A 72,089-nucleotide genomic window follows, 5' to 3' on the forward strand; every position below is an offset into this window, starting at 1 on the left:
GAGCATAATACTGTGGGCAGGGGCCACTATGGGGCATAATAGAGAGCGCAGGAATGCGGGGTTGGGGGGGGGGTTGGGCAGGGTCTTTGGTGGGCGTCGGTCAGGGGGGCCCCATGTCAAAAGTTCAGCCCCTCCATAGTTACGCCACTGCGTGTGTGCCTGTCATGCCTCCACACAAATTACATAGTCACTTATCCAGTAGAAAGAAGTGGGAACAGATGGTTGTTAGGGTTAGACTTATCCATAGTTAAAGGGGCATTCATAGGATACCTGACAGATGCAGGTCCCACCTCTGGGGAATGGGGTCCTGTCTGTTCTCAAAAGTGAATGCAGAATAAAAAAAATTATACTGCATGATATATGCATTTTAACATGAGCGCCAGTGATAAACCTTCTACCTTTAATAAAGATTCCAATGTGACATTCTCACAATGGATACTTCTCTTCCAGTTTTTACTCGCTTCTCTTCCTCCATACTTTTCAAATTTGGTGGCTGAGAATGACTTCCCATCAGAATGAATGCACAGATCATTTCTTGGGTCTACAAAAGCAAGACATTGCATGAATAAAATCTTGGTGTGTGTATGAACAATTCATTTTTCCAGAATTTCCACCACACAGAAATAGATAATCTGGGTATATATGACATATCCGGCCTTAGCTGATGATTGGAAATGAGGCAGCACTCTAAGTGGTCACTAAAATGGCAACCTTAAAGCGAGCAGTGCTGCAGTGAGGACTATACATACTAAGAATCCTAACATTGGCGGCCACCATAAACACATACATATTAGGTATCCCTGAGTCTGAAAAGGTCACAGAATTCAGGTAATATGTTATTTTGGCTGCACACCGAATGCCGTAAAAATAAAGCCACGTGAATGCAGATTTTCTCTCAGATTTTTTTTTTTCAGCTTTCCAGTAAATTATATGGAATATTGAATGGTACTATTAAGTACAATTTCTCCCACAAAAATTAAGCCCTTAAATGGCTCTGTAACTGGAAGTACGGAATATTAAATGGTACGAAGTACAAATTGTTCCACAAAAATTAAAGGGAGAAAAAACTCCCTAACATGTAGAAATAGCCTTAAAAAAGGCTATTCGTCTCCTACCTTTAGATGTCTTCTCAGAGCCGCCGTTTGGTAGAAAACCAGGTTCTCTTCAGTATGCAAATGAGTTTTCTCGCAGCACTGGGGGCGGTCCACAGCGCTCAAACAGCACTGGGGGCATCCCCAATGCTGCGAGAGAAATCTCCAGCGACGCCTCCATCTTCTTCTAGGACGCCCTCTCCCTGTATCTTCTTCCGTCCTGGCTTTCAATCTTCTAGGGTTCGGACCTCGGGCAGAGCCGACTGCGTATGCCCGGGCCACAAGAAAATGGCCGCTTACACCAGCTTACTGTGTAAGCGGCCATTTTCTTGTGGCCCGGGCATGCGGAGTCGGCTCTGCCTGAGGCCTGGAAGATTGAAAGCTAGGACGGAAGAAGACAGAGGTGGAGGGCGTTCCAGAAGAAGATGGCGCTGGAGATTTCTCTCACAGCATTGGGGATGCCCCCAGTGCTGTTTGAACGCTGTGGACCGCCCCCAGTGCTGTGAGAGAACATATTTGCACACCGAAGAAAACCCGGATTTCTACTGAACGGAGGCACGGAGAAGACATCTAAAGGTAGGAGACGAATAGCCTTTCTTAAGGCTATTCCTACGTGTTATCCAATGATAGGATCCCTTTAAGCACTCAAATAGCTGTGTGAATGGAAAAATAAAAAAGATTATGGCTTTTGAAATATAAAAAAAAAAAATCCAAAAATTCCTGCAAGTTAAATGGAACCTATCACAAGGAACATACAATCCAGCATGCAGACAGCATGCTATAGAGTGGGAGAAGCAGATCCATATAGATCCATAACTTTTACTGCCTCCGTTCTTTTTTGTATTGTACATTTGGTTGTAGCTGTATCTGGTACTTCAGCTTACAATTGTAAATGTGCTAAAAAAATTTGGGTGGCCATCTAAAAGACTTACCTCCATTCCAGTGTGCCTTCATAAAGATCCCTGTCTTCTTGCCACACCACACTTTAAAATTTTCATTGCCAACTTGTTCAGGGAACTCCGGCCTGACAGTCATAGGTCTAGTTACCGGGCCTAAGAAGTAGATTTGTCATCAGTTCTGAATAGGGTTGAAACGATCTTGAAATTTCAGGATCGTTTTTAAAATCTGATTTGCGATCATTTTCCATCTAAACCCAATCCCAATTCCAATCCTAATGCAAGTCAATGGGATTCTTTTTAATTATCGAAGATCAGATTTTAAAAACGATCCTATTCACTACACAGCATGGAGTCCAAAACTTATTTCAATTTTTGGACCCCACTCTGTGTAGTGATTAAAAAAAAACCCCGGCTAATTAGTCCCCCTGGTGTCCGCTTACCTGCACAGATCCGCTGCTGCTCCCTGTTCTTCTCGGTCCGGTCCTCTCTCATTGACATGCCTTCAGAGCGCTGTGTGCGCCTCCACCTCCCTAGGCTAGTGTTAGAGATGATGGGAGTAGGCGGGGCTTGTTGTGGCTTAGGAGAGTGTGGGCGGGGAGACGTGAGACAAGCCTAAGCGACAAGCCTGGCTTCCTCCCAGCATCTCTAACACTAGTCTAGGGAGGTGGGGGAGCGCAGGGCGCTCTGAAGGCATGTGAAGGAGAAAGAAGAAGAGCGAGAAGAACGGGGAGCGGCAGTAGCAGCATTTTGTGCAGGTAAGTTGAGCGATTGGGATCGGAATTCTGTTCCCGATCTTTTATAGGCGGGATCGGAACCCGATCGCGATCGTGAAAATTACTCGATCGCCGATCGTGAAAATTTACTCGAATCCCGATCGCTCAACCCTAGTTCTGAACTCTAGCATCATGAAAACATGAAAAATACTATACAAAGTTGGTATTGCCGAGATCGTACTGACTCGTAGACTATAGGTAATGTGTTTGCCAAAGGGCAATGCCATCATAAACCAAACCTTTAAAGAAAATTAGCAAAAATGCATTTTTTTTCCCGTTTTCCCCTCATTTCCCCTCATCATGGCTAGACCATAGCCAAAATGCCCGATGGCCGAAAATGAAGAGGAATTCCACCGTGTGAAGACATCAGACACAAACCTTGTCCTGGCTCAGTTGTCTTCCTTATATCCAAGCTCCGATTTCTATGGGAATAGATGATTTTTTTTTGAGATTTTCTTCTTCCATATTTTTGCCGATTTAAGATTTCTGGAACTTCTGGAATTTTCAGATTAGAACAAAAGTGATTTTAGCCTCTTACTAGTGGGAAAAAAAATGAAAATGGCCAAATCGACATTTTTTATTCAATGATTTTTTTCAATGCTTTGACTTGTAAAAAGAATTTAATTTTTAAAAAAGTCCATACCTAGAAATATGAAAAAGATACCAGTGTTGGAAATTTTTATATTTTACAGTTTTTATTTAAGACCTTAAATTATATATATATATATATATATACTACATAAATTTGATATCACTGTGATTGTCCTGATTCACAGACTATAGGTAATTTTTTTTTTTTAATGTAGATTATGAGCCTCATATAGGACTCACAATGAACATTTTTCCTATCAGTATGTCTTTGGAGTATGGGAGGAAAGCCACGCAAACATGGGAAGAACATACAAATTCCTTGCAGATGTTGTCCTTGGCAGGATTCAAACCCAAGACTCCAGCACTGCAATTTTCCCCAATTCCACCTCGTTTTACATTTTTTTTGCTACCAGTACATTACACGGAAAATTAAATTTGTCCTGTAAGAATTAAGCCACACAATGACTCTTTAAACCATCACACAGCCCGTATTCCATACACAATGAGCAGAGACAGGTCTCAATAGACAAGCAAGGGGAAAAGTGAAAAAAATGCAGGATTTCACACAAAGGATCCAAAATTTGTTAGTAAAGTATATTACAAAATTTATGAATGACACAAATTCTACCAGAAAATCAAAAGTTGTCTGAAACTTGAGTTATGGTTAAAGGGATAAAAAGAATTGTTTTGGCATGTGTGGCATGTGGCAAGTATTCCTTTTTTTTCTGAAAGAGTACAACATTCTGGAAAGTTAGACATCAGACACAAACCTGGTTCTGGATCAGTTGTCTCCTGCATATTTAAGTTCAAATTTCTAATGGAATATTTGGTGTGTTTTTGAGCTTTTCTTCTTCCAGAATTTCGCTGTGTTACCTTTTCTGGAGGTTTCAGATTGGAACAAAGATTAAATATTTTAATTTTAGCAGAGTATCAACCATGGGATCCACATTTACTTCATTAGTCGCAATGCATTATTTGGAGAGTGCACCTTTCCCTACAAGGTGGATGTTGGCTATAAAAATACAACTTAGGGCGGGTTCACACCTGCGCCCGGTCTCCGTTTTGCAGGTTTCTGTTTCCTGCCCGAGAAACTGGACAGGAGACGGGAACCAGCAGTCAGTTTTCAAACCCATTCATTTGAATGAGTTTGAAAAGAAAGTGTCCGCCTGTGAGCGTCTTCTGCTCTCCACGGCGAAACTGTTTTTTTTAACCGGACACAAAGTCGGACATGCAGGACTTTGTGTCTGGTTAAAAGAAAAACGGTTTGGCCGCGGAGACCAGAAGACGCTCACGGGGGCTCACTGGTGGACACTGAATGCCAGGTTTCCGTGTTCTGCCGACAGAAAACGGAAACCTGCATAACGAAGATCAGGCGCTGGTGTGAACCTGCCCTAAATGTGAACAGTGCTAACACCAATTACAGATGTTAACTAGAGATGAGCGAACAGTAAAATGTTCAAGGTTCGATATTCGTTAGGAGTAGCCCCTCAATATTCGACTACTCAAATTGAATATCGAACCCTATTATAGTCTATGGGGGGTAAAATGCTCGTTTCAGGGGTAGGCAACATTCGATCAAATTATACTTACCAAGTCCACGAGTGAGGGTCGGGCTGGATCCTCCGAGAAGTCTTCTCCGTGTAGCGTCCCCGCAACGTCTTCCGGCTCTGAATTCACTCTGCCAGGCATCGGGCCTGGGCAGAGCCGACTGCGAATGTCCGCACTACAAGCGGACATGCGCAGTTGGCTCTGCCCAGGCCCGATGCCTGGCTGAGTGAATGAAGAGCCGGAAGACGCCGCGGGGAAGCTGCACGGAGAAGACTTCTAAAGGTAGGAGAAGAACCAGCGTTGATTGGCCGACTGTATAGCATTTGGCCAATCAATGCTGGTTCTGCATCGAACTTTTACATTCGAATAGCGAGTGGTACTCGATTGAGTACGAGTATTTCGAATACCGTAATATTTGATCGAATACTACTCTCTCATCTCTAATGTTAACCTTTTCAGTCCTGCAGTCAAATGTGACTTAGGCCTCTAATCAGGGCCGGCACTATCATATTGTAATTATTGCCAACCTCTGAAATGTCTTTGGAGGGCATTAATTGGTTGCCATGACAGCTTTTTCGCTAGCTAGTAGCGGAAAAAAGAAACGAGATGATCCTTCTTGCCGTGGATTCTGTGGCTGAATCAGCCGTGGTGTCTGCAGCACAAGGCTCCCTCCCGATTGGGCCCATTCATTTGGGCCTATTTAGGAGTGGAATGCCACGGCAGGATGCTGGTTCACTGCATAGGCATCCCGTCATAGCTCGCCATGTGGAATGTTCACACGGGAAATGCAAATTCCGCCGTGTGAACACGCCCTAAGGGGGTTTGTAAATACAAGTCAAAACAAGAGTAAAAGTAAAAACTATTTAAGGGTGCATACACACTACGTAACGCCAGCGTGTATCACAGCCGTACACGCCGGCGCTACAGCAGGGCTGCCGAACACTTCCCATTCATTTCTATGGGAGCCCGCAAAAAAGCAGTCCATTCATTTCTATGGGGAGCGCTCGTATGCCGGCTCCCATAGAAATGAATGGGAAGTGTTCGGCAGCCCTGCTGTAGCGCCGGCGTGTACGGCTGTGATACACGCTGGCGTTACGTAGTGTGAATGCACCCTAAAATGATAAAAATCACTTCCCTTCCCTAGATCACATAAAAATAAACAAAAACACACAAACGCTTCAGGTATTCCTGCATACGAAAATTCTCAAACTATTAACCCCTTTAAGACCAAGCCAATTTCAGTTTTTTCCTCCCCACCTTCTAAGAGCCATAATTTCACATGATGGTTTATTGTATATAGGACAAATTTTACTTTGTAATGGTACCATTCAATTTCCTGTATAATGTACTGGAAAGTTGGAAAAAAACTTCAGAATGTGGTGGAATTGGGGAAAAAAAAAAAAAGCATTTGCCCCAATTTCATACAGGTTTCAATTTATATGGCATTCACCGTGTGGTAAAATTGACATGTTACGCTAGGTTCACACCTGTGTTCTGGTCTCCGTTCTCAGGTTTCCGTCTTCTGCATGCAAGAAGACGGAAAGCACAGACCGGGTCCGGCCGTGAGCGGCGGTGAACGTTTTATGCTCTCCGCCGCGAAACTGGTTTTTTAAATCCGGACACAGAGTACTGCATGTCCGACTCTGTGTCCGGATTAAAAAATCCGGTTTCGCGGCGGAGAGCATAAAACGCTCACCGCCGCTCACGGCCGGACAGCTTTCTCACCTATTCAAATGAATGGGTGAGATAGACTGCTGCAGGTTTCCGTCTCCTGCTCTGTTTTATGCAGGAAACGGAAACCTTCAGAACGGAGACCGGGCGCAGATGTGAACGAGCCCTTACTTGTATTCTGTGGGTCAGTACGATCATGGCGATAGCAAATTTATATAGTATTTGTAATGTTTTAATTCTTGTTAAAAAATTAAAAACTTTGCAAAATATAAAAAAAAAATTTAGGCAAAGTGTTGAAAAAAAAAATCAACACTAATGATGAGCGAGTAGTATTTGATCGAATACCTCGCTCCCATAGGAATGCGTGTAAGCGGCCGAAGACCAAGGGGTTAAGCGCAGTGAATATTTAATGCGCTTAACTCCTTGGTGTTTGGCCGCTTACACGCATTCCTATGGAAGCGAGGTATTCAATCGAATCCTACTCGCTCAACACTAATCAACACCATTGTTCATCATATTAAATATTTTAATTATTATGGCATTTTGAGCACGGCTATTCCTATAGTGTTTTACTTTTGCTTATTTTTATATGTGATCTAGGGAATGGGGGGAGAGTTGAACTTTTGTGTGTTTAATACTTTAAAAAATATATTGCGATTTGGCCATCTTGATTTTTTCCCCAATATAGTGTTCATACTGGTGTTAATACTATGTTAATACTGGTGGGTCCTTTGATCAGAATCCTCATCTCTGTGCCAGATTGGCTATGCAAAGTGTCTCACACTGGAGTGGCTATCCTGCATTACACAGACAACTTATTGATTTAAATAGGCACTTGGTAATGCTTCATTTTGCCTCTGGAGGTGCTGTAGAGAAATTGAACACTTACTGCCTAACAAATTATAAGTAGGGGGATGCTTTGTCTTCAGCTAATTGTCAAAGCAAGGATCATACAATGCAGACAAGCCCTTACAGTCCATGTGCAAGAGTTAGGCTAAGGCCACATCCAGTTTTTTTGTTGCAGATTTTGATGAGGTTTTTTTGAACCAAAGCCAGGGGTGGATTGAACAGAAGGCAGAAATATAAGTCGTGCCTATATATTTCCTATTCCTATTGTAGCCACTCTTGGCTTTGGCTCAAAAAACCGCAGCAAAATCTGCAGCAAAAACAACTGCGTATCCACAACGTGGAGCCTCAGCCTAAAATATTTTAGAAATACTTAGCAACCTTATTCGACACATTATGAATGACAATACATAACATACGTTTCTCTCTTTCATTATTAGCTTCGAAATCAGGATCTGGCAGCTCAGCGTAACTAATAGGCTTCATTCTGCAACTTCTGATCAGAGGTGGTAAGATGTCACGTGATCCTGTGAAGTGTGTTAGGGTTGGTCAGTAAGTCAATTTCTAGTTAAAGCGTGACAAAACTTTTGGACAACATGTGATTTTTGGCAGTATTTGAGTTATTAAGAAATTTTATAATATACTTTGTTAATAAATTGTGTCTCCTTTCTATGGAATCCTGTTCCCTGCTTCTCAATGTGTTTGGTGTAGGGGTTGTATGAAATGAAGAGAAAATTAGGGTGAGGGAGGCGGTTGCACATGCATGTCCCAATCCCGATTGTGTTTTCAGCCAGTGATCTCTCTGGTAATTACACAGGCAGATCTGTATCCTTACATATGAAAGATGAGAATCTTGTCTTTCATAAATCACCAAAGCAAGTTTCTACGTTTTTTATAATACCTGAGATATAACTGGTGACCCTCGCCCACCCTTATCTTCTCTTCATTACACACAAGTCAGTACACCCTACATAGTAAGAAACGGAACAACTCGATACAGAAACAAGGGAAAGAACAAACAAATGCAGGATTTCACAGAAAGGAGACAACATTTGTCAGTATATTACATCGTAAAATTTATTAATGTCACAAATGTTGCCCGAAAATCTAACGTTACTTGAAAGCTTAGCTCTGCTTTAGAAACAGCCTTGCGCAAATAAGTAGACTATGACCATGTTGATTTATCATGCTTTATGTACATTTTAAAGGTATAACTATATGTAGAATCTGTAATGGGCACCCCCCCTAAAAAATTAGTATTAAAATATAACTTTTATTGAGACTATTAAAATCTGCAACCCAGCAACTACTAATTACACTCCATAATACTGTGGTCAGGAGTCTTAGATTAAAAACAAAAAGTGAAGGGAATGGAAGTTGTGGGAGTGCACCTGATCCCAAATTATCCTGGGAAGTGCTGTTTGTATGTCTGGTATGTCTGTCCACAACAAAGATACAAGTGTGTTAACTCAACACAACAATTATACACCTAACCCTCCTAAGCAGATGCAAAAAACAGGGTTTAAATAGGACACAGAGTGCTGTTAAAGTGTATATACCCATGAATGGAAGGGCAGGACCACCACACACGTTATTTAGTGGCAGTAACTTTGTATCAAACTGCAAACAGAGCCGCACCTCTAATGAGGCGACGTAAGGCAGTGGCCTCAGGCGGCACTATCAGGAGGGGCGGCATGGAGGGGCGCTGGTATGCGTCCTTTTTGTCATGCTCTAGACCATTATTATATTCAGCCCCTCCTGATAGTAATGCCCCAGGCTGCCCTGTTAACTACATTGGCATCTGCAAGACATCGATCTATTCAAAACTAATTCTGTGTGACTGTACACGCTGAGAAGACAAACAGACAACACATCTGCTTCTCTGTGTGGGAGGCGCAATGCGATGATGTCACGTGCCTCCTACGCTGATACGTAGACGTCCTGCGCGCTGTCCGGGAGGGTAATGAAGAGGAGATGCCGGCTGCATCAAGGGCTCCCAGGTAGGAGAGTATAACTTCTTTTTTTTTTTTAAGCCGAGTTGTGGGTATTTAAGGGGCCGTTAGGAGGGGGCACTTTATTAACCGGAGTTATTTATAACATAAGGGGGATATTTTAAATACCCTGTATGTACCCTGTACATACAGGCAGTGTTGCAGGCTGAGACCTGATAGAATCACCCACATAAATGGGAACAGCACACTCTGCCTAGAGTTCTAAATATCTGTTTCTCAAAAAATAGTGAAGGGAATGGAAGTTGTGGGAGTGCGCCTGATCCCAAATTATCCTGGTAAGTGCTGTTTGTATGTCTCTCCACAGCACTGATACAAGTGTGCCAACTCCACACAACAATTATACAACTAAGGCCCACGTTGCAGAAACGCAACTTTTTTTGTTGCAGATTTTGATGAGTTTTTTGAGCTAAAGCCAGGAGTGGATTTAGCAGAAGGTATAAGTCCTGCCTATATATTTCCCATTCTTATTGCAACCATCCTTGGCTTTGGCTCAAAAAACCGCAGGAAAATCCGTAACAAAAAAAAGCTGTCTTTCAACATGAGGCCTCAGCCTAAATGATATTTTAGAAATACTTAGCAACCTTATTGGGCACATTATGAATGACAATACATAACATACGTTTCTCTCTTTCATTATTAGCTTCGAAATCAGGATCTGGCAGCTCAGCGTAACTAATAGGCTTCATTCTGCATCTTCTGATCAGCGGTGGTAAGATGTCACGTGAACCTGTGAAATGTGGTAAGGTTGGTCAGTAAGTCAATTTCTAGTTAAAGCGTGACGAAACGTTTGGACAACATGTGATTTTTGGCAGTATTTGAGTTATTAAGAAATTTTATAATATACTTTGTTAATAAATTGTGGCTCCTTTCTGTGAAATCCTGTTCCCTGCTTCTCAATGTGTTTGGTGTAGGGGCTGTATGAAATGAAGAGAAAATTAGGGTGAGGGAGGCGGCTGCACATACATGTCCCAATCCCGATTGTGTTTTCAGCCAGTGATCTCTCGGGTAATTACACAGGTAGATCTGTATCCTTACATACGAAAGATGAGAATCTTGTCTTTTATAAATCACCAAAGCAAGTTTCTACGTTTCTTATAATGCCTGAGATATAACTGGTGACCCTCGCCCACCCTTATTTTCTCTTCATTACACACAAGTCAGTACACCCTACATAGTAAGTAGAAGGGAACAACTCAATACAGAGACAAGGGATAGAACAAACAAATGCAGAATTTCACAGAAAGGAGACAACATTTGTTAGTATATTACATCATATTCTTTTTGTTTTTGTTTTCAGACTCCCTTGGGACCTTGAATCCTAGAGGGACTGATTACTCATACATATATACTGCAGTACTAATGTATTGCAGTAAATAGTAAAATCCATTCACTTCTATTACATGCTGCCTATAGCTGCATATAATAGAACTATGGCAATAACAAGCCTGAGAGCCTTCAATAGGAACATCATCGGAGGGCAAAGATAGGACAAAGATGGCGGCACCTGTGACCAGTTTGTCCTGCAAAAAATAAACCCCTTTAAGGGATATGAGAAATCACTTTGTCTTGTTTGGCATCTAGCAAGTATTTTTTTGTTTTTCTGAAAGTACAATCTTACCCAAAGTTACACATTAGACACAAACCTTGTCCTGACTCAGTTGTCCCCCTTAGGGTGCATTCACATGGAGTAATGCGGCGCTGATTCTGGCACGATAACTCGCGTAAGAATCAGCGCTGCAAAACAGAATCCCATTGACTTCAATGGGTTCCTTTTAAAGCGCGTAACACATTGAAATAAATGTTAAGCTTTTTAACCTATTGATTTCAATGTGTTATGTGCATTAAACGGAACCCATTGAAGTCAATGGGATTCTGTTTTGCAGCGGTGATTCTTACACAAATTATCATGCCAGAATCAGCGCCATGTTACATTGTCTGAATGCCCCCTCACATGCAAGCTCTTATTTCTATGGGTATAGTTGGTGGGGTTTTGATCTTTTTTTTCTTCCAACTTTTTAACATTTCTAAGTTTCCTGGAGGTTTAAATTTAGAACAAAAGTAAAATATTTTAATACTAGTGGAGAATCAACCATGGGATCTACATTGTGTGTTTAAGACTTACAAGCACTGAATTATTAGTATTATTATTATTATTAGAGCACACGGATCCCATTATAGTCTATGGCAGGGGTCGGCAACCCCTGGCACGCGTGCCAAGACTGGCACGCGAGGCATATTTTGCTGGCACGGCAGCCAGCCTGCAACTTTCATACAAATTGAGAGAGAGACAGCGTCCCTTCAGTGCTCTGCTATAGAGCTGCGGTGTAGGACACGCCCCCTTCTCTCCCTGCCACCAATCAGAGGTGAGCCTCTCACTGCACGGGATAAGGGCTCCCTGGACCTGCTGCTACATGAGGAGCTCCTGCCGTCTGCAGCCCTGAATAGGAGAGGAAGCACCCGGGGAGCAAAGTGAAAGTAAAAACACCAGGTACGTGTGTGTTACTAACTATTCTTATTACTGTCAGACATTTGGGGTTATTACTTTAGTTTTAGTAACCCCATGTGCCTCACATTAATAGCAGTTAACCCCATCATGTCCCTCACATTAACCCTGTGTGGCTCACATAAGGGTTACTGATGTGTGAGACATATGGGGGTACTAATAAAGGACCTATATAATGAAGATGTTCACTTATTACCTCCATATGTCTCACATATCCGTGTCAATTATGTAAAGCACATAGGGGGTTAATGTGAGGGACATGATGGGGTTAACTGCTATTAATATGAGGCACATTGAGTTAACCTGCAATGCACATGACCAGACTCTATCTACAACTGTGGATAAAAGTACAGACCTATATATTTCAATTGACCCATATATACAGCCATTCTTTTTGTGGCTGTGTATCTGGGCCAAATTGAAGAGCTGAAAACTATTGAGCAGGTCCTATATCTGTCCTATACATCCTTTATATCTGTCCTATACATACCCTATATCTGTCTGCATTTGCAGCCCTGTCAATTCATTTTTAATGTATAGGTCAGTGAAAACCACATGCGTGCCATTTGTATGCAGGAGGCGCAAGGCTGAGGCCCCACATTGCAGAAACGCAGCATTTTTGTTGCAGATTTTGATGCGGTTTATTTCAACCAAAGCTAAAAATGGCTACAGAAGGAATGGGAAATATATAGGAAGCTTCTTATACGTTTCCCTTCTGCTTAATCTACTCCTGGCTCAAGCTCAGAAAAACTCAGCAAAATATGTAACAAAAAAAGCTGTGTTCCGACAACGCGGGGGCCTTAGGCTACAGCCCCACGTTGCAGAAACAGCTTTTTTTCGTTGCAGATTTTGCAGTTTTTTTTTGAGTTGAAGCCAGGAGTAGATTGAGCAGGAGGGAGACATATAAGAAGCTTCCTATATACAGTCCTATGAAAAAGTTTGGGCACCCCTATTAATCTTAATCATTTTTAGTTCTAAATATTTTGGTGTTTGCAACAGCCATTTCAGTTTGATATATCTAATAACTGATGGACACAGTAATATTTCTGGATTGAAATGAGGTTTATTGTACTAACAGAAAATGTGCAATATGCATTAAACCAAAATTTGACCGGTGCAAAAATATGGGCACCTCAACAGAAAAGTGACATTAATATTTAGTACATCCTCCTTTTGCAAAGATAACAGCCTCGAGTCGCTTCCTGTAGCTTTTAATCAGTTCCTGGATCCTGGATGAAGGTATTTTGGACCATTTCTTTCTACAAAACAATTCAAGTTCAGTTAAGTTTGATGGTCGCCGAACATGGACAGCCCGCTCTCAAATGATCTGAAAACAAAGATTGTTCAACATAGTTGTTCAGGGGAAGGATACAAAACGTTGTCTCAGAGATTTAACCTGTCAGTTTCCACTGTGAGGAACATAGTAAGGAAATGGAAGACCACAGGGACAGTTCTTGTTAAGCCCAGAAGTGGCAGGCCAAGAAAAATATCAGAAAGGCAGAGAAGAAGAATGGTGAGAACAGTCAAGGACAATCCACAGACCACCTCCAAAGAGCTGCAGCATCATCTTGCTGCAGATGGTGTCACTGTGCATCGGTCAACTATACAGCGCACTTTGCACAAATAGAAGCTGTATGGGAGAGTGATGAGAAAGAAGCCGTTTCTGCACGTACGCCACAAATAGAGTTGCCTGAGGTATGAAAAAGCACATTTGGACAAGGCAGCTTCATTTTGGAAACAAAAATTGAGTTGTTTGGTTATAAAAAAAAGGCGTTATGCATGGCGTCCAAAAAGAAACAGCATTCCAAGAAAAACACATGCTACCCACTGTAAAATTTGGTGGAGGTTCCATCATGCTTTGGGGCTGTGTGGCCAAAGCCGGCATCGGGAATCTTGTTAAAGTTGAGAGTCGCATGGATTCCACTCAGTATCAGCAGATTCTTGAGAATAATGTTCAAGAATCAGTGACGAAGTTGAAGTTACGCCGGGGATGGATATTTCAGCAAGACAATGATCCAAAACACCGCTCCAAATCCTCAGGCATTCATGCAGAGGAACAATTACAATGTTCTGGAATGGCCATCCCAGTCCCCAGACCTGAATATCATTGAACATCTGTGGGATAATTTGAAGCGGGCTGTCCATGCTCGGCGACCATCTAACTTAACTGAACTTGAATTGTTTGTCCAAAATACCTTCATCCAGGATCCAGGAACTGATTAAAAGCTACAGGAAGCGACTAGAGGCTGTTATCTTTGCAAAAGGAGGATGTACTAAATATTAATGTCACTTTTCTGTTGAGGTGCCCATACTTTTGCACCGGTCAAATTTTGGTTTAATGCATATTGCACATTTTCTGTTAGTACAATAAACCTCATTTCAATCCTGAAATATTACTGTGTCCATCAGTTATTAGATATATCAAACTGAAATGGCTGTTGCAAATACCAAAATATTTAGAACTAAAAATGATTAAGATTAATAGGGGTGCCCAAACTTTTTCATAGGACTGTATTTCCCATTCGTTTTCTAGCCATTCTTGGCTTTGACGTAAAAAAACCCCGCAGCTAAATCTGCAATAAAAAAAGCTGCATTTTTGTAATGTGGGGCCTCAGCCTTAGTGTGATTCTATTGGGTGGTGACACTGTAACTAGATGCAATTAAAGCCAAATCCAGTTCCTGGGCACCAGTGCGGCCACTTTGTTGAAAGTGTGACACCCATTAATTCCTGGCTGGGGTTTTGCTGTTACTGCACCGCCAGGAACTAAAGGTGACAAATTAATCTGCGTTTCACTTAGGGAGCGTTCACACTACCGTTGGTGTCCGTCAGGCAATGTCCGCTGCTAATGTCTGTTCAAAATCTTGTGTGGACATTAGCAGCGGACACTAGCTGTGTCCGTGACATTTTGCATTGATTTAAATGGCGATTGGTTGCGTTCTTTTACTGTTCGTGGGTGTCCTTAACTGTCCGTTCCCAAAGATGTCTGACTTTTCAAGCGGACAGAAAAACCTACATATCGGGTTTTGCTGTCCGCTTGAAAAGTCGGACATCTTTGAGAACGGACAGTTAAGGACACCCACAGACAGTAAAAGAACGCACCCGATGTCCATTTAAATCAATGCAAAATGTCACGGACACAGCTAGTGTCCGATGCTAATGTCCGTGCAAGATTTTGAACAGACATTAGCAGCGGACACTAGCTGTCGGACACAGACGGTAGTGTGAACGCTCCCTTACAGAAAACTGAAGTTACTAACGGCCAAGGACTGGATGGAGCATACAGGTACATTGTGTGTCAGCTCTTTACAGGTATGACCTTACACTGCTCCCAGTCACATACATTACCACTAATTGTGGGTTACGCATGTACTTACATTGCTTCTAAAGGAAAAGAACATGTGTATCCAGGCAAATAGTGGTAAGCGCATGTGGCGTGGAGCGTATGACACAGCGTATGAGAGCACCCCTATGTTGTGGTTTGTGCTATATGACTTTAGTGTAGGTGTCGTCAGCTTTACAATTATTGCCCGGCACTCCGAGGACCTCATCTTTGATTTTTTAATTTAAATCGGCACGCCGAACAAAAAAGGTTGCCTACCCCTGGTCTATGGGATCTGTGTGCTTTCACTACACACTGCTTGCCAGTACGTTTGGTATTCCGATCTGGGGGTCAGCGAGGCGAGAAGAGGAGCGAGAACAGCGGGGACCAGACCAGCGATCTGTGCAGGTAAGTGTTAGCTACTAGAGATGTTAGCTAGACTCCCATTAGAATGAATGGATGCAGCCGGCAGGCAGGGGGTTAAGCGGCCAGACGCCGCCACAGGCTGTGTGCCGGCTGCATCCATTCATTCCTATGGGACCTAGCTAACATTGTTAGCTTTTCCCACAATGCTTGGCCAGTAGCAAAGCATTGTGGGAAATAACCTCCGACCTCGATCCCGCCTAAAAAGATCGGGATCAGAATTCCGATCCCGATCGCTCAAACCTACTTATTGGGAATATTAAGAATGACAATACATAACATACGTTTCTCTCTTTCATTATTAGCTTCGAAATCAGGATCTGGCAGCTCAGCGTAACTAATAGGCTTCATTCTGCATCTTCTGATCAGCGGTGGTAAAATGTCACGTGAACCTGTGAAATGTGGTAGGCTTGGTCAGTAAGTCAATTTCTAGTTAAAGCGTGACAAAACGTTTGGACAATTTATGTGATTTTCGGCAGTATTTGAGTTAAGAAATTTTATAATATACTTTGTTAATAAATTGTGGCTCCTTTCTGTGAAATCCTGTTCCCTGCGTCTCAATGTATATTGTGTAGGGGCTGTATGAAATGAAGAGAAAATTAGGGGCCACACGGTGGCTCAGTGGTTAGCACTGCAGCCTTGCAGCGCTGGAGTCCTGGTGTTCAAATCCCGCCAAGGGCAAAAAACCATCTGCAAGGAGTTTGTATGTTCTCCCCGTGTTTGCATGGATTTCCATCCCATATTCCAAAAAAGACATACTGATAGGGAAAAATGTACATTGTGAGCTCTATGTGGGGCTCACAATCTACATTAAAAAAAAAAAAAAAAATGAAGAGAAAATTAGGGTGAGGGAGGCGGCTGCACATACATGTCCCAATCCCGATTGTGTTTTCAACCAGTGCAGTGGCGTAACTAGGAATGGCGGGGCCCCGTGGTGAACTTTTGACATGGGGACCCCCTCCCATGACCGACGCCGAAGACCCCAACCGACTACAACCCCCCCTCCCCCCCGCATTCCTGGGCTCTGTATTATGCCCCATAGTGGCCCCTGCACATACTATTATGCCCCATAGTGGCCCCTGCACATACTATTATGCCCCATAGTGGCCCCTGCCCACAGTATTATGTCCCATAGTGGCCCCTGCACACAGTATTATGCCCCATAGTGGCCCCTGCACACAGAATTATGCCCCATAGTGGGGGGCATGAAGGGACATGGTCCCGAAACGCGTAGCCCTGTTTGGTGAGCAAACCCCCCCCCCCCCCGGCTGCCGCCATTTTAATACTACTTTATTTTGCAACATACCAATTCTGTATTACATTTCCCTTTATTTAGCAGCATTACAAGGCTTAATCAGATTCTATTTGCAGGTATAATCTGCTATGTGTGACAGCGCCTATAGAGAGCCAACACCATCTATAAGAGCCTCCTAATAAATCCTCAGGGCTTATTCACATTGCGTTTTTGGCCTCCCTTGCTGGGATACGTTGGTAACCAGTCAGAATCAGCTGTCAACTTATCCCTGCACGAAGAACTGGCCATTAAAAAAAAGGGGGGGGCCTGCAGTTCTCCGTGCAGGGATAAGTGGGGAGCTGATTGTGACTGGTTACCAATGTATCCCGGCAAGGGAGGCCAAAAACGCAACATGAATACTCCTTTAAAGTGAAAGTCCCACCCCCAAACAGGCTGCTATGCTAGTAGCATAGCCGCCTACGTCATTATTAATACAAAGCACACATACCTTTGGAGGTCTTGTGTGCTTTGTAGTTCTCCAGCTAAAAACTTATATATTATATATTATTGCCCCAGTTCCCTCTCCGCAGTGCCCCACCCACCGTTATGTTGACTCCACCCATTCTCATTAATTTTTCATGTGCCCGCACACAGTATAATCCTCCTACAGTCACCCGTACATTATATGTCCCCCCTCTATCTCTCCCCCAGCTTCATATACACCCTTCATCTGCACCCAGTTTCATGTCTCCCACCCAATCTCTGCCCCCAGATTCATGTCCGCCCATCCATTTCTGCTCCCACTTTCATGTCCCCCCCCCTCCATCTCTGCCCCCAGTTTCATGTCCCCTCCATCTCTACCCCAAGATTCATGCCCTCCATCTCTGCCCCCATATTCATGTCCCCTCCATCTCTGCCCCCATATTCATGTCCCTCCATCTCTGCCCCCATTGTCATGCCGTCCTCTCCATCTCTGCCCCCATTATTCATGTCCCCTCCATCTCTGCCCCATATTCATGTCCCTCCATCTCTGCCCCCATTGTCATGTCGTCCTCTCCATCTCTGCCCCCATATTCATGTCCCTCCATCTCTGCCCCGATTGTCATGTCGTCCTCTCCATCTCTGCCCCCATATTCATGTCCCCTCCATCTCTGCCCCATTGTCATGTCGTCCTCTCCATCTCTGCCCCCATATTCATGTCCTCTCCATCTCTGCCCCCAGTGTCATGCCGTCCTCTCTCTGCCCCCAGTTTCACGTTCCACATTACACTGACTGACTTACCTTCTCCTTCGTTCCCTCGCAGCTCTCTGCGCGCCTCTCTCTCACTGGCGCACAGTTATAGACGCGATGTGACGTCATCACATCGCGTCTACAAGCCAGTAGCGGAGGTGGCGAAGCGAGGAGCTGACACAGGTCAGCTCCTCGCTTCAGCCGCATATGTGACAGCGAGAGAGGCACGCAGTGGCGAAGCAAGGAGCTGACCTGTGTCAGCTCCTCGCTTCGCCGCCGGCTACTGGTTTGTAGACGCGATGGCTGAAGCGAGGAGCTGATCTGTGTCAGCTCCTCGCTTCACCGCTGCCACCGGCTACTGGCTTTTAGACGCGATGTGATCACATCGCGTCTACAAGCCAGTAGCAGCGGCGAAGCGAGGAGCTGACACATGTCAGCTCCTCGCTTCAGCTGCATATGTGTCAGGGAGAGAGGCGCGCAGCGGCGAAGCGAGAAGCTGACCTGTGTCAGCTCCTTGCTTCAGCCGCATATGTCTTCAACTCAGATCTGCGTCCTCTGGATGCAGATCTGAGTTGAAATAGGACATACACAATGACTGCTACGGGCGCCAGGGGGCCGGTACACCGGGCCCCCCCCATTTTTCAATTTGCCCGGGCCCCCGACGCCAGTACCAGTAGTACTGCCCTATCGGCGGCCCTGACTGTCTGTGTAAGCAAGAGAAGAAGTGCAGATTGCCCCAGTCACAATCTATAAACCTATCACTATTGAATTTTAGTTGTAATCTGCCCATGTAATTGCTTGATTTTCTAATTTCTCCTAGTCCACAAGTGTACAAGCTTTTATACTCCATATGACGTCAACACTGTAAAGTCCACGTACTACTGTTTGACTGAGAGGCTCTCAGGTGGGGATATAAAGTCGCTGCACATGTGTCTTCTGGTCAAACATATGGTGGTGGCAATTTTATTGTAGTGTGGCCATTTTTGTTCATCCAAAGCAAATTCACTTTTTTTTTTTTTTTTTACAAAACCAATTTGGGATATTTAGGTTGAATCCAGTATGCAACGAAAAAGTTTGCCCATCTCTATTGATGACCAATCATAAGGATGTCTGAATACTGTGGTATTTTTTATACTTTAACCAGTTCTGAACTGCCTATAGACTATATCTGTCTGGACGTATCTATATCTCCTTGCAATGTTCAGCTGGCCCTAAGGTATCTTGTATTAGGTTTAGTTTATTTTGCTCAATCCTGGATACATATGCTCTTCAAGTCTACAGTAAACAATGCTATAAGTACCTGTGGCCGGTTCATTGGATTCCTCGTCCTGGTTCCTGATAGGATTCCTGTTCCTGGTTTCTTTATGTGACACTACAAGCACAATAATGAAAAATATGGGCAAACAGAATGAAAATCTAATGGTCTTTTCATGAATTACTCTAGAAAGTAAAGAAAAGATGGGACTTAATGTAAATAAGTCAGTGGCATAAATAGGAATGGCGGGGACCGTGGCGAACTTTTGACATGGGGCCCCCTCCAAGAGGGGTACATGGGCGTGCAGGCTGTTTGTGAATAAGAGGGTGGCGTGGGGTGCAGGGTGTGTATAAGCAAGAGGGGAAATGGGGGTGCAGGCTGTGTGCGAGCAAGAGGGTGATCTGGAGGGGGGAACCCCCATTCCACCACACTCTTGCTCACCCACAGCCTGCACCCCCATTCCCCCCTTATTTCTCACACACAGCGACCTGCGCCCCCAGGTCACCCTCTTTGCTCACACACAGCCGGCACGCCCATGTACCCCTCTTGCTCACACACAGCCTACACCACCCATTCCCTCCTCTTGCTCACATAGGGCAGAATGCGGGGTGCAGAATGTGAGTAGGAGGGGTACATAGGTGTGCAGGCTGTATGTGAGAAAGGAAGGAATGGGGGTGCAGACTTTCTCACACACAGCCTGCACACCCATGTACCCCTCTTCCTCACAGCCTATAACATTCCCCCTATTGTACACTGACCTGTACAATCCGGGAAGCTCCGACAACAAAAGACACTGAGTGTATGTTAGTAGATTAAAGGACCTTTGATGACGTCATGTCTCAGGTCCTTCAATCTACTAGTATAGATGCCGGCACAGGACCTGGGGACAGCAGGTAGGAGATAGGAGTTTCTCCTGTGCTGTCACTATGCAAGTGCCGGGAGGCAGCAGGGGCCCGGACAGCAGGCGGCCCTGCTTGGGTGCAGTAGTAAAGGCAGCAATTGCTAACTTTACTACTGTTAAAAGATGGACTGTGGAGGAGGCAGCTCCTCTCCATCTTCAGGCAGCCCCCAGAACTGCAGTAAATAGGACCTGTTACATGCTGGAGTTACACCAGCAGGTAACAGCCAATTAAAAAAAAAAAAATCTGCAGCGGTAGCGGCCGTCACTGGGCCCCCTAGTATCCCGGACCCCGTGGCAGCTGCTACCACTGCTACCCTGGTAGTTACGCCCCTGAAATATATACAAAACTGAAGATATGACAGCTTTGGAGTTGGTGACCTAGAGATGAACAAACCAGTTTCAATTCTGATTCAAAAAAATTTTGGATTCAGCCTGAAATTTTAGGGGTTCCACCCACACAAGTTAACTAGTAACTATTTAAACTAACTTGGTCTAAAGCAAATCATCCAGGCGAACCTTGCAAATATTGTCGAAGCGAATCTGACAAAGTGGACCAACCATTAGTGACATGGCAGGACACAGACCTAGCGGAATTTCTTTTACCTAGGCTTTGCTTATTGACGGATATTTACATAATAAAGTTTGTAAAAAAAAAATTAAAGAACAGAGGATCAAATTTAGAAAACCAAAGCAACCTTATAGTCATCAAGACCTAAGGTAGTATGTGTAGTTTCATTTGCTCAATGGTGACAGATCCTCTTCGTGTCTACAGTAAGTCTGGGTTCACACTTGCACTCTATGACCATTCAGAGATTCCATCTCTTGTTCTATATGAAAAATGCGGAGAGAAGGATCAGCGAGCAGGAAACCTGGTGGGCCTCATTATAGTCTTTGGGGTCCAACGACTTCCTAGGGTCGCTGCTTTCTACGTGGAATAGGTTTCCATTCTTTGGGTTCCCAAGTGAACCCGAAGAACAGAAACCCCAGCGCAAGTGTGAACCTAGCGTAAGTAAACCATGCTATAACTACCTGCGGCTGGTTCATTGGATTCCTCGTCCTGGTTCCTGATAGGATTCCTGTTCCTGTTTTCTTTATGTGATACTGCAAGCACAATAATAAAAAATATGGGCAAACAGAATGAAAAGCTAATGGTCTTTGCATGAGTGATTCTTGAAAGTAGTGAAAAGATGGGTCTTCATGTAACTATGTACGAAACTGAAGATATGACAACTTTAGAGTTGGCGACCTAGAGATGAGCAAACCAGTTTCAAATAGGATTCAAAAAATGTTGGGTTCATCCTGATTCCTGACGTTTTAGGGGTTCCCCACACACGAATTAACTAACTAACTTGGTCCGAAGTGAATCATCCAGGCGAACCTTGCAAATATTGGTGAAGCGAATCGGACGACGTTCACCCACCATTAGTGACAAGGCAGGACACAGACCTAGCGGAATTTCTGTTATCTAGGATCAATCATGATCAAGAAATGCATGGTACTTATAAGGATGAAATACATCATTGCTACAAAAGCCGTGTCTAGAAGACTTAAGATCCACATGAGGGCTTGGTTTCTGAGGGATAAGTTGTATTTTTATTGGCACTATTTAATGCTCGGCACTATGTATTGCAAAAGATTAAAAAGAAATCATACCCCTGGTTCACATTAGCGTTCATATACCATCCGGAAGGAGTCCGCGTGGAGACCCCGAACGGAATACAAGCGCAATTGCAAGCGCACGGACCCCATAGACTATGATGGGGTCTGTGTGCTTGCCGCGCACTGCCCGCACGAATCATGCGGACATGATTCGTGTGGGCACTGCGTGGCAAGCACACGGACCCCATTATAGTCTATGGGGTCCGTGCGCTTTGACAGCAAACCGCTTGCAATTGCGTTTGTATTCCGTCTGGGGGGTCTCCATGCCGACTCTCCACGGATGGAATACAAAAGCAAATGTGAGCCAACCCTTAGTGGGGTGAGATTTATACCGCAAGATTTATACTTAGTGTTAAGTTCTGCTGTCATTTTTGCATCTCATTAGATACATAGTTTGTTGCACAGTTAGGCTCCATGTACGTGACCCATATTTTTCATGACTAGCACCCCTGACCCATTACATTGTAATGGCCCCATACATACACATGTATTATCACGGGCCATATATGGAGCCATGAGCCAGGGACAAAACTCTGTTTTGCCGCCCAGTTCACTGAAGGATATTAATAGTCCATGGAGGCACAGGCAGCTCACAGATATCATCCATGTGGCATCTGTACACATAACCATGCACCTTATACTTACAGCTTAGAATATTGGTTATAGGGTGATGTATAGTTTAATACCTGGAGAAAGCGGGGAGACGTCCAATGTCAATGCCGATGTCAATGTGTAATAACACATGCATGACTTCTTTTTTTTTAATAACTTATGCATAAAAGTAGAGCTGTCACCAGATCTGGAAGCCAATGGCATACATCATCTGATAGATGTGATCACCCTGAGTGTTTTGGTATTATGTTTCTCAAAATCTGTTCAGCCATTCCAAAGATATAAGCCCTGTTATTGTTGATGCAGATAAAGTGGGTGGCAGCACTGTGGTTTCTGGATCACTGGGTACTGTATGTCATAGAGTGTTACCACCCACTTGACTAATAGACCCTAATTGTATCAGTACTGATAGGGCTGAATAGAATTGGACAAATAAAACACTAAAATGCTCAGGGTGAGCGCACCGATCAGCCTGGAGACAGGTCCTCTTTAATATGTTACCATATCCAATAAACATACAAAATAGTATTTCATTTTATTAATTTCATAACTACTCTTATTTCACTTAAAGGGGTTGTCCAACAAAGTAAAGTTCTTCAGGACCTTTGTCCAACCAGGCTGAATGTGGATGAGACTAGTGGTGATCGGAGCTCCTATTCATTTCAATGGGAGTGTCAGAAATAGTCAGAGTACAACACTCGGCCATTTCCGGTGTTCCTATTGAAGTGAATGGGGGTGTGACCTTTATCAGACCCACCCGCATTCAGCCTGGCTGCGCTTACGTTGCGCCCCTAATATTGCATATTTCTCTTTTTCTATGTCTCTCGAGGTAAACGCGAAGAGGGAACAGAACAAGTGAATATATGACATGGCCGATACATGAGAATACATACAAGGGGATTTCTGGACCCAAACTGATTTTTCATACTGATGACGTATCCACAAGATTGGTCATTAGTATGTGATCTGTACAGGGTCAGTGTTGGACCCTGACAGATCAGCTGTTCTAGTAGACTCTGGGTGCCAGAATCTGCTAGTGGACCAGGAGCGATGCAGCACCACTTCTATTCAGGTATAGGAGGGGTGATAGTCATATCCATTACATAGCAGTGGTTGTGGGGAATTGCAGAACCGCTCCTATTATGTGAATAATAGCAACCCTGCATGTATTCCCGTCTACTAGAAGCTTCTGGCAGCTTGTGGATAGGTCATCAGTATGCTAACGTTTGGGGCTGCAAAAAGCCCTTTAGGCTAAGGCCCATGTAGCGAAGGCCCCAATTGCATCATGATTTTTTTATATAAAGTTTTTTCTGCCCCTATTGTACCTATATGGAAAATACTGGCGTTTCCGCAGGTATTATTGACAAGTTGCAATTTTCAAAAACATGTTTGATTTTTTTTTTTAAACGCAACTTTTTTACTGCAATTTTTTTTTTTTTTTTTTTACACAATGTGCAGATGGGATTAACCAGAATCCCTTATACTTCACAGGTATTGTGACATGCAGCAATTTTACAACTGCGACCAAAAATTTGCATTTTCACCACATGGGGTTTCACCCAGCTCGGGCCTCAAGTTGCAGAAACATAGCTTTTTTAGTTGCAGATTTTGCAGCGTTTTTTTGAGCCAAAGCCAAGAATGGCTATAAAACCGATAGGAAATATATAGGAAGTTCTTATATTTCTACCTTCTGCTCAATCCACTCCTGGCTTTGGCTCAACAAACCGCAGCAAAAATTGCAACAAAAAAAGCTGTGTTTTCATAACATGGGGCCTCAGCCAAAAAGTGGCACACACCCTTTAATCTTCCAGATTCTTTGTCTGGTTTTACGCTATTGTCTCATATTCAGCAGAAAAATGGCAGCTAGAAGATAGTCCCTACAATATAAAATACAGTATTTTTTCATTAAAATCTATAATGTGACCTACGCTGCCAAAGTGTACGGAGATCTGGGTACAGCTTAAGATAGCATTTTTTAAACAAATAGGTAAAAAATTTTTCAATGTTATTGTTAGTCTGGATGTGACAAAGAGCTTTATCTAGCACCTCCATGGCCGGCCTGTTGTCTGCTTGCAGCTCCTATAACAAAACAGATTATTCCTCAGTAAGAATTACAGGACACCATTTTGTTAAACCATGTAAAACAATTTGCAAACCATGCACCTAATTTTAAAGGGAATGTCACCAGAAACCATCATATCTATTAGAGTAAGTTCACAAGGGGTTTTTTGGACCAGAACCTGAGGTGGCATCTAGTCATGGGCTCCGATCAAATTAGGCCCAATGAATGGGAGGAGTGTCTTCAGGCCGAATCGTGAGGCGAAATGGCCTGAAGAATGAGCAACTCGCTTCTTTTTCCAGGAGACGAAACAAGCCGTCTCCCGGAAAAAACACCGGACCCCATTGATTTCAATACGGCCTCAAAATCCTGACCAAAAAACCCCGTGTGAACTTACCCTTAAGCTCTGTAGACAAATAGGTTAGGGCAGTGATGGCGAACCTTTTAGAGACCGAGTGCCCAAACTGCAACCCAAAACCCACAAAATTTTCGCGGAGTGCCAACACGACAATATAGACTTAATACTATGCGGATCCACAATTGCGGACAGTTACTAACCAAAAATTACAGTCATGTGGGGCTTTACAGAGCTTTCAATAATACAAACAACGCGGTACTGAAATGTAAAGGTCTCGGCATTTGGTACTTTGAACAATTAATTTTCACTATTTACATCGCACAGGATCTGTTTTATAGTTACCGTGTAATATTCTTACATCCTGTACTAATATCACGTCTGCTATAAAACAGATACTGTGTGATGTAAATAGTGAGGGGACCCCAGACAGTATTATATGCTCTGCAGTGGGCCCACCACACAATATTATATTCTCCACAGTACCACAGTAGCCCCCCAGTGTTATATGCTCCGCAGTAGGTGTCCCCCCCCCCCCCACAGGATTATATGCTCCACAGTGGCATCCACACACAGTATTGTGTGCTTATAAATAGCCCCCCCCCCCAGTATTATATGCTCTTTAGTACACCCCCCAGTATTATAAGCCACCCCAGTATTATAAGCCCCCCCAGTATTATACACTCCCCCCAGTATTATAAGCCCCCTCAGTATTATACACTCCCCCCAGTATTATACACTCCCCCCAGTATTATACACCCCACCCAGTATTATAAGCCCCCCCAGTATTATACACTCCCCCCAGTATTATAAGCCCCCTCAGTATTATACACTCCCCCCAGTATTATACACTCCCCCAGTATTATACACCCCACCCAGTATTATAAGCCCCCCCAGTATTATACACTCCCCCCCAGTATCATACACCCCACCAAGTATTATAAGCGCTCCCCCCAACATCATATACACAGTGAGCCACTCTCATACTCACCCCTGAAGAGCCGCCGGCATCCACCTTCTTGTCACTGGCGGCGCTGATGACGTCATCGCGCCCGCATCGGGGCAGAGGTCAAACTCTGCAGCCAGTGTAGGTCGCGGTCGCGCGATCCGCGGCCTACCCTGACAGCTTTCAGCTGTATGTGCATTTGCACATACAACTGAAGGCAGTGATCGCTCATCAACGGGGAATCCTGTACCGGATTCCCTGTTGGTGAGCGATCCGGGCGACCGCACGCGTGCCAGCATGGAGGGCTCTGCGTGCCCTCTCTGGCACGCGTGCCATAGGTTCGCCATCACTGGGTTAGGGTGACCTGAATCAAACTGTGATTTCCCCTTGTGAATTGCTGCCTCCATTGCCAAGATATTGTAATTTCTGTCAAAATGAGAACTGACACTGACAACCCCCTCATTGTTCCAAAAAGCTCAATTGCATATTGAAAAAAAATCTGAAACCTTGGAAACCGAGGCAGCAATTCACAAGGGGAAATCAGTTTGATTTGGGTGTCCCTAACCTATCTATCTACAGGGCTGGGGTGATATGCTGGGTTCTGGTGACACTAACCTATCTATCTGCAGGGCTGGGGTGATAAGCTGATTCTGGTGGCACTATCTATCAGCAGGTTGATATAAATCTGCGCCAATGTGTCAGTTTTGCCCACAGAATTTCGTGATATTTACTTAACCCAAAGGAAAAATTATCAACTTACCAAGAACTGTATGTGAGAGAGTAATCTAAAGTCACGTAACCCATGTAGGAATGGAAAACGTTCATTTATAGATTGACATATATATCTTTTATGTTTTTTCAAAAATTCCGATAGATCAGTAATGGTCTTGAATTTTGGATCTGGTCCATCAAATGGTTCTGCAAGAAAAAAATTGCATTATTGTAATTTATTACTGATCCCGGCCACTCCTGTCCTGACCCCTCTTGGGTCCCATCACCACTCCCTACTTCTGGGTCCTTCTCGACACAAAAATGAGTGCTAATGATTCCTGAGAAGACGCCACCACAGATCGGTGAAGTAATTTCTGGCATTTCAAGAAAGATCGTAAAGTAGGGACTGGAAGGGGATCCAATTGACCTCCTACATTATTCTAGGTTTACAGTATATAGGTTTATATTCCCCATACTTCAGGCCCTATCCGCACGGTCCCTGCTGTCACAATTTCCACTCTTGACACGATATCCCTTTCATGGATAATTCCTTTTAGTTTTCCTTCTTAGAGCTGAACCTATTAGGCCTCCCCCCAAAAATGCTGGCCTGTATAACAGTCAAGACTAGATTAAGGGGATATTGTCACTCCTTAGGGAGAGACCACCATATAGGTGTGTGGAGACTTATTAAGCCTTTAGCACTCCACTTCGCAAAGGACCATGGGAAGAATATGCAAATCTGTCTTCCATGATGTAGATTCAACTATAGCCTCCCCTGGACTTGTACTCATCACCGCCCACCTCTCCTTGGATCCCTTCAGGGTCACTTTACCTACACAGACCCATTGGACTCTCGACAGCTAACCACGCCCAGACTGACAACATATTTAGCTTCAGCAAAACCCTGCACATCATCACATTCATTCCCAGCCAGCTCCAGCACGTGCTGGTATGAACAGCACATGGATATCATCAACCACAGACCCTGTACATGTTACAGGCTAACAGCAGCTCCAATAGGTACTAGACATAGACCATCCACACTCTTCCCTATAGACACCATAACTCGGATTTTATCTTCTACTAACTGCTCCTCTTAGCACATACTTGTTAGCATCTAGTGGTGCAGCCTGGGGCCCTGGAGATTGAGGGGGCCTCGCTTACGTTTTTTTATTTTTTTTTTATATATTTTTGTATCTATTTATTTAAATCGCCCATAACCTATTGTACTGTTTTAACAGGTAATAGACTCATTTTTAAAAAATATTTTTTGCCCTGAAAACTCCTTTTATTAAAATTGTCTGTCAGTGCTATTAATGGGTTAATAAGTGCACCCAAATACCTTTTGAGTTTCTGGCTTTCTCTGGGAGCACCTGGCATCTTCTGCATTTGTTTACTTGGTGTAACTTCCTGCTGCCTTATCTAAAGCATTATGGTAGTTGTAGGCTGTCACACTATCTCCCTCTCTAACACCCGCTGTCTCACTGACTATTTTGCCCACTACTAGCCCTTCCCAACTAACTCAGCCTACCCCCCTACCCCATTATACTTCCCTGTCTTCTTCCTGTCCAAACTTTCTTCTGTGGGGAATGGCTTCTCCTCTTTGATTCTGCCAGCGCCTGTGCAGCAGTCCTGGCAGTGTGCTGTAGACTTCACTCCATTTCTACTGCGCAGACATGGGTGGCTCCTTTGAACTCCCACGCTTTCGCGATAGAGATAGAATGGCGGCTACAGTGCAAAGCTGGGACTCTGGCTCTTTAGGGGATGCGCAGGCAGATATTACAAAAGGAGGGGGAGCCGTTCCCTGCAGGAGGTAGTCTGGAAGGAAGAGAGGTAAACATGATGGGGTGGAGGGGGGTAGTATTAGTGACGTTCTGTTTCCAGAAACGGGAAATGGATCGTCACTGGATAATCAGTAAATATCGAGGTAACTATACATTTTTGCTGAATTATGTCATTTAGAAAGTTGGCGGGGGGAGGGTGTTTAGATCAGCGAGCAATTTATATTTATCCTGGATAACCCCTTTAATACTCACCTGATGCTGTTAACGTCTAGACAAACTGTGTAGCAACCTCTGGAGTCACTCCATGATGACAACGCCACTTAGGAAGGGGGGCTTAATGGTTATTAATCCTGTGTGTTCGGCACTAAGGGGGTAGTATATTGTGTCGGAACAATAAGAGGGGATTATACTGTGTGTGAGGGCAGAAAGGAGTAGTATACAGTGTAGGAGAGAATTAATGGGGGATTATTAGGGGGCCTTAGACATAACTTTGCTTGAGGCCGAAGAAATTCTAAATTTGCCTGGGGCATCACATGGACATGGGCTCTTCCGCTTCCTATTCCTCTATTCATAATTCTCCCGGTATCTCAAAGCAAAACAGACTGTCAGTCACAGCAGCCTTGTCTTGGAGTATCACAGATATACACAGTCCAGTTACATTAATGTGACCACATGTCAAAATCCAGAATTACCGCCTTTGGCAGAGCGGACCGCTGCGAGACATGCAGGAAGAGAGGGGATGTTGTGATGATGTCACTGAGATGTTGAGCCATGCCGACTCCAGTGCCGTGGCCAACTGCTCTAGGTTACGCGGTTGAGCATCCATGGTGCGAACAACCCGCTCGAGGTGGTCCCACAGATTCTCGATTGAGTTCAAGTCCAGGGAATTTGCTGGCTAAGGGAGTACGGTAAACTCATTCTGGTGCTCCTCGAACCACACACGTACACTGCGAGCTTTATGACATTGTCTTGCTGGTAGATGCCATCATCCTGAGGAAAAACAATTCGCATGTAGGGGAGAACATGGTCCGCAAGGATAGATGCATACTTGTGTGGATCCATCGTGCCTTCCACAATGATGAGTGCACCCAGATGGCTGATGACACGTGCCTTCTGCGATTGGTTATTTAACGTTGACGTCAAAAGTAGGCAGTGGTCACATTAATATGACTGGACTGTGTACAGTATATACCAAGACTTAAGTGACATTGAGGACTGCACTTATATGGAGCTTTTATGGGTGGAGAGAATGGAGGATTATGTATAATAAATAACAATACTGGGAATTATTAGGAAAGTGGGACCGTTAGACAACAAAGATGGTGGGGCATATCCTCACCAAAGGCTTTATCCTGTCCTGTCACAGAATACGCAAATATGTATGTATTATTGTATATAGGTGCCATCAAGAGTGCAACAAGTCAAGCAGATTACGACCTTTATCCCTCCACCTCATTGTAAGATATGTGTACTATATAGATATCAGAATACCTTTTAGTATGTTGTGTAGACCAGGATACAGCTTCTGGTAACACTCCTGGAATATATACTCAAAGACTACATGTAATTTGATGTCCTTCTTCTCGATTAATGACAAAGATTCATATATGACCCGGGAGACGGGGCGCTCATCTGCAAGCAGTTTCTGTAAAAATATCAAATTTAGGAGACATGAACTGTTCATGTGTATAGCGCAGCTGTTCTGGTAGATAGATATACAGCTGACAAAAATGACAATGCTTGTAATGAACAGTTTATAAAAAAAAAAAAAGAGTGAAGAAGTGAAAACTGCAGATGTAGATATGTTCTATTGTTAGAAAAGACCTTGTGATCATCTTCTCTGCTGTATTCATCGTGTTTATGTGTTTAAAGGGATTCTACCATTAAAACCATTATTTTTGTGGATAAGATGTTGGAATAGCCTTTAGAAAGGCTATTCGTCTCTTACCTTTAGACGTGGTCTCCGCTGCGCCGTTCCTTAGAAATACCGGTTTTTACCGGTATGCAAATGAGTTCTCTTGCAGTGATGGGGTTGTCCCCACCACTGCCAGAGAAGCATCTCCACCGCCGCCTCCTTCTTTGTCCACAGCGTCATCTTCTATGTCTTCTTCCGGCGCAGGCTCGTAACTTCTAGGCCTCGGGCCTTGAGCAGAGCAGACTGCGCAGGCGCACAGGCCACGGGAAAATGGCCGCTAACAATACTGTGCAAGCGCCATTTTCCCGTGGCCTGTACACCTGCGCAGTCTTCTCTGCCCGAGGCCCTTGGCCTAGAAGTTATGAGCCTGCGCCAGAAGAAGACATTGAAGATGATGCTGCGAACGCAGAAGGAGGCGTCGCTGGAGACGCTGCTCTGGCAACGGTGGGGACGCCCCCATCGCTGTTTGAGCGCTGGGGCCCGCCCCCATTGCTGCGAGAGAACTCATTTGCATACCGGTAAAAAATGGTATTTCTAAGGCGCAGCAGAGACCACGAGCCTTTCTAAAGACTATTCCAACATCTTATCCACAAAAAAAAGTTTTAATGGTAGAATCCCTTTAAGGCCTGGGCTCCATGTAGCGATACAAAAAACGCGGCATTTTACAATACCTACAAAGTCGATGGGATTCTGGCTAATCCCATCCCAAACTGCAGAAAAAAAATCTACAGCAGATATGCTGCGATGTTAAAAAGTTGCTGCATGTCAGTTATACCTATGGGAATGCTGGCAGTTTCTATATAGATATAATGGAAGCAGAAAGTTCATAGAAGAAAACTGCAGACTTTCTGTGATTCCGCCGCAGTCTTTTCTGCAACAGTTTTTGGCTGTGGTCCGCTACATGGGGATGTCTGGGACCAAATAGAATTTTCATACTGATGACCAACCCATAGAATATAGGTTATTTTTTACTGCACAGTGAACACCGCAAAAATAAAGCATATTACAAAAAACAAACATAAATTAATTTGTTTTCTAAGGGAGCGTTCACACTACCGTCTGTGTCTGACAGCTAGTGTCTGCTGCTAATGTCCGTTCAAAATCTTGCGCGGACATTAGCAGCGGTCACTAGCTGTGTCTGTGACATTTTGCATTGATTTAAATGGACATTGGGTGCGTTCTTTTACAGTCCATGTCTGTCCTTAACTGTCCGTTCCCAAATATGTCCGACTTTTCAAGTGGGCAGCAAAACCCGACATGTAGGTTTTTCTGTCCGCTTTAAAAGTCGGACATCTTTGGGAACGGACAGTTAAGGACACCCACGTACAGTAAAAGAACGCACCCAATCGCCATTTAAATCAATGCAAAATGTCACAGACACAGCTAGTGTCTGCTGCTAATGTCCGCGCAAGATTTTGAACGGACATTAGCAGCAGACACTAACTGTCAGACACAGACGGTAGTGTGAACGCCCCCTAATTCCACCCCATTCTGATTTTTTTTTTCCGTGTACATCGTATGGAAAATGACAAATTACATTTAGCCTTGTACTGTACTGCATCAACTCCTACCAGACTCGGTCAGCAAATCTTAGGTATTTCTGAGGATGCGTGATTGTGGACATGATAATATGTGTCCTCTAAATCTAATGTGGCCCACACTGAGGACACACGCTCTTCCTTTCTCTTCAGCCTTCATTGGGACCTGTGCACCACACATCATGTTGCGATGGTGTAATGTGCAGAGCATGGGTGCCCCCTGGTGGATGAAGAGGGGGATGCGAGCAGGAACAGGGCCAGGTTAGTTAATAGGGGCCATTACTGGACCTCCACTGCCAATCAAAAAAAAATAAAAATTGTGGGGATCTGGAACCAAAAATTTGAACACTTGACATATTTGGCCCACAGGCCAGACTTTGGAATTGCTTGGAGTAAAGTCTTAAATTTTGAAGATTGATCCCTGATTAGCTTTATATTGCTGCAATTTCTAAATTGCATGAGCAATCGAAAATCTTTAAACAACTACTTTTCTTCAGGAGGTTTTTATAACACCGAGACAGTCTGCAGAATAAATAGGAGCTTAGGAAAGCGTATCATTTTACCCAAATGCATTTCTCACAATGATCTATCTACAGATGATCAGTATCTGATCTGTGCAGCAGACATGGCTCCCCTTTTGGTGCCAGACGCTACAGCAGGGAACCTGGAGTGGAAGTTGTCTGCTGCTATTCAAGTAATGAGAGTAGAGCTGCAATTCTCAGGCACCGCCGCTATACAGTAGATGGGGCTGCAGCTTCTCTTCTACTGTATTACTTGAATGGAGCAGAGCTGCTTCCTCTCCTGGTCCACTGCTGTAGCTTCCAAAGGCAGTTAGATCAGCAGATCTGAGCAAGGTTCAGGTGTCAGACCCCTTAAATACAGATACTGTAGCATAATAATCCCTGTATAGTACGGCCTGTATAGCAATATAAAGTCTTACCAGTAATTCGGATTCTGAGAACATTACTATATCTCGCAATCCATACAAAAATGGAAATAGTCCTGTAATTGATAAACAGATCCGAACTTTTTCCTGGGCAAATATCCGCGGGTATGTGTCCTCATCAGCAGTATTCTGTATGCCGTTTTTGTATTTTCCTTCTTTGTATTCTGTGCATAAAAATCCCATAATAATATAGTTTATATATGACCCTACAAGAAGATATGCACTAGGGATTAGAGACCAAGCCAAATCTCCAATCCAATCCACTCCAGACACCATGTGCCTTGAACTGGAACGACAATGGTACATCATTTTCAAAGTTTGATGTGCAAAAGTATTCACCCCCTGTACTCTGATACCCCTAAAGGCTCGTTCACATCTGCGCCTGGTCTCCGTTCATACAGGTTTCCGTATCCTGCACAATACAGACGGAAAGCTGCAGGACTCTTTCAAACCCATTCATTTGAATGGGTTTGAAAGATGTCTGGCCGTGAGCGCCGGTGAGCGTTTTATGCTCTCCACCGCAAAACCGTTTTTATAAAACCAGACACAGAGTTGGACATGCAGTACTCTGTGTCCGGTTTTAAAAAAACGGTTTCGTGGCGGAGAGCATAAAACGCTCACCGGCGCTCATGGCCGGACCCGGTCTGATAGGTTTCTGCATGAAACCTTAAAGGGGCTCTATCAGCAAAATCATGCTGATAGAGCCCCACATATGCGTGCATAGCCTTTAAAAAGGCTATTCAGGCACTGTAAAAGTTAAATTAAACAACCCCCCCGTTTTAAAATAATAACTTAAAAAAGAATGTTCTCTACTTACGGAACGTGCACCCTGGGCGGGCATTCAGGGTGCGCCGTCTTCTTCTTCCCCGCCTCTTCTTCCTCTGACGTCTTCGGGTCCCGTCTTCCTCCGGCGCTTGCTCAGGGACACTGATAAAAAAAAATAGCCCGCGCGCATGCGCAGTAGCACGCGGCTTCTACTACGGCTACTGCGCATGCGCCCGGGCTATTTTTTTTTTATCAGTGTCCGCGAGCAAGCGGGGAAGAAGAAGACGGCGCACCCTGAATGCCCGCCCAGGGTGCACGTTCCGTAAGTAGAGCACATTCTTTTTTAAGTTATTATTTTAAAACGGGGGGGGGTAGTTTAATTTAACTTTTACAGTGCCTGAATAGCCTTTTTAAAGGCTATGCACGCATATGTGGGGCTCTATCAGCATGATTTTGCTGATAGAGCCCCTTTAAAACGGACTGCCGAACGCTGGTGTGAACCCAGCGTAACAGTCCAGCGCTGTGTAATTCAGTCTCAGTGTAAATACACCTGTTTTGTGAAGGCCTCAGTGGTTTGTTAGAGAACACTAGTGAACAAACAGCATCATGAAGACCAAGGAACTCACCAGGCAAGTCAAAGATAAAGTTGTGGAGATGTTTAAAGCAGGGTTAGGTTATAAAAACATATCCCAAGCTTTGAGCATCCCAAGGAGCGCTGTCCAATCCATAATCCAAAAAAATGGAAAAAGTATTCTACAACTGCAAACCTACTAAGACATGGCCGTCCACCTAAACAAATAGATTAAGCCAGGAGAGCACTGGACAGAGAAGCCACCAAGAGGCCCATGGTCTGTGGAAGCTCTGAAGAGAAGATAATATGTACTATGCAGATCGATGGGAGTGCTGGTTTACAAGGCAAAAACTGAATGTGATCATGAAGTGATGGCATGTTCTAGCTACGATGGGAATAAACCAGTGGTTAAAGCAGTCACAGATAAGGTAACCTACCTGTATAAATAGACTTCAGATCTGGATACTTTTTCAAGAAGGATATATGGAATAAGAACTTAAAAAAATCTCGTAACTTCACATTGCTCTCTTCAATGCAGCAGAGACATTCATACACCACTCGATGGGCCGTCCTAGTGTCTCCTTGCAGCTCCTGCGACAGACAAAGATTATTCTCTTTTTGTATCCCTTTGTTTCCTATTGGTAAATGAAGTAGGCACAACAGCAGCACAGTTCTCTCATGTTCTAGTTTGCCACCAAAGATAATATGTATTTGTAGATGCTACAAAGGGAAGAGATTAATAGGAGGGCATATTGGAAGAGGGAGGTGGACAGAGGCCATGTGAGGTAGTGGCAGAAGAACATGTTACATGTATGGCAGAGCAGCCCAAGTACAGCTGCCATTGGATGAGGCACTGGATGAGTCTGGCACTTTGCAGTGGATAGAGTTGAGTACCTGTCCTGGGACTAGTGGAACGGCCTCTCCTTGCTAAGACAATGGACTAGTGGAGAGCTAGTAGCTCCCCGCCAGCCTGCTAGAAGGTCTCAGCCATTTCCCTGGTGGTGGAGTAGACGGCACACAAAGATGCTGTAGGTGGGTTCAACTGAAGGAATATTGGAAAGAGCAGTTGGCACACAACTGAGAAGCCACCTAAGGCAGACTGACCTGGAGAGGGCTTGAGGGAAAAAACAAAAAGAAAAGACCTGATCACCTCTAGAGACTCTACTTTGAGTTGCTTGTTATAATGTTCATTTTCTTATCTAATTCACTTTTGGAGCAAAATCAGTGTGTTTTATGCTCCCTCATGCATACTGATTCACTGATGGTGCTGGAAACAGATGAGCGAGCTTGACCCAAATATTCAAAATGGATTGTTCCTTTACAAAACTGAACAAATGGTGATTCGTCTAGAGCAAACTAAAATGGCCACTGTATTCTACTCTGAGATCTCTGCATGACACTCGGTGTGCCAATGTGATCACTGGTGGCCCAGTGACAGGCCTCAGCGGTAAGCCCGAGTCGATGAAATCACAGAAGAGAGCTGGACCTCACCGGGGGAACACCAGATACTGCAAGGACGCCAAAAGAGGTAAAGAAAGGTGAGCATGATTTTTTTTAATTTTAATACACGTCCCCTGGGCCTCCACCTATTACACTATGAGGTCTGAAGAGACCCCAGAGTATAAAAATGTCACTTTCACTTTGACGTAACAGCTGAGTTTGCTTTAGAAAGCTAGAAATTGGATAGATAGGTCACCAGGAGCCCTAAGAGTATTGTACACTATGTTTTATAGATAGGTTCCTAGTGTTGCACAGTGTAGTCGCAGAGGAAAGCTTCAGAGTAGATTATATGGGTTAATCTTCAGTTTACTTCTTAGAACATGAGGTAACATCATCAGCATGTCAATACAGCAATATACAAGGAACACACACAGGAAAAGAACAACCATAGAAAGATGCAGCATGGTGAGATATAGACAAGTCTCCATAGCATATTATTACATGTATTCAGCACATAACAATAATAACATCGCCATCTAATGTCCGGAAGCTGTAAGTTCCTCCAACACAGTATAACACAATAAGTCTATATCTGTTGCATATATGTATATACCAACACATAGGAGCCCTGAAAGTGTTCTACACTATGTTTTATAGATAGGTCCAAACTGGAGGAACAGTGTTCTACACTATCTATAAAACATAGGAACCTATCTATAAAACATAATGTAGAACACTGTTCCTCCAGTTTGGACCTATGTTTTGTAGATAGGTTCCTAGGAGTCCTGACAGTGTTCTACACTATGTTTTATAGATAGGTTCCTAGGAGCCCTGACAGTGTTATACACTATGTTTTATAGATAGGTTCCTAGTAGAGATGAGCGAGTACTGTTCGGATCAGCCGATCCGAACAGCAAGCTCCATAGAAATTAATGGATGCACCTGGTACTTCCGCTTTGACGGCGGCCGGCCGTTTAACCCCCCGCGTGCCGACTACGTCCATTCATTTCTATGCGAGCGTGCTGTTCGGATCGGCTGATCCGAACAGTACTCGCTCATCTCTAGTTCCTAGGAGTCCTGACAGTGTTCTACATTATGTTTTCTAGATAGGTTCCTAGGAGCCCTGACAGTGTCATACACTATGTTTTATAGATAGGTTCCTAGGAGCCCTGACAGTGTCATACACTATGTTTTATAGATAGGTTCCTAGGAGCCCTAAGAGTGTTCTACACTATGTTTTATAGATAAGTTCCTAGGAGTCCTGACAGTGTTCTACACTATGTTTTATAGATAAGTTCCTAGGAGTCCTGACAATGTTCTACACTATGTTTTATAGATAGGTTCCTAGGACCCCTGACAGTGTTCTACGCTATGTTTTATAGATAGGTTCCTAGGAGCCCTAAGAGTGTTCTACACTATGTTTTATAGATAGGTTCCTAGGAGCCCTGACAGTGTTCTACACTATGTTTTATAGATAAGTTCCTAGGAGTCCTGACAATGTTCTACACTATGTTTTATAGATAGGTTCCTAGGAGCCCTGACAGTATTCTACACTATGTTTTATAGATAGGTTCCTAGGAGCCCTAAGAGTGTTCTACACTATGTTTTATAGATAGGTTCCTAGGAGCCCTAAGAGTGTTCTGCACTATGTTTTATAGATAGGTCCAAACTGGAGGAACAGTGTTCTACACTATGTTTTATAGATAAGTTCCTAGGAGTCCTGACAGTGTTCTACACTATGTTTTATAGATAAGTTCCTAGGAGTCCTGACAATGTTCTACACTATGTTTTATAGATAGGTTCCTAGGAGCCCTGACAGTGTTCCACACTATGTTTTATAGATAGGTTCCTAGGAGCCCTAAGAGTGTTCTACACTATGTTTTATAGATAGGTTCCTAGGAGCCCTGACAGTGTTCTACACTATGTTTTATAGATAGGTTCTTAGGAGTCCTGACAATGTTCTACACTATGTTTTATAGATAGGTTCCTAGGAGCCCTGACAGTATTCTACACTATGTTTTATAGATAGGTTCCTAGGAGCCCTAAGAGTGTTCTGCACTATGTTTTATAGATAGGTCCAAACTGGAGGAACAGTGTTCTACACTATGTTTTATAGATAAGTTCCTAGGAGTCCTGACAGTGTTCTACTCTATTTTTTTTATAAATAGGATCCTAGGAGCTCCAAGAGTATTCTACACTATGCTTCAAGCCAATTTCTGGTGTGGTTTGTATCAAACTTATTCAACCTGAAACAACCAAGGAACCAAACCGGCTAAACCCGAAATTAATCCTGAGTGGTTCACCCATATCTAATGGACATTAATCTACTTTATTTCTAGCTCGTGGCAGCAAAGTAAACTGTTGTCCGTGTCTGTGCCCATCAGTTCCTGCACTATACAAGGGGACACCAGATGAGTAACAGAGGAAGAGGCTGCAGAAGGCAGAAGGTGCACATGCACCTGGGCCAAGGAGCCTTAGGGAGGCCCTTCTCCTGAGTGGTAACAAGCAAACTGCATAGAAAACTTAGTTTGTGTCACCAGCAACCAGGTGCTTGTGCAGTCCTGATGGGTTGGTCCTTATCTTATGAGGTCGTACCTTTTTCAAAAGTGATGTGATGAGGACAAAGGCTGAAAAATGCCATTTACTACAAAAAAGGTCAACATCAAGCAGCAGTTTTTGAGGACATAAAGAACACATTTGGCAATCTGAAGACAGATCCATGAATAAATGCATTGCTCCTCCACTGCACTATCATTGGTTTGGGAGGCATTTTGTACTTGACAGACTCCCATTAAGGGGAACCCTTCTTACAAATTCTTAGTTTATAATGTATTATATTCTTTACTTACCAGTATCTCCTCTGTAGTCAGGATATCGGTGTCCTTCAGTCTGGTCAGAAAGTGATGGCTATCAGTTATTGCTAGACAAATTGGGACCTTTGACTTTGCATAAAACCACTGGATGTCCTCCATGGTTACTCTGTATGGGTCAGTAGTGCATTCTGTGAAGACAACAACTCTATTTTAGGAGATGTAGACACAGGATAAATTTTTTTTATTGCAAATTGACCTTATTTTACATTTTTGATACGCTGTAAAAAAAAAAAAAAAGTGCAAAACTGTATAATATACACCATGTACACAATAGTATTCCACACGTATAGGAGTGTGTGTGAGTTACGTGCAGTATCCAGATGGAATACGGCTGAAGGTTGATGGGTTGTGAATGTTGCACTTTATTGCATGTTGTGAATATTACACAATGAATGAGAGGAGAGCTGCAGTATGCTGGCATACTGATATACAGTGGACAGAGCCTTGTGTTTCTTCCTCCATTCCCTGTATAGGTTCTGGCCCCAAATGCTGCCTAGAACAGCTGATCTGTGCAGGATCTGGATGTCAGTTCCCCACTGATCTAATTCTAAGTATTAGGTCGTGTTCACACAGGGTTTTTTGGTTCCCGTCCACAATACGGGTAGCTGCAACTGGATACCGGTGCAGTACAGTGGCATCCGGTCGCGCACTCCGCTCCGGATTAGGCCCAAATGAATGGGCCTAGTCGGGATAAGGGAGTTTCTTCAAGCAGAGTCGCAAGGCGACTCCGCCTGAAGAATGAGCATGTCCGTTCTTTTTTCCGGGAGCCGGAACAAACGTCTCGTGGAAAAAAGAACTGACCGGCTCCGATTGATTTCAATGGCGAATACAGCCTCAAAATCCTGACCAAAGTACCCCATGTGAACTCAGCCTTAGTATCAACACATCAGTACCAAAAATGATCCCAGCCTGAAAAATTCACCCCCTTAAAAACATGAAACAACCCCCTTCTTCATTCTACATTTTATAGCATGTACCCTTTAAATAGGACCTTTCATGTCCTCTGGGCACATGCGGTTTTACATACCGCTAGAAAGCCAACAGTGCGCTGAATTCAGCACACTGTCGGTTTTCCCGTTATGTGCCCAGGTGAAGAGATATTGGTGCTTGTACTGATAGCCCTTCACTGTCAGGAGGGCGTTCCTGACAGTGTAAGGGTGCATTCACATGGAGTAACGTGCCGCGTGACCTGGCACGTATACGCCGTGTGAGATTTTGAGCGCCGTATATGCTTGTATACGCCGCGTTATTTTGCGGCCTTGATTTTGCGTCATGGATGGGTAGTGGTATTTCACACATATATGTGTGTGCTAGAGTGGCGTGAGGTATCTACGTGAAATACACGCTAAAGGGGTTAGTTAATATTGATTGGTTGAAAATTTTGCATCTTATTACATGTTTGCTGATGTTTACTTATTTCCATGTGATGTAACAGCTATATAGAGCATCTCGTCAATTTTGGAACATTCTAGTAAGGAGGAAGAGTTAGTCAGTTGTCTCTCCTAGCGGAGACGAGAAGATGGATAACTGGATGGCTCAGTTACGCTACTAAATTTGAGGAGATAGAAGTCTGACTGGTAACTAATTTTTCAGACAACTTAGTCTCATTTAGTAGAACATATTATTCTGGACCAAAACGTAATGCACCTCATTTGAAAAAAGAGGCTAAGGGGAGGGAGATGAAAGTGAAAGTGGATGGCTGTCTCAGAACTTGCAGCGAGGATGCTTGTACACCGCTATGGTCTGTATGCAGGAGTGCTATACAGGCACACCTGAGCCTCATTCCTAGTCAGGCCACTGGGTATCAGTTATTGAGTTATTGCTGGGTTTACAGAGGCCATTTTAGTTAATCTGAGACAAATCCCAAATTTTGTTTAGTTAAAAAAAAAAATGGAATATTCGGCCAAATGTACTTAGTTACAAACTGACTCGCTCATCTCTAAATACTACCCCAGAAGCAGCAGCCCTGGGATAGTTGCACATCATGGGCTCCTCCATCAGCATGTAGGAGACTCATGCAGAGAGTGTGTAGTGCTCGCTGTGGTGCTCAGTCAGTGATGTCATCTCAAGGGGGACACGGAGGCTAAAAGCTAGTGAAACCTTTGTATTGTCATACCTTTCCCCACAGAACAGGGTATGGAAGGAGTTAACCAGCGCTAGATTACCTACCCCTCCTCTCTATGTACACCGCCCCTCTCCACAAAGTACAGAGAAGTAAACAGAATGGAGGAAGTTCAATGAGTCAACTTTCTGTAACAGTTTCTGCCAGGTGCCTGGTCTACAGACGGGGTTAATGGCTATATTGACCAGGTGTTGAGAGGAAGGGTTAAAAACATAAAAAAGTGTGACTCCCGGGAATCCAGGGGCGTTGGCAGGTCTGAACTCTGATCACGGGCATTGACCACTCCAATGCCATTGCTTTAATTTTCTCTTCTATGATCAGTAATGGGGCAGCTCTCCGGTGGTGCAATAATAGGAGCTGCCCCAACACCGTGGCACCCGAGAGACTTCTGAAGGCTACCAGGCCCACCATACTTCTGTGACCATTGTAGCAGGCTACTGAATTTGAAATGCAGTAGTCCCAGAAGCGGTCTAAAGTTTGCAAGTTTACGCCCCCTGCTAAGGTGGAGGAGGGCTAAAAAAATTTAAGAAGTTTCCTTACAAAAATATTTAAACAAAAAGTCTAAAAGTTCATCCCCCCTTTCCCTAGATGGCATATAAATAGACAAAAATAAACCTTTGTTCCATATGCTAAATGCCTTAGCAGAAAAACAAAGTCCACCGTCAGGACTCCAGGAACTGAACCCTAGATAGGAGAAACGCGTAGAGAGGAGATCTATTGAGTTGGAGGGCTCGGTGCTGTAATCCTACTCCTTCCAGCTGGTTATGTCCATGCTCAGGCTAATACATGCACAAGCTATAGCCTTATAACAGAGCACTTTGTATCTGCCTCTGCTCACCTGTATTCACTAGCCAGCAGTTCTCATGTGGACCTTACCTCTCAGGTCCTCAGATGCCAAAATGAACAGAGGAGGCACGGGCTAAGCTGTGGAGTAATCCTATTGGTCAGCAGATTTTCAGCGGGAAGAATCGTCGGTTTTAAAAGATGCAGCGTGAGGACAAAGATTGTCAGTTCCAGTCAGCACCACAACAGCAGGAGTGGCGCTGGATGGACCTCCTTCTGAAGCAACTAAGGCTGAACAATAGCGAAAAATAGCTATGGCGCTGCCTAGCTGACTCACCTTTATCACCTACACTAGAAAAAGAAAAGCCTTCCAGCACAGAAGACGAAGTCATGTCGGAAGACGTTATCAGAGTTCAAGTTCTGGAGGAAGAAGACGAAGAGACGTTTCCCCTAAAAGGCAGAGAAGAGCTCCAAAGTCTTACTCACCCCTACCCAGCAGAGAGAAGATTGTTGTATGGTAGGAAGTCAGTCAGATCAGCAGGACAGGACAGGACAGGGAGGGGAAGAATCTGTTGCAGCCCTGGAACCATAGAAAGTCTGAAAAAAACAAACAGGGTGAAAGTTGTGAGGGTCAAAGCTAGCAGCAGTAATGTGTACATTGTTATCAATACTATCTGATCTTACGAGGAAAGCAAGTAATAAGGAATATTCTGTGAATGTCTCTAGTTCTGTGAAAGCTGCAAACACAGATAAACATGTCTTAGATAAGGATTTAGGTGTTTCTGATGTTTGTATCTATGATGTGGGAGTTGTCACCATTTACGGGCTAGTTCACACGGAGTTAATGCGCGCGCATTCTGGCACGTATACACATGTCAGAGTGTGAGCGATCAAAACAGATCACAGTCATTTCAATGTGTCGTTACGGGCGTGAGAATTTGGAAAGGTGAATTTATTAAAATATACTCTCTCTATTGCTTCATCAAAAGAAGCAGTTTTAAGAAATCATAAAGAGTTGACGATTAGAGATGGGTGAGCCTCACAAGATTTGTTTTAGGTTCACATAGTGTGGTCCAAGATTTCTTTCAGGTCAAACGAGTTCAGTATAAAATAAAGCTTAAATGGACTTAAAACATAGTGCAAAGCACTGTCAGGGCTCCTAGGAACCTATCTATAAAACAAAGTGTATAACACTGTCAGGGCTCCTAGGAACTTATCTATAAAACATAGTGTAGTACACTGTCAGGGCTCCTAGGAATCTATCTATAATACATAGTGTATAACACTGTCAGGGCTCCTAGGAACCTATCTATAAAACATAGTGTATAACACTGTCAGGGCTCCTAGGAACCTATCTATAAACATAGTGTAGAACACTGTCAGGGCTCCTAGGGACCTATCTATAAAACATAGTGTATAACACTGTCAGGGCTCCTAGGAACCTATCTATAAACATAGTGTAGAACACTGTCAGGGCTCCTAGGGACCTATCTATAAAACATAGTGTATAACACTGTCAGGGCTCCTAGGAACCTATCTATAAAACATAGTATACAACACTGTCAGGGCTCCTAGGAACCTATCTATAAAACATAGTGTATAACACTGTCAGGGCTCCTAGGAACCTATCTATAAACATAGTGTAGAACACTGTCAGGGCTCCTAGGAACCTATCTATAAACATAGTGTAGAACACTGTCAGGGCTCCTAGGAACCTATCTATAAACATAGTGTAGAACACTGTCAGGGCTCCTAGGAACCTATCTATAAACATAGTGTAGAACACTGTCAGAGCTCCTAGGAACCTATCTATAAACATAGTGTAGAACACTGTCAGGGCTCCTAGGAACCTATCTATAAAACATAGTGTAGTACACTGTCAGGGCTCCTAGGAACCTATCTATAAAACATAATGTAGAACACTGTCAGGGCTCCTAGGAACCTATCTATAAACATAGTGTAGAACACTGTCAGGGCTCCTAGGAACCTATCTATAAAACATAGTGTAGTACACTGTCAGGGCTCCTAGGAACCTATCTATAAAACATAATGTAGAACACTGTCGGGGCTCCTAGAAATTAGTGGAAAAAAAGAGAGACACCAAGTGCTCTAAGCGTAGTAAGCCTGATGAAATGCAACCTGTATTAAACGATCGTCGCTTCATTTATACATCGTTCCATCGCACTCTATTCCTGTGCACTAATGCTGTATTTTTAAGAAGATGAAATAAAAATTTATCGATTTTAACACCCATTGTTTGGTGAGTGCCCTGATCCTCTACATTTTTACATGTGTTACTATGAAGATTTTTTAACAGTGAGCACCACCTTGGACTGGTTTTGATATGTGGTGATCCGTGATGGACTCCGTGCATCACTATGGCTCTCTTGTGAAAGATTGCATATAATTGACTGTCCTGATATTAGTAGTGCCGCTTATCTTTTTCTTTCTGGATAGTGTAGAACACTGTCAGGTCTCCTAGGAACCTATCTGTAAAACATAGTGTACAATACTCTTAGGCAGTGGCGTAACTACCAAGGTAGCAGGGGTAGCGGCTGCCACAGGGCCCGGGACATTAGGGGCCGGGTGACAGCCGAGTATAATGATCGGAGGCCCTGGAAAGGTAAGAGAACATAAAAAACCATGTTACTTACCTTTCCACGTTCCGGGCAGGTTCAGGCCTACTTCTGGACGCTCCCTGACATCACATGACCCGGGACGCAGGCCCCGGTCATGTGAGGTCCCGGGACATGTGACATCCCGGACAACATTAAAGATGGCCGATGCCACTGAGGACTGCAGCGGAGTGGGAGATACGTAAGTAACAGGGTTTTTTATATTTGTATCCCCCTCAGTCTCCGATTGTTCATGGGTCTCCACAGTGGGATATAATACTGTGTGCAGGGGCAACTATGGGGGATAATACTGTGTGCAGGGGCCACTATGGGGGATAATACTGTGTGCAGGGGCCACTATGGTTTATAATACTGTGTGCAGGGGCCACTATGGTTCATAATACTATGTGCAGGGGCCAATATGGTGTATAATACTGTGTGCAGGGGGGGGGGCACTATGGGGCATAATACTGTGTGCAGGGGCCAATATGGTGCATAATACTGTGTGCAGGGGCCACAATGGGGCGTAATAGAGCACGCAGGAATGCAGGGGGTGGGGTCGGTTGGGGTCTTCAGCGGGCATAGGGCAAGCTGCCAAGTGCCATCAAGGTCTCATACATGGAGTGGGATATATTCTCCAGCATGGAGCTCATGAAATTACAGAAAAGTTAAAGCACTGGCGGCTGGGGATGCAGTATCCAGGTACATAGTGTGTCACCCCCTACAGGTGTTACTTCACTCTACTCTCAGTCATATACATTTACCACTGATTGTGGGTTACACATTGCTTCTAGTGGAAAAGAACATGTGTATCCAGGCAAATAGTGGTAAACGCATGTGGCTGGGAGCGCAGTATGGCAGCACCTCTATGTTACTGTATGTGCTATATGACTTTAGTATAGGGGTCGTCAGCCTTACAGTTATTGCCGGAATGCCGAGGACCTCATCTGTGATTTTTTTTTTAATTTAAATCGGCACGCCGAACAAAATTGGTTGCCTACCCCTGGTCTAAAGCAGCATTTCATCAGATGCAGTAAGCTGCTGCCACCTACTGTTAGCAATACCAACTACAGCTAAATCTTTTACTACTGCTATATTTGCATCAATGTCTGATATCAATAGGTGAATTAAATCCATGAATAACATCTGTGTATTGTAATTATCCAGCAAAAAAGTGACTATTCAGAATATCCAGAGCCCACACAGACAGTCTAATGCCCCCCAGAGCCTACACAGATAGTATAATGCCCCCTAGACCCCACACAGATAGTATAATGCCCCCCAGAGCCTACACAGATAGTATAATGCTCCCTAGTGTCCACACCGACAGTATAATGCCACCAGAGCCCACACAGATAGTATAATGCTCCCCAGTGCCCACAGATAGTATAGTGTCCACACAGATAGTGTAATGCCCCCAGAGCCCACACAGATAGTATAATGCCCCCAGAGCCCACACAGACAGTATAATGCCCCCTAGACCCCACACAGATAGTATAATGCCCCCCAGAGCCCACACAGATAGTATAATGCCCCCCAGAGCCCACACAGATAGTATAATGCCCCCAGTGCCCACACAGATAGTGTAATGCCCCCAGAGCCCACACTGACAGTATAATGCTCCCCAGTGCCCACAGATAGTATAATGCCCCCAGTGCCCACACAGATAGTGTAATGCCCCCAGAGCCCACACAGATAGTATAATGCCCCCAGAGCCCACACTGACAGTATAATGCTCCCCAGTGCCCACAGATAGTATAATGCCCCCAGTGCCCACACAGATAGTGTAATGCCCCCAGAGCCCACACAGATAGTATAATGCCCCCAGAGCCCACACAGACAGTATAATGCCCCCCAGACCCCACACAGACAGTATAATGCCCCCCAGACCCCACACAGATAGTATAATGCCCCCCAGAGCCCACACAGATAGTATAATGGCCCACAGAGATAGTATAATGGCCCCCAGAGCCCACACAGATAGTATAATTTCCCCCAGAGCCCACACAGATAGTATAATGCCCCCCAGAGCCCACAGAGATAGTATAATGGCCCCCTGAGCCCATAGAGATAGTATAATGCTCCCCAGTGTCCACACAGACAGTATAATGATCTCTAGTGCCCACACAGACAGTATAATGCTCCACAGTCCTACTTCCATCCTCACGTCTCTGTGGCAGCTACTCTAGCACCACTAGTAGGTCTGTTTCTAATGGAAAGAGGCCTGGTTAGCCCCTTTCCATTAGAGCCATGACCCCTGACAACAGTGCTGCCTATAATGCCCTGATGGCAGCCCTACTCCAAGTACCACCAGTGCCTTCTTATGTCTTAAGTTCAACTGTAGTTGAGGATACGAGTGCTACTTCTGCACCCCCAATAGCTATGACACTGGGTACTAGTTTGGAAAGTTACTGCAATTAGTACTATATACTAATGAGTGGAAGTCCTTAAAACAGACACCAGACATGGCAACCGGCTTATATTATGCAAGTTTTAGCCTTATCATGTAGGACAGAGACTAGTGATCAGAAGCCTCCTGTACCATGATCAAAGTGTGTTGAAGCGAGTTATTACATAGCTCAGGAGTCTTTCTTGTGCGTTTGCTTGGACGGCGGAGGATGATTGAAATGCTAAACTGCTGCTCAGATTATTTCCTCTATACTTAACAGAAGGCTTCCATCTTGTCTTATATGTTTAATCCATTCTTCATGATTATTTCTTCAAACAAAGTCATAATGCGAATTGAGGATATACATTAATCTCCATAGCATTTGACTGCCGATAATGGAAAAACTTGTTTTCACCAGACGCGTTTTCATCCCGTACTATTCAGAGTATCTGTGTCAGAGCAGATTTGTTTCCTTTTTCCTCTGCTTCAGAGTTGTCAGAAATAATAAGTCTTATGTACTACACAGGACTGGCGGCCTATGCCTGAGCACCGCCTCATCCCAAGAAACAGAAACATCACATAGACTAGTCTGAGCATAAGCTTTCCATGCCCTGCCGGTGCCCCCCAAAGAGTACTTGGGTCCACTTTTGAGCAACATACTCTCCCCCACCGAATCCATCCTTATATGTTGCTGTTCAACTGCTAAATTACCATGAAAGAGTTAATTTTCTCCTTTCTGATAGTGGAAGGCTGTGTATTATAAATCTTCGCACTCCAGTGAACCAGATGGCAGGGGCACTATACAATGTCCATAGGGGCGTAACTAGCAAAGACTGGACACCATAGCAAACTTTTGACTTGAGTACTCCCCCATCCCCACACGGTATAACACCCCATTTACACACACTATAATGCCCCATAGTGGCCCCTTCACACAGTATAATGTTTCATAGTGATTCCTATACAGAGTATATTGACTAGGGTTGAGCCGATCTTGAGATTTCAGGATCGTTTTTAAAATCCGGTTTCCAATCATTTTCCATCCATACCCCATCCCTATCCCAATTCCGATCCTTATGCAAGTCAATGGGATTTTTTAATGATCGAAAATCGGATTTTAAAAACGATCCTATTCACTACACAGCGTGGAGTTCAAAAATCGTTGGCTTCAATTTTTGGACTCCACGCTGTGTAGTGATTAAAAAATCCGCCGGTTACTTAGTCCCCCCTGCTGTCCAGTTACCTGCACAGAAGCGCTGTCACTCCCCAGAGCTCCCGGCCATTGCTCTCCATCTTCTCCTCTTTTTTTAGGCAGGATCGGAACCGATCGCGATCGTGAAATTTACTCGATCGCCGATCGGGATCCGATCTTTTCCGATCCTGATCGTTCAACCCTACCCATAGCGACCCCACCATACAGTATATCGCCCCAGAGCGGCCCCTCCACACAGTATAACGTTCCACAGTGCCCACCCCGCATAGAAGATGGCGATCTGGAAAGGCAATAATCTCCTTAAGTACCCCTTCTGTCAGAGTTATACCTTCTAGCTCCTGCTCCACAATATAAAATTTCTAATGGGGCCCCTGTTTACCTTGTACCCTTTAGGATAATGAGATATTTCATGTGTTATGGGGCCCACTCAGGGTCTGGGGCCCAGTAACAATTCAGTGTGTACAAGGTCGGGTATATTCCAGTCTTTGTTTTTTATCCTATAATCTTATTATAATAATAAAAAAAACCACAGTGCTTCATCCCAGTATTGTATATACATATATAAAACACCCGTATAGGATTATCCATCATATACATACATGTACAATGAATGAGTTCAATATCTAAACAATTACTGTGTACAAAAGAAATCTATAAAAGTGACAAATAACTTCCAGGAAAAAGGGAAATTAAAACTAGATTTATCCCTAGTGAGACGTCCGCCCGGGGGAAGAAATATACACCAGGAAACATAATATGTCAAGTGTAGAGATGAGCGAACAGTGTTCTATCGAACACATGTTCGATCGGATATCAGGGTGTTCGCCATGTTCGAATCGAACACCGCGTGGTAAAGTGCGCCAAAATTCGATTCCCCTCCCACCTTCCCTGGCGCCTTTTTTGCACCAATAACAGCGCAGGGGAGGTGGGACAAGAACTACGACACTGGGGGCATTGAAAAAAATTGGAAAAAGTCATTGGCTGCCGAAATCAGGTGACCTCCATTTTAGACGAATAGTGGATTTCAAATCCGGGTCATATGAGAATGTGAACTTTGTGACTATGAGACAGGGATAGCTGTACAGGCAGGGATAGCTAGGGATAACCTTTATTTAGGGGGGAATGTTATTAAAAATAACTTTTTGGGGCTCTATCGGGTGTGTAATTGTGATTTTTGTGAGATAAACTTTTTCCCATAGGGATGCATTGGCCAGCGCTGATTGGCCGAATTCCGTACTCTGGCCAATCAGTGCTGGCCAATGCATTCTATTAGCTTGATGAAGCAGAGTGTGCACAAGGGTTCAAGCGCACCCTCGGCTCTGATGTAGCAGAGCTGAGGCTGCACAAGGGTTCAAGCGCACCCTCGGCTCTGATGTAGGAGAGCCGAGGGTGCACTTGAACCCTTGTGCACCCTCGGCTCTGCTACATCAGAGCCGAGGGTGCGCTTGAACCCTTGTGCACACTCTGCTTCATCAAGCTAATAGAATGCATTGGCCAGCACTGATTGGCCAATGTATTCTATTAGCCTGATGAAGTAGAGCTGAATGTGTGTGCTAAGCACACACATTCAGCTCTACTTCATCGGGCTAATAGAATGCATTGGCCAGCGCTGATTGGCCAGAGTACGGAATTCGGCCAATCAGCGCTGGCTCTGCTGGAGGAGGCGGAGTCTAAGATCGCTCCACACCAGTCTCCATTCAGGTCCGACCTTAGACTCCGCCTCCTCCAGCAGAGCCAGCGCTGATTGGCCGAATTCCGTACTCTGGCCAATCAGCACTGGCTAATGCATTGTATTGGCGTGATGAAGCAGTGCTGAATGTGTGTGCTTAACACACACATTCAGCTCTACTTCATCGGGCTAATAGAATGCATTGGCCAATCAGCGCTGGCCAATGCATTCTATTAGCGTGAACTGAGTTTGCACAGGGGTTCTAGTGCACCCTCGGCTCTGCTACATCAGATTGCTACATCTGATGTAGCAGTGCCGAGTGTGCATCAGATGTGTAGTTGAGCAAAACTGACTCAGCACTGCTAAGTCTCTGCATTCGCATAGGAATGCATTGGCCAGCCTTCGGCCAATCAGCGCTGGCTCTGCCGGAGGAGGCGGAGTCTAAGGTCGGACCTGAATGGAGACTGGTGTGGAGCGATCTTAGACTCCGCCTCCTCCAGCAGAGCCAGCGCTGATTGGTCGAGTTCCGTACTCTGGCCAATCAGCACTGGCCAATGCATTTCTATGGAGAAAAGTTAGCTTGCGAAAATCACAAACTGACAGGGATTTCCATGAAATAAAGTGACTTTTATGCCCCCAGACATGCTTCCCCTGCTGTCCCAGTGTCATTCCAGGGTGTTGGTATCATTTCCTGGGGTGTCATAGTGGACTTGGTGACCCTCCAGACACGAATTTGGGTTTCCCCCTTAATGAGTTTATGTTCCCCATAGACTATAATGGGGTTCGAAACCCATTCGAACACTCGAACAGTGAGCGGCTGTTCGAATCGAATTTCGAACCTCGAACATTTTAGTGTTCGCTCATCTCTAGTCAAGTGGAGTCATGAAAAAAATATCTTTTCTATGATGCCCTAAGTCTACACTATACAACACTGCACAGTTATAGACAATATCACGCCGTCAGTATTTATTATATAAACTGAATCCGATAGCAGCATTTAGATTTTCCGTAAAACTTCTCCTTTAACCCCTTCCTGCTATGTATTGTACTATTACATCACCCTGAGTATATAGGTAACGCTCGCGCCTTAATGGTATGGTAATCTCAGGAGCTGTGCCTGCGGAATGACGCCCGGGTCTCTGCTGTATTACACAGCCGGCACCCAGGACTAGTCGCCACAGTTTGCAAATACTTAACCCCTAAATCATTAGCGAACATGGCATCTGTGTGGTTTGAGGGCAAAGATCGTCGACCCCCATCCTTCAGTCATTCAGAATCTGTGCATAAAGAGTGCAGGATCCAAGGGGTTGTCAAGGTAGCCAAGAGGACATAGGAATTCTATAGGCTGTACAGAAGTTTCTTAAGTAAAAATATGCTTAAAAAGTGTAAAATGAAGTATAAAAAGTAAAAAAAAAAGTTATGTATCTCCATTTCCGCACTATCTAAAAATAGCGTTATTTATCCAGTACGGGGAACGCCGTCAAAAAAATATATATACCACAATGTGCAATATATCATAATTAGAGATGAGCGAACAGTAAAATGTTCAATATTCGATATTGGTTTCGAGTAGCCGCTCAATATTCGACTACTCGAATCGAATATTGAATCCTATTATAGTCAATGGGGGGAAAATGCTCGTTTCAGGGGTAGGCAACGTTCGATCAAATTATACTTACCAAGTCCACGAGTGAGGGTCGGGCTGGATCCTCCGAGAAGTCTTCTCCGTGTAGCGTCCCCGCAGCGTCTTCCGGCTCTGAATTCACTCTGCCAGGCATCGGGCCTGGGCAGAGCCGACTGTGCATGCCCGCACTACAAGAAAATGGCCGCTTACAGTCAAAGCGCCCATTTTCTTGTAGTGCAGACATGCGCAGTCGGCTCTGCCCAGGCCCGATGCCTGGCAGAGTGAATTCAGAGCCGGAAGGCGCCGCGGGGACGCTTCACGGAGAAGACTTCTAAAGGTAGGAGAAGAACCAGCGTTGATTGGCCGACTGTATAGCATTCGGCCAATCAATGCTGGTTCTGCATTGAATTTTTCCATTCGAATAGCGAGTAGTATTCGATCGAGTACGAGTATTTCGAATACCGTAGTATTCGATCGAATACCTACTCGATCGAATACTACTCGCTCATCTCTAATCATAATGTGTCTTGTTCACCTTGCTTAAATATAGCCATAGAAAGTGATCAAAAAGTTGTACATACCAAAAATTGGTACCAGTAAAAATTACAACTTGGCCCACAAAAAAAAAGACGCCCTATACATCCCTGTACAAGGAAATGTAAAAAGTCTAGGGGTGTCAGATAGAGATGAGCGAATAGTATTAGTATATCTCGCTCCCATAGGAATGCGTGTAAGCGGCCGAACACCAATCGGTTAAGCGCATTGAATATTCACTGCGCTTACACGCATCGAATACTATTCGCTCATCTGTAGTGTCAGACAAAGGTGACTTTAAGAAAAAAATTGCATTTTTGTTAAGGGGTTAAAGAAATGTGGTATCCCCGGAATCATACCGAAACCTAGAATACAAGTAACATGTCATTTTGTCTGCACAGTGAATGTCGTAAAAACGAAACCCCTAAGAAAGTAGCACAAGTGCACTTTTCCCCCAATTCCACCCCATTCTGATTTTATTTTTTCCAGCTTCCCAGTACATTGTAAAATATGAAAAAGTCGCCGAACATTAATGCCCAAACTGCCCTCCATCATTAAGGGGTTAAAGACACAGACCCTGCACTAGGTGTTTGTGAAGCCATGGAGGTTGGATCCCATATAAATGATCACAGCGAGTTGGAGACCAGACCACGTTTATTTTAGGAAATTCTTTTGTGGCTGTCCTGATAAAGACTCCATTATGATAGCGGGTTCCATTTAATATATTCAGTGCCATGTCCTGTTTATCTTGAACCCTTCATGCTCGAAATTTCATGAATAAAAATTAATCATCTGAGTTGCCAACACGAGGGTCAGAAATGACGGCTGCCATGGCCAGCGTTGCAGGCACAAATTGCCTGTGGTATTTCGGGAACCAGCTGCGCTCTCTCTCTCTGCGGTCACCGTGAGCAGAATACATGGCGCATAGATCACACTAATTGTACCGAGCTGCGGCTTTGATCTAGGCCTCAGAATTACAGACATATGTTTGATATTTCACCATATTTTATGTAATAGACCTGCCCTGCCTTGTCATTTTAGTTGGAATTTATCTTTTTTTTTTTTTAATTAAAAATAATAATAATGTAAAATGAGTCGTCAAAGTAGAAGACGGTTTCCATATATTAATATTATGTGTGTGTATGGGTGTGGGATCTTAAAGTGACACCCCCACCCTTGTACATGCTAGACAACTTCGGGGAAAGAGGGTCAGGGAGATTCTGATATGTGTTATATAAAGTTGTATGCATAAAGCTAGCTTTACGCATAAAGCTAGCTTTACGAGCGCTCCCATTGAAGTGAATGGGAAGTGTTTAGAAGCGCTCGCGTGTACAGCTCGGAAAGAGCCGAGCGCTTACGCCGTGTGAAGGGGCCCTTAGTGCTATTAATGGGTTAATAATTGCACTCCAATACCTTTAGCAGTGTTTTGAGTGATTTCTGGCTTTGTCTGGGAGCTCCTGGCATCCTCTGCATTTGTTTACATGCTTCCCTAGCCTAACTCTCCCATGATCCCCCTCTCATTCCCTCTCTCACACCACCACCCTGTTTCCCTAGCTAGCCCGTGGACTACTAGCCATATCTATCTACCTACCTACAAAAATCAGCCACAATCCCCCTCCCCTCCAATCATACTTACCTGGCTTCTGTGTCCTAGAGATCAGTTTCTTGGTCCCACTGGCATCTTCTTCTGTGGTTTCTTGTGCATTTGTGGTATGCGCTCGTCACTTCTGCTGGCAAGTGTACAATAAACCTGTATTGCGCAGCCGCCGGCAGAAGCAGAGGAAGTGATGCTTCATACCAGAAGACTGAAGATAGGTAAGCATGATAGGAATGGTGGGGGGAACTATTGGTGATGCTTCGTTTCCAGAAATTTGGAATTGTAATGTTATCGGATCATCAGAAAACGTTCCTGTGACCATAAATATAGATTTTTTTAAAAAAAATTAAGTCAATTAAAAGTTAGGTGGGTCGAGAGGTTTTAGTTTATGGATTCACTTTCAATTTATCTCGGGCAACCCCCTTTAACTCAGGCCCCCAAAACATTCTTGAAGCCGTGCTCAGACACCCCTAAACTGAGTGGGACTGTCCAATTTGTGGTGGGGTTTCATAAGTCGTTACCCCTTTATTGGCTGGGACATTTCCTAATTTGCTATGACCGTTTCTGTAAATTCTTGGCAACTGTGCTGAACTAAAATAGACCCCAGAATAAATGCAGATCCAGACCGGACACCCCCTAAACAATTACAGACCCCAGACTAAATACAGACCAGGAGTCCCCTTATCCATTATGGGTGTAATGGAAGCAGCCTAGCATTTCACTCCTCCTATAAACTATAATAGAGAGAGTCGCATGCATGGCTGACCATCATATACACATATTTAGAAGAGGGGTCAGGACACCCATTCTCAGTGAGGGACCCTTAGCTTTCCACACAATACACTGTTAATACTTACCCGTCCATACTTCCATACTATACGGCATGTGAACAAGAATGAGTATGTCTGCGTTCAGATGTAGGAGGCCGCACAATGCAGCGTCATAGGCCACATGTGGTCCCTGGACTGCCGGTTGTGCACCCCTGCCCTAAATACAGACAGCTCTATTAATCATTCTCCCCCTAGTGCTCACTGTAAGAGATTCATCCTACTGTATAACTGATGGGTACGCTGTGGGGAGATAAGCCGGGAATTTGGAGCTTTGTAGTAGTAACAGTTGTGCTAGAATCCAATATAAAGATAAATTGCAAAGTTAATCTGCGCAGAATCTTGGATAAAAAAAAATGGAATATTAGTCTACCTGTCCAATATTATTCAGTCTGAGATCTTGGACCTCGTTTTAAAATCAATGTAATGCTGGCAACTGGAAATAAAGATATACACTATAGCCATGGTCTGATAAGGGGATGACATGAGACTATATCCAGTATAGAGAGGTGCTGCCACAGTGACACTTAGTGGTAAAGAATAGGCACTACTTGTATATTATCTGACATTAGGCATCAGAATTTGTTGAGCAAACCTCACAAGATCAGTACATAATAATATATATATATATATATATATATATATATATATATCCACTCCACTTATCATACTTTGGGGTCTGAAGAGTTGCCAGTGTAATAGTAGTCCATGAGTAGAAAACCCAAAATTATTGTAAAATTTGCAATGAGAACTGATAGGGGCCACCCTGGAACATTATACTGTGTGGAGGGGGCCACTCTAGGATATAATACTGTATGGAGGGTCGCTATGGGACATTATACTGTTTGAAGATACCTCTAAGGGACATTATACTGTATAGAGGACATCTATGGAACATTATATTATTGGAAGGGTTGCTATGAGACATTATACTGTGTGATACTGTGTGGAGGGTCTACTGTGGGACATTATACTGTATCTCCAATCTCCAGTGCTTTCTCTCACCACCATTTTCTAGTGCTTTTTGAAGTGTGTTTTGGGTCATTGTCCTGCTGGAAGACCCCTGACCTCTGAGGGAGACCCAGCTTTCTCACACTGGGCCCTACATTATGCTGCAGGACCCCTCCTCTTTTCCATCTACACCCTTGGCCTGGGCCAACTCATAGAATCTCATGGTTTCCAGTACCATTGCTATGCCGACGACACCCAAATATACATCTCTGGACCAGACATTACCTCCCTGCTGGCCAGAGTTCCAGATTGCTTAGCGGCCGTAGCCTCCTTCCTCTCCTCCCGCTTTCTCAAACTCAACATGGAAAAAACAGAGTTCATCATCTTTGCCCCACCCCGTATGGCCCCTCCACCAAAGTTAATGGAACCTCTCTTACCCCTGTCCCACAGGCCCGATGCCTCGGGATAACCCTGGACTCTGACTTATCCTTCAAGCCACATATTCAAACCCTCAACACCTCCTGCCGCCTCCAGCTCAAGAACATCCACCGAATTCGCCCCTTCCTCACCCCGGAAACTACCAAGATGCTCGTCCAGGCCCTCATAATCTCCCGCCTAGACTACTGCAACACTCTTCTCCATGGACTAACACCCTCGCCCCCCTCCAGTCCACCTTAAACTGCGCTGCTCGCTTAATCCACCTCTCCCCCCGATCTTCATCGGCTGCTCCCCTCTGCCAGTCCCTCCACTGGCTACCCATAACCCAGCAAATTGAGTTCAAGCTACTAACGCTAACATACAAAGCCATCCACAACCTGTCCCCTCCATATATCTCTGACCTCATCTCCCGCTACCTGCCCACACGTAACCTCAGATCCTCCAATGACCTCCTACTCCACTCTACCCACATCCGCTCCTCACACAACCGTCTCCAAGATTCCTCCCGTGCATCCCCCATACTCTGGAACTCCTTACCAAGACACATAAGACTGACCCCCACAATCACAGGCTTCAAGAAGGCCCTGAAGACTCACCTATTCAGGAAGGCCTACAACCTCCAATAACACTATCACCGCACCACCATCTGTACAGTCTCCCCCTCTCCTTCTGTCTCTACCCCCTATCCTCATAGATTGTAAGCCCTCGCGGGCAGGGCCCTCTACCCCACTGTGCCAGCCAATCACTGTCAGTATTATATCTACCTGTATATTTTGTGTACTGTATGTAACCCCCAAATTTAAAGCACCATGGAATTAATGGTGCTATATAAATAATAATAATAATAGTCTTCAGACATCATAATGCCATGTACACGGTCAAGCAGTCCAGTGCCAGAGGCAGCAAAGCAACCCCAAAACATCAGGGAACCTCCGCCATGTTTGATTGTAGGGACCGTGTTCTTTTCTGTGAAGGCCTCTTTTTTTCCTGTAAACTCTATGTTGATGCCTTTTCCTACTTTTGTCTCATCTGACCAGAGAACATTCTTCCAAAACATTTTTGGCTTTCTCAGGTAAGTTTTGGCAAACTCCAGCCTGGCTTTTTTATGTCTCTGGGTAAGAAGTGGGGTCTTCCTGGGTCTCCTACCATACAGTCCCTTTTCATTCAGACGCTGACAGATAGTACGGGGTGACACTGTTGTACCCTCGGATTTCAGGGCAGCTTGAACTTATTTGGATGTTAGTCGAGGTTCTTTATCCACCATCCGCACAATCTTGCGTTGAAATCTCTAGTCAATTTTTCTTTTCCGTCCACATCTAGGGAGGTTAGCCACAGTGCCATGGGCTTTAAACTTCTTGATGACACTGCGCACGGTAGATACAGGAACATTCAGGTCTTTGGAGATGGACTTGTAGCCTTGAGATTGCTCATGCTTCCTCACAATTTTGCTTCTCAAGTCCTCAGACAGTTCTTTGGTCTTCTTTCTTTTCTCCATGCTCAATGTGGTACACACAAGGATACAGGACAGAGGTTGAGTCAACTTTAAACCATTTCAACTGGCTGCAACTGTGATTTAGTTATTGCCACCACCTGTTAGGTGCCTCAGGTAAGTAACAGGTGCTTTTAATTACACAAATTACAGAAGCATCACATGATTTTTCAAACAGTGCCAATACTTTTGTCCACCCCCTTTTTTATGTTTGGTGTGGAATTATATCCAATTTGGCTTTTTGACGATTCTTTTTGTGGTTTTCCATTGAAGACAAATTAAATGAAGATAATAATACCAAAGAATTTGTGATTGCAATCATTTTCTGGAAGAAAATTAGTATTATCTGACAGAATTGCAAGGGTGCCAATACTTTTGGCCAACACTGTATCTATGAGGTATGTGGGAGGAAAGCCACAGGTAGAACATACAAACTCCTTGTCCAGATTTGAACCTAGGACTCCAGTCCTGCAAGGCCACCGTGCTACCCCATAATAACTGTTGGGGGAACTATGGGTTACATTATTACTAATAGGGCACATTTTTAAAGCCCTAGCAGTGCCTTGCCCTGAACCCTACAAGTTGACCCTAAAGCTTGTAGTTAGTCTAGATGAGCCCCTCCCCCCAACTAATTTCAGGTCGTGCCCCTTTGTTTTTCCCTCCTGAACCTTATCAATATCTGTAACATACTGTATATGTAGAGGTTTCATCCATGTTCCCCTGTCCCTGCTATCCTCCAGGCTGTGATATGTATGTCTCTGCACTCTATGTTATCCTGCCATAGCCTTATACAGTATATAATGTGATATATATGCAGGACCAAATTGCATTGGAGATTATAAGATAATACAATTGAATAGATACAGTCCTATGAAAAAGTTTGGGCACCCCTATTAATCTTAATCATTTTTAGTTCTAAATATTTTGGTATTTGCAACAGCCATTTCAGTTTGATATATCTAATAACTGATGGACACAGTAATATTTCAGGATTGAAATGAGGTTTATTGTACTAACAGAAAATGTGCAATATGCATTAAACCAAAATTTGACCGGTGCAAAAGTATGGGCACCTCAACAGAAAAGTGACATTAATATTTAGTAGATCCTCCTTTTGCAAAGATAACAGCCTCTAGTCACTTCCTGTAGCTTTTAATCAGTTCCTGGATCCTGGATAAAGGTATTTTGGACAAACAATTCAAGTTCAGTTAAGTTAGATGGTCGCCGAGCATGGACAGCCCGCTTCAAATCATCCCACAGATGTTCAATGATATTCAGGTCTGGGGACTGGGATGGCCATTCCAGAACATTGTAATTGTTCCTTTGCATGAATGCCTGAGGATTTGGAGCGGTGTTTTGGATCATTGTCTTGCTGAAATATCCATCCCCGGCGTAACTTCAACTTCGTCACTGATTCTTGAACATTATTCTCAAGAATCTGCTGATACTGAGTGGAATCCATGCGACCCTCAACTTTAACAAGATTCCCGATGCCGGCATTGGCCACACAGCCCCAAAGCATGATGGAACCTCCACCAAATTTTACAGTGGGTAGCATGTGTTTTTCTTGGAATGCTGTTTCTTTTTGGACGCCATGCATAACGCCTTTTTTTATAACCAAACAACTCAATTTTTGTTTCCAAAATGAAGCTGCCTTGTCCAAATGTGCTTTTTCATACCTCAGGCAACTCTATTTGTGGCGTACGTGCAGAAACGGCTTCTTTCTCATCACTCTCCCATACAGCTTCTATTTGTGCAAAGTGCGCTGTATAGTTGACCGATGCACAGTGACACCATCTGCAGCAAGATGATGCTGCAGCTCTTTGGAGGTGGTCTGTGGATTGTCCTTGACTGTTCTCACCATTCTTCTTCTCTGCCTTTCTGATATTTTTCTTGGCCTGCCACTTCTGGGCTTAACAAGAACTGTCCCTGTGGTCTTCCATTTCCTTACTATGTTCCTCACAGTGGAAACTGACAGGTTAAATCTCTGAGACAACGTTTTGTATCCTTCCCCTGAACAACTATGTTGAACAATCTTTGTTTTCAGATCATTTGAGAGCGGGCTGTCCATGTTCGGCGACCATCAAACTTAACTGAACTTGAATTGTTTTGTAGAAAGAAATGGTCCAAAATACCTTCATCCAGGATCCAGGAACTGATTAAAAGCTACAGGAAGCGACTAGAGGCTGTTATCTTTGCAAAAGGAGGATCTACTAAATATTAATGTCACTTTTCTGTTGAGGTGCCCATATTTTTGCACCGGTCAAATTTTGGTTTAATGCATATTGCGCATTTTCTGTTAGTACAATAAACCTCATTTCAATCCTGAAATATTACTGTGTCCATCAGTTATTAGATATATCAAACTGAAATGGCTGTTGCAAACACCAAAATATTTAGAACTAAAAATGATTAAGATTAATAGGGGTGCCCAAACTTTTTCATAGGACTGTATATAGGAGAGATTTCGGCCTGTATTGCAGGATATGTATTTGTGCTTTGTATTCTTCCTAAGTAGGGCATTAAGGGACGTTGTCCATTTATTTAGCAATTGTTACATTGTCAACCTTTATTTTATTAAACATAAGCCATCTCTCTTTAAGTCTGGACTTTGCATCATTGAAAGGATATTCCTGGATACAGAACTTAGCAGTGACACATTACAAAACCTATACAGAGTAAGTTCTTAATTATTTCCTGATGTGTTTTATGCCTCAGACCCTCCACCATTTGTGTAGTCCGCCTTTGCATCTGTTCTACTTGATCTATGTCTTTTTGTAGGTGGGATCTCTAGAACTCGATACTGTACTTCAGATGTGGTCTCACCAACACTCTACAGTAGATTTATTTACAATCTCTCATCCTACTGGTTATAAGTTACATCTAGTTATACAGCCAAGCATCCTTCTGGTTATATCTCTACCTATACAGCCAAGCATCCTTCTGGTTATATCTCTACCTATACAGCCAAGCATCCTTCTGGTTATACCTCTACCTCAGGGGTGCTCACACTTTTTCAGTATGTGAGCTACTTTATAAACTGACCAAGGCAAAAAATCTACTACCCACTTCCTGTGGGCGGGGCCGGGACGGGCGTGTCTGTGGGCGGGGTCAGGCGGAGTGTGAGAGCAGGAGACAGCGGCGTTCTGTGGCCGCCCAGGGATCTCCGGTGTCTGCTTGTTCACAACGCAGGCTGAGAGTTATCTCTGGACACTGGCAGGCTGGGGCTGCGGCAGCCCTGCCTGCCAGTGTCCGGAGATGACTCTTAGCCTGCGCTGTGAACAAGCAGCACCCGGCTCCCTCCATCCCTAAGAGCAGGGAGTGCGTCATCCCCCGGAGCTGCTGCTGCCCGGCCTGCAAGTGTCCGGAGTGCTTGTTCACAGCGCAGGCTGAGAGTTGACTCTCAGCCTGCACTGTGAACAAGCAGACACCGGGGATCCCTGGCTGCATCCCGCGATCGACCCCTACGTATTGGGCACCCCTGCTCTACCTATACAACCAAGCATCCTTCTGGTTATACCTCTAGCTATACAGCCAAGCATCCTACTGGTTATACTTCTAGTTATACAGCCGAGCATCCTACTAGTTATACCTCTAGCTATACAGCCGAGCATCCTACTGGTTATACCTCTAGTTATACAGCTGAGCATCCTACTGGTTATACCTCTACTTATACTTCAGAGCATCCTACTGGTTATACCTCTAGCTATACAGTCAAGCATTCTACTGGTTGTACCTCTAGTTATACAGCCAAGCGTACTATTGTTTATACCTCTAGCTATAAAGTCGAGCATCCTACTGGTTATACCTCTAGCTATACAGCCAAACGTTTTACTGGTTATACATCCAGCTATACAGCTGAATGTCATATTGGTCATATATAAAGCCAAACGTCCTATTTGGTATACCTCTACCTATACATCAGAGCATCCTATTGGTTATACCTCCAGCTATACAGCCAAGTATTCTACTGGTTATATATCTTGAGCTGTATAGGTGAGCATTCTACTAGTTACACCTGTAGCTGTACATCCAAGCATCCTACTAGTTATACCTCTGGATAAACATCTGAGCATCCTACTTGTCTTCTCTGTTGCCTGGCTGCATTATGCACTTATTTTGAGGCTATTTGATATCAGGACCCTAGATACTTCTCTTCTGAAGTCCTTGCTAACAAAGAACTGCCAATACAATACTCAGAGCATTCCTTGCTCTGCATTGTCCTTTATTTGGAAATATTGAACTGCAGTTTCCATTGGATAATTCATCTATGTTACAAACCCCTTCAGGAGTATCAACCTTATTACACACTTTTGTGTCTTTCACAAACAGGCATTACTTGTCTACGTGACTCCTGAGGTCACCACTAGTGACTCTTCTATCCTCATACAGCACTCCATTAACAATAACACTGATGTCCATGCCTCCCAACTTTTAAAGGACAGAAAGAGGGACAAAATGTGGGCGGGCCTCAGCAAATTTAGCCCCACCCACTTCTAAATTGACTCCACCTATTTATCTTTGGTACACCCATGCACCCCACAGTACACCCATGCACCTAACATCTCCAACACACAGAGTACGCACTGCACCCCACATCTCTCCCCCCACAGTACACCTTGCAGTCCACATTTCATCCCACACAGTACACCCATGCACTCAACATCTCTCCCTCCACAGTACACCCTGCACCCCACATTTCTCCCTCCACAGTCAAACTTGCACCCCATATTCCACCACAGTACACTCTGTACCCTACAGTACACCCTGAACCCCACATCTCCCCCTCACACACAGTACACCCTGAACCCCGCATTTCTCCCCCACACACAGTCCATCCTGCATCACACATTTCTCCTCCCCACACACAGTACAACCTGAACCCCACATTTTTCATCACACACACAATGCACCCTGAACCCCACATCTCACCCACACACACACACTACACCCTTAACCACACTTCTCTCTACCACACACAAAGTGCACCCTGAACCCCACATCTCACCCACACACACACACACACACACTACACCCTGAACCACACTTCTCTCTACCACACACAAAGTGCACCCTGAACCCCACATCTCTCCCACACACACACAGTACAGCCTGAACCCCACATCTCCCCCCCCCACACAGTACTGCCTGAACCCCACATCTCTCCAAAACACACAGTACAACTTGGACCCACATCTATCTCCCACACACAGTACACCCTGAACCCCACATCTCTCTCCCACACACACATAGTACATCCTGAACCACACATCTGTACCCCCCCCCCCACACACACACACACTGTATACCCTGCATTTCACATCCCCCTCCCCAGTACCTTAGGCCACCATTTCTCCATCTCTTCCTCCCTGCACAGGATACAAAAACATGCCTACCTAGTCACGTGACATCTGATATCACACAGGTCCTTCTGAGTACAGTAGTCAAGCTTTCCCCTGATCACCCCCCCCCCCCACCCCCCCGGTCTTATCCCAGTTACAACCTTTTACCTGTTATAAGAGCGGGTGGTGATCGGGGGAAAGTTTGTTAATAAGTAAAACACTTCAGGGGCAGAGCAGGACATGCGGTAAGCTGTGCGGGACCGCGGGACAGCAGCCGAAAATCAGGAATGTCCTGCGAAATGCGGGGCGGTTGGGAGCTATGCTATGTCTATCCAGGGACTAAGTCCAGTCTTCAATAATTCATCTATCACTTCTTTACGTGGCACTGTTTCAACAGCCTTGCTGAAATCCAGGTTGGCGATTTTTATGGATATACCTTTGTCCAACAACGCCATCTTCATCCATCTTCATATATGATAACTGGACCTTAAACAGAAATTCATGCTGGTGGGCAACATGCTATAGAATATAAGTAAAGTGTCCAGCCATTTTTCCAATCCAACTCGTATTAACCCTAGTGGTACACGGTTGTTTAGTGGTAAATACATTAATATGGCTGTTTTTGGTGAGCTTTATCCCTGCTACTCCAGGGTGGTAAATGGGTATACAGTATATAGTATAAATCCTAAGTACCTCATTAGGCACCAAAACGAGCTGCACTTATTGCTCAGGAACGGTGGGTGCTAGAGAGAAAATTCCAACTGTGCTGGAATCAGTGAAGTGATGCCTATTAACAGATGCTAAGAACTAGAGGTGGTGAAAGGTCATCTTAAAGATTTTCTGATTTACCATTCATCTATACACAATGATCTGTTTTTTCACCTATAACTGCTTAGCAATGTCACGGTTCACTTGGTTTCTCCTGGCAGGCAAATTGGCGAATGGAGAAAACCCCATGGGTTATGTTAAGTCAAAGTTGGCGGTTTTCTGGTTAATAAATAGTTAAAATAGCCTGCTATGCACTAATACACATTTCATATAGGGGACATTATTGGGACTGCTTATATATTTGATTTCTATCATACATGGTATAGAGGTTCAGTCCTTTGTGGTGTTTGTTTAACCCCTTCCTTCACTTGAGTGTGACTGAGCTGCAAACAGACCATGTGACCGGTGAAGCAGAAGCAGCAATCAGGTAGTATTGCTCCCATTACACACAGCTGATCCACAGGGGGCCTGGGTGTTGGATCCCTGATTTGAAGCATTGGAGTCCTGGGTTTGAATCCAGCCAAAGACCATGTCCACACTCCACAGATATGCTGATTGTGATATGGAACAGTGACTGCACTGCGGGATATGATGGCGCTGTATAAGTAAGCAAAATAAATACATTCTATGGATAAATCATGGATTTACAAGCCCCAGGAATCCCTTTAAAATTTGGGGTATGTATAATTCATTCATTCATTTATTCATTTAACTTACAAAATGAATTGCTATCTTCCAATTTTAAGTAATAAAAAAATATACCATGAAAAAGAAGCATGATAAAAGAGGAAGTAAAAAAAATTCTCCTTTAGAATTCAGCTCTGGATAAAAGGGAGGTTTTGCTGTGGGCATTAGGACATAAACCACCTTTGATGCCCAGGGTTAGGGAGCTGGGACAATGGTGAGTAATGGAAAGTACTACAGGGCCATTGCACATATCCACCAGCAGATGGCGCCCGCATTCCTCTCCCAATGACAGTTGACTTGTGAAAGCTCAGTGTTCTCCAATGTAAGGAGGAAAAACCTTGCTTTGTTTGCAATCCCACCCTCTCCCTCTCAGTATCTATCTATCTGGCATACACATCCCCAGCCTGTCACTAGCCACATCAGAAGAGGAGCATGGCACTGAGGGGGCCACTTCTTCCTCCTCCTATGGGCATCCTGTGCTTTGCCAGTCTTTCCCTGCTGGTGCAGCTGGTGCAGGGCACAGGCTGGGTATACAGGAGGAGTCCCCGGGATGTACAGGAGGCTGGGAGCAGAGTTGATGGAATTGGGGTTACTGAGGATGCTGCTGCCGGCCGCTATGGGAGGGCTACCAGCCAGGACCACATCTCACTGCTCAGCACCTCGTTTGTGCTCAAGGGAGATGCATCACATAACCAAGCCATGGTGCACTGGACCGGGGAGAACAGCAGCGTGAGTGACCTCTTACCTGACACCCCTCACTCATTAGGTGCCCCCTGGCATGTCTGTGCAATGCCCTGGTACATATGTATGCATTGCAAGAATCCTATGTCCTGGCACATGCCTATGTGCTGTCAAAGTTATATGCTCTGGTGCCAATATCTGTGCTGGCAGAGTTAGATACCATGCTACCTGTCACTGCAAGAGTTAAATACTCTAGGTTGTGTCTGTGAACTGCTATAGTTACTCTACATATACTAGTACATCTCTATATTATATATACTGCTAGAGTTAGATGCCCTGATTCTTGTCTGTGTGCTGACAGAGCTATATACCCTGGGTTGTGTCTATGTACTGGCAGAGTTAGATGCCTTGCTACTGGTCTGTGCACTGCAAGAGTTAAATGTCCTAGGTCACGTCTATGCAATACAGGAGTTGCATGTCCGTGTCTGTGTACTATCAGAGTTACTGTATATGCCCTAGTATATGTCTGTGTACTATCAGAGTTACTGTATATGCCCTAGTATATGTCTGTGTACTATCAGAGTTACTGTATATGCCCTAGTATATGTCTGTGTACTATCAGAGTTACTGTATATGCCCTAGTATATGTCTGTGCACTATTGGAGTTACTGTATATACCCTAGTATATGTATGTGTACTATCAGAGTTACTGTATTTGCTGTAGTATATGTCTGTGCACTATTGGAGTTACTGTATATACCCTAGTATATGTATGTGTACTATCAGAGTTACTGTATTTGCTGTAGTATATGTCTGTGCACTATCAGAGTTACTGTATATGCCCTAGTATATGTCTGTGCACTATTGGAGTTACTGTATATACCCTAGTATATGTATGTGTACTATCAGAGTTACTGTATTTGCTGTAGTATATGTCTGTGCACTATTGGAGTTACTGTATATGCCCTAGTATATGTCTGTGTACTATCAGAGTTACTGTATATGCCCTAGTATATGTCTGTGCACTATTGGAGTTACTGTATATACCCTAGTATATGTATGTGTACTATCAGAGTTACTGTATTTGCTGTAGTATATGTCTGTGCACTATTGGAGTTACTGTATATGTCTGTGCACTATCAGAGTTACTATATATGCCCTAGTATATGTCTGTGTACAGAGTTACTGTGTATACCCTGGTATATGTCTGTGTACTATCAGTTACTGTATATACCCTTGTCTATATCTGTGCACTATTGGAGCTACTGTATATACCTTAGTATATGTCTGTGTACTATCAGAGTTACTGTATATAGCCTAGTGACGTCTGTGCACTATTGGAGTTACTGTATATACCCTAGTATATGGCTGTGTACTACCAGAGTTACTGTATATACCTTAGTATATGTATGTGTACTATCAGAGTTATAGTATATGTCTGTGTACAGAGTTACTGTGTATACCCTGGTATATGTCTGTGTACTATCAGTTACTGTATATACCCTAGTCTATGTCTGTGCACTATTGGAGTTACTGTGTATACCCTGGTATATGTCTGTGCACTATTGGAATTACTGTATATACCCTAGTATATGTCTGTGTACTATCAGAGTTACTGTATACACCCTGGTATATGTCTGTGTACTATCAGTTACTATGTATACCCTGGTATATGTTTGTGCCCTATTGGAGTTACTGTATACATCCTGGTATATGTCTGTGTACTATCAGTTACTGTATATACCCTAGTCTATGTCTGTGGACTATTGGAGTTACTGTATATACCCTAGTCTATATCTGAGCACTATCAGAGTTAGATTCCCTTGCTACATATGTATACACTGTTAGATGGTACATATACTGCTATTATATGCCTATGCACTGTAGGAGTTAAACGTCCTGGTATATATGTATACGTTGCTAGATTTATATGCCCTGGTATATATCTATACACTGCTAGAGTTGTATACCCTGGTCTATATTAATACACAGTCTTGGTTACCTACATGTTCTCCCTCTGTACATTCCTATATACTTCTGTACTTTGGATATCGGCTTTCTGTACATATCCATGTGTACCCACTTTTTGTCCATGTGCCCATTTTTAATTCTTTGCTGTGTAATCTCTATATACTTGCCTAGCTAACCCCTTACTTACTGGTGTGAGGCATATTGGAGTTAAATGCCCATTCCCATTCAGGTGCCCAGTCACTGCCTTACCCACTTACATGCCCACATGGCCAGGCATTACTCAGGTGCCCGCTGGCATGTCTAGTGCCCCCCCTTGAGTCTGCTATGGGTGACGTTGGTGCTGTTTTGTCCCTGTGCCCTGTTGGCTACTCCTATGCACTTGTGCTCTGGCTGCCCATCAATCTATGGTGACACTTGTCAGACGTGATGTATGATCTCCTGCTCCAGTTACCGGGGGACGCTGATGGGTGCCCTGGGGTCACCATTGTTTTTGTGATTTGCTACAAAGTCTATTCTATACAGTCTGTGCGCTGCTTGTTAATACAAGTTCCCCCATGTTGTTTTATTATCGTTGTATTTACTATGATGCTGTTCCATTGTTTATCTTGTATATTGTATATATGTCATCACTGTATGCAGGCTGTATACAGGCCATGCGGGGTCTCTCCAGGAGACGATGGAGGACCAGCACTATGGGAATGGTTTAATCCTGTGTGTCCCTGCTCTCTGCTACCCACTGATATTCTGTCAAGAATTAGAGGGGGGGGGGGGTCTCAGGAGGGAATACATAACCAGCTGAATTCACTACGCCAGGCCATTCATTCTTTATTGATGTGGTTTTGGGAACTTGTTGCTTGCCTGAGGCAGGAGAACTACAAGTGACAGCAGGCCTGAATGTCTGCAGAGAAGGATTTTGTGCAAGTTTTTGGCTTTTTGTGCAAGCTGCGATGAATAATTTGCCAGTGCCCTGAGACTGGGACTAGTCGTGTGACATAATGTAACACCAGGTAGTATAAAGTAATCACATCAGGGACAACAACAGAGCAACTTCACCACTAGAGGGCTCCAGTGGGGCATAGGTGTTCCCTCATTGCTGTGTGGCCCTTTGGTTATGTTGAGGGGGGTCTTACTATGAATATATAAAGACTATTGTATTTATAGAATGGTTACCCTGATGGTTATGATCAGGGGATTTATATAGAAGAAAAGACTTGTACTGACTTCTTCTAAGAAATTATTATTATTATAATATTTATTATTATTATTTTGTATTATCACTGTATTATATCCATGCTGTAATATACTGTATATATTTCCCCATGGTGGGACTATTAAAGGATTATCTTATATTATTATTATTATTATTATTATTATTATTATTATTATTATATATTTAGCTATATATATATATATATATATATATATATATATATATATATATAACAATCCGGTCTGTCAGCAACCTGTATGGATGGAAAATGACCTTTTATTGGAAAAAGCAGTACGTATCGGTCCACACTGGGACTTTCTGTACAGTGATGTTCCTATAATCTGGCATTGGCTACTCCAGGACATTTTATATATATTTTGTGTATATTTTGTATCTATTTTGTGTATATTTTGTATATATTTTGTGTATATTTTGTATATATTTTGTGTATATTTTGTATATATTTTGTGCTACTATTTTACGTTGCACTTTTTCTTCTTTTCTCCACTTTTTGATATCTATCCAGAATATCCGATATCCGCTTCTTATATTCTGTAGCTCTTAGTGATGTTCTATAACTAATCATATAAAATCTATACTAATTTTGGGAAACACAGCATACTTTGCAGTGTGTTTGAGGCTTGTTAACCTGGCAGATGTCTGATATTAGTGACATATGAAATCTAATATAAATAGTATTTTTATGTTTTTTTTTTTCTTTTATTAGTGTGAATGATAAAAGTCCAAATATCAGAAATAATGCCCCCCCCCAATGAAAAAACGTTGAAATATACATGAAATTCACGTATAATGCTGCTCAGGTCCAGGCACACAGCCAATGGTGAATCCGAGTTGGGCCGAGTTTATCACAGTGTACAGTCAGATGATTCTGCAATGCATTCATGTCTATGGGGCTCCCGGATCCATTCCATTCCGATAAAATGGTGCGGAATAGGACCAGCTCTATAATTATCTGTGTCATCGGAACGCAACATATCCGGGAGCCCCATAGATGTGAATACATCACAGAATGCACTTGGATATCATCACGGCCCCAATTCGGATGCACACCCTGTCTTGTGCATGTGCCCTAAGTCCCAACTGCTAGGGCAGAATTTACTAGAGAAGCTGAGCAATACTTCTCTATACTGCTTCCATAGACGTGGATAGGACATAGGGCAGCTTATAGCTCAACAGTTACGGAAACATTGTAGCTAGATGTGCTAAGCTGTTTCCATAGGTCTCATTCTCCTCTATGGGAGTTATTTATTTAGTTATTATGCGCCATCATATTTCGCAGGACTTTACAGATATTGTCTGTCACTGTCCCATATAGGGCTCACAATCTACATTCCCTATCGGTATGTCTTTGGCCTATGGGAGGAAACCGGAGTACCCGGAGGAAGCCCATACAAACATGGGGAGAACATACATACTCCATGCAGAGTTAGGCTTCGTTCCCACGGAGTAACGCGCCGCGCATTCAGACACTTATACACATGTCAGAGTGTGAGCACTCAAAACAGATCTCATTCACTTCAATGGGTGCCAGCTTACGGGCGCTACGCATTGAAATCAATGGGAGGCTTTTAACCTATTGATCTCAATATGTAGCGCGCGTGAGCCGGCACCCATTGAAGTGAATGAGATCTGTTTTGAGCGCTCACACTCTGACACGTGTATACGTGTCTGAATGCGCGGCGCGTTACTCCGTGGGAACGGAGCCTTATGAGAACAGTTTAGAGTGGCATTGCTCCGTCATTCTCTTAAGTCCCATCATAGGGGTCAGTAATTAGAAGCAGCTTTATGTATCATAGATTTGTATGTTGGTTATTCATTGTAGCAGTCTTTAAACAGTATATTGATTATTAATTGTAGAAATGTAGAAGTTTTTACACATTGATTATTAATTTTAGATTTTTTTTAATATATTAATTATTAATTTTAGCAGTTTTTATACATCGATTATTAATTTTAGCAGTCTTATATATATTGGTTAATAATTTTAGTGATATTTATAAATTAGTTATTAATTTTACCAGTCTTTATATATTGATTATTAATATTAATCTTTATACATTGGTTATTAGCTTTACCAGTCTTTATATATCCTTTATCTATTTTAGCTTTCTTTATATATTGGTTATTAATCTTACCAGTCTTTATATATTGGTTATTACTTCTACCAGTTGTTATATATCGATTAGAAATTTCAGTAGTCTTTCTATATTGATTATTAATTTAGGAAATTTTGTAGAATCAAGTCTGATCTTAGTACCGTGAACTATTCTACGTTCAGAGGGACCTGCAGGAATCAGATCATCTCCAATCACAACTCTCATTATCCTCTGGCTCTGTCCCTATTAATACAGCAATTAGAGGGCGTCTTTCTCTGTCATTAAATATGAGCTGGTAACTTTAGCTCCTCGGTCATGGTGGGCTTGCATGCCCATGTAATAGTAACATGTATAATACATCAGGGCTATGCTAATAGAATGCAGCTTGTGCTAGAAGTTCATCAGATGTTACTGCTCTCGGTATCCATGAGATCACAGTTTAGAAGGGGGGGGGGAATCAATTTTCTAAAATTAGACCAGAGCTGTAATCTTGGTCGTGAAAGAATCGGTCATGTGACTGCTTCAATCATTAGCTTTGGGTCAACTTAATTAATGGCCACTTTATTCTAGCCGGGCTCCATAGGCCAACAAAAGCGTGACTAGCGCACTATGTCAAATGGGCTGAGACGTGGATTTAGCAAAAGTGCTCCTATCTGCATAATGCTGTCTGACTGGTGTGTCTTTATTGGGGGAGTGTGTGTGTATGTGTTTATGTATGTATGTGTATATGTGTGTGGAAGGGGGGGGGGATGGTGCAAATTTAACCCTGTGTTGGCTGGAAGAAGAAATCATGCTCACATTATCTATTGAATTAATAGGACAACATACTCCTTATATGACTTGCTGACTCACTGCAATATATTATATGAAAATAAACCTGCAATACATATTGCCTATTAATGATGCTAATATTTAGCAACCCCATTGCAAAATCTGTAACATGGCCTACAAATAATGCACGCCATATGGGGTAAAGGAACTATTTGGGCTCTAGGGTCCATAGTCACACCCTTGTTTAGTAATATATATATATATATATATATATATATATATATATATATATATATATATAATGTCTTGCTGTAGGTCTATGGATGTCTGTGGGCAGGGGGTATATAGTTTTTCTTTACACTGTATGTTTCTTTACCCTGTGATGCTGGTGACCTTGATGCACATGTATCTTCTTCTGCTTCTAATGTATCTTGTGCCATATTCGTATTGTGCCAGATGACAAACATAGCTCTGCTACACCGACAAACAGAACCCTGCTGAATGTGTCTGTGCATTGTCTGTCATGTTATGTATTAGATGGGGCACATCTTGCTTGAAGTTAGATACTTTCCTCTTTTAAGCCAACAGAGAAGTGTCTGTTATGATGTTCTGCAGCAGCTCAGGTGTGTTTTGATGCTCTGCAGCAGCATAGGTACATTTTATGATGTTCTGCAGCAGCTGAGCTTTGTGCTGTGATGTTCTGCAGCAAATACGGTATGTTTTATGTTGTTTTGCAGCAGCTCACGTGTGTTATGATGTTCTGCAGCAACGGAGTTGTCTGTTATTAAGTTCTGCAGGAGTTGATGTGTATTATTATGTTCTGCGGCAGATAAGGTATGTGTTATGATGTTCTGCAGCAGCTGAGGTGTTTTAGGCCTAGTTCACACAGGCTAGTGACCGTGTATTTTGGTCCTGATTTTGACGATCTTGATTTTGATCTTCCTGCTCTGGAGTAGGCCGTAATGAATGGGCCTAGTCCGGAGGGATTGTCTTGAAGCGGATGCGCCGCGGACGCATTTGTCACAAGATAGGGCAACTCGCTTCTTTTTTCCGTGAGCGGGAACAAACTGCTAGCGGAAAAACAAACGCGAGTGATCTACATAGACCTCTATTGAGAGGGGGCGGATTTTGAGGTGGATTCCACACCAAAATCCATCCCGTGTGAACTAGCCCTCATGATGTTCTGCAGCATCTGAAGTGTGTATTGTGATGTTCTGTAGCAACTGACGTTTTCATTGTGATGTTCTGCAGCAGCTGAGGTGTGCTATGCTGCTCTGTAACAGCTGAGGTATGTATTATAATGTTCTGCAACAGCTACATTGTGTTCTGATGTTCTGCAGCAGGTGAGGTGTGTTGTAATGATCTACAACAGCTGAGGTGTGTATTGTCATGTTCTGCAGCAGCGAATATCTCTTTTTTGATGTTCTGCAGCATCTAAGATGTGCATTATGAGGTATATACAGTGATGTTCTGCAGCAGCTGAGATATCTTATCCTGATGACAAAAGTCGCTTCTAATGACCCGTTCCTTATTGGCTGGCCTGCACAATAGCAGGAATTAATCTACTGTCCATGTACACGAAAATCCGAGAGACGCAACTGAGCTACTGAGCATGTGTGACCTCTACCCATTAGGTGGATATAGTGGGAAATAAAAGAACACCAGGGGGCGCCATAACAAGTATGTGCATTATATGAAATGACTTCAATTGACAAATTGTTATAAGAGAGTAAATGAATATTGATATGTTGGACATCCCCTTTAAGCATCATTTATAAGAGCCTGTGGGTCTTATTGCGTAGGCAATACATAGGCGGCAT

The 72,089-nt window shown here is 43.7% G+C and overlaps 2 protein-coding genes across 3 annotated transcripts in view; one reads left to right on the top strand and one right to left on the bottom strand.

The window, feature by feature from the left end:
- Positions 1-15,976: 15,976 nt before the first annotated feature.
- Positions 15,977-38,581, bottom strand: LOC142185435 (uncharacterized). Its single transcript, XM_075260868.1, has 8 exons — positions 38,448-38,581; positions 34,596-34,749; positions 32,817-32,986; positions 29,915-30,068; positions 26,689-26,846; positions 21,327-21,398; positions 19,442-19,513; positions 15,977-16,069 (listed from the first exon to the last, which is right to left on the bottom strand). The coding sequence occupies exons 1-8, from the start codon at positions 38,568-38,570 to the stop codon at positions 16,043-16,045; spliced, it is 930 nt and encodes a 309-aa protein (XP_075116969.1). The 5' UTR covers positions 38,571-38,581; the 3' UTR covers positions 15,977-16,042.
- A 25,274-nt stretch (positions 38,582-63,855) lies between these two features.
- The window catches only part of SORCS2 (sortilin related VPS10 domain containing receptor 2), a 710,878-nt gene continuing 702,644 nt past the window's right edge, over positions 63,856-72,089 (top strand). For both annotated transcript variants that reach the window (XM_075260385.1, XM_075260393.1), the window contains exon 1: positions 63,856-64,248. In XM_075260385.1, the coding sequence (XP_075116486.1) occupies positions 63,952-64,248 (297 nt within the window). In that variant the 5' untranslated portion in view covers positions 63,856-63,951. The remainder of the gene's footprint in view (positions 64,249-72,089) is intronic.

This window comes from Leptodactylus fuscus, chromosome 1, assembly GCF_031893055.1.
Source record: "Leptodactylus fuscus isolate aLepFus1 chromosome 1, aLepFus1.hap2, whole genome shotgun sequence".
Taxonomy (NCBI): Eukaryota; Metazoa; Chordata; class Amphibia; order Anura; family Leptodactylidae; genus Leptodactylus; species Leptodactylus fuscus.

Bases quoted from the DNA above. Each gene is read 5' to 3' on its own strand.
- LOC142185435 (XM_075260868.1), bottom strand. From the start codon at position 38,570: ATGGAGGACATCCAGTGGTTTTATGCAAAGTCAAAGGTCCCAATTTGT. The intron at 21,399-26,688 runs GTAAGTTGATAA...TTGTGCTTGCAG, and splicing joins TCTCTCACATACAGTTCTTG to TATCACATAAAGAAAACAGG. The intron at 19,514-21,326 runs GTAGTTATAGCA...TTGTGCTTGTAG, and splicing joins ATCCAATGAACCAGCCGCAG to TGTCACATAAAGAAACCAGG.